Source organism: Apium graveolens, chromosome 6 (genome assembly GCF_009905375.1).
Source record: "Apium graveolens cultivar Ventura chromosome 6, ASM990537v1, whole genome shotgun sequence".
NCBI classification, from domain to species: domain Eukaryota; kingdom Viridiplantae; phylum Streptophyta; class Magnoliopsida; order Apiales; family Apiaceae; genus Apium; species Apium graveolens.
Window position 1 is genome coordinate 60,185,205 of NC_133652.1, and position 72,089 is coordinate 60,257,293.

General features: G+C 37.7%; 2 protein-coding genes, 1 long non-coding RNA gene and 3 other non-coding genes across 6 annotated transcripts; 3 read left to right on the forward strand and 3 right to left on the reverse strand.

The window, feature by feature from the left end:
• Positions 1-21,275: 21,275 nt before the first annotated feature.
• Positions 21,276-22,316, reverse strand: LOC141665151 (uncharacterized). Its single transcript, XM_074471133.1, has 2 exons — positions 21,964-22,316; positions 21,276-21,903 (listed from the first exon to the last, which is right to left on the reverse strand). The coding sequence occupies exons 1-2, from the start codon at positions 22,314-22,316 to the stop codon at positions 21,276-21,278; spliced, it is 981 nt and encodes a 326-aa protein (XP_074327234.1).
• Positions 22,317-35,173: 12,857 nt separating this feature from the next.
• Positions 35,174-38,184, forward strand: LOC141664046 (uncharacterized). Its single transcript, XM_074469906.1, has 3 exons — positions 35,174-35,372; positions 35,482-35,785; positions 37,846-38,184. Exons 1-3 carry the CDS (start codon positions 35,336-35,338, stop codon positions 37,889-37,891), a joined length of 387 nt encoding a protein of 128 aa, XP_074326007.1. The 5' UTR covers positions 35,174-35,335; the 3' UTR covers positions 37,892-38,184.
• Positions 38,185-38,494: 310 nt separating this feature from the next.
• Positions 38,495-49,390, reverse strand: LOC141668442 (uncharacterized). The gene is made up of 3 exons (XR_012553065.1): positions 49,195-49,390; positions 47,484-47,567; positions 38,495-39,810 (listed from the first exon to the last, which is right to left on the reverse strand). It is a non-coding gene; the product is annotated as an uncharacterized LOC141668442 (long non-coding RNA).
• TRNAP-UGG (transfer RNA proline (anticodon UGG)) lies at positions 40,386-40,457 on the forward strand. Its single transcript has one exon. It is a non-coding gene; the product is annotated as a tRNA-Pro (tRNA).
• TRNAP-UGG (transfer RNA proline (anticodon UGG)) lies at positions 46,392-46,463 on the forward strand. Its single transcript has one exon. It is a non-coding gene; the product is annotated as a tRNA-Pro (tRNA).
• Positions 49,391-61,345: 11,955 nt separating the features above from the next.
• Positions 61,346-61,452, reverse strand: LOC141669269 (small nucleolar RNA R71). The gene has a single exon (XR_012553557.1). It is a non-coding gene; the product is annotated as a small nucleolar RNA R71 (small nucleolar RNA).
• Positions 61,453-72,089: the final 10,637 nt, after the last annotated feature.

Genomic DNA, 72,089 nt, shown 5'->3' on the forward strand with positions numbered 1-72,089 from the left:
TTGTAAACCGTCCTTTGTTGATCCTTAGACACCAAACCATACAAATATGATACTACTCCCCAAATGTATAACTACCAAACACCAAACACTGGAAGAGAATTGTTTGAAAATACAGAAACTTTTATACTCCAATCATTCTTTATAACATCAAAGAACCATAACCTGAAAAATCATTACTGATCTAATACCTGACCCTTGTACAAACTGAAAACCGTTTCTTATACATACCCTGATATACCCTTGTGATATCCATGAATTTCTTCACATTCTTATTCAAGTGTTTGATCATCATTGATTATGATTTTGTTTTATTGAAGTATATTGTTTGTCATACTGAATTGTTTTAGAGTTGGATAGTTTTTTTAAATAAGGACCAGATTCGTGGTCAGGCCAGATTCGTGGTCGATTATAGGCCAATGTGTGCCTTGGATCCAGTAATTAGAGCAGTGCTGTGTGCTTTGCTCGGGGTTAGTGCGTGACTGATCAGCAGCCTAACCCTTGGTTTTAAAACTTAAAAATGAATATCCAATTCTAATGATGGTTTAACAATAAACTTGATTATTCTGAATCATTCTATTTGAACATTGCTTAACCTCAGTTATCACTACCATGACTTGCTGAGCTAGTTAGCTCACCCTTACAATTCTTTCATATATTTTACAGTTGAAAAGAATATGGATGATAGTGAAGTTCCTCAGTCCAAAGTGCGGGCTAAGGTTCCAGTTGAGTTGGATCGAGCTAGCAGAAGCTTCATGCGGTAGAGAGATAGTCAGATTGTAAGAATAATTTTGTTATCAGTGGTAAGTTAAATTAATGGGGATTTGGTACGTTGTAATAAAAGTTAAGGTTGTGGCTTGTATTCATACTTTAACCTGTTGCGATCCGTGGTTTTGTGAAGCAGGGTCATTGTAAATAATATTTCTTATACATGTTTATATATTGTGTATGTGTTGTGGACCCCAAACTTCTGATCCGAATTTGGAGGGCGCCACAGGTTGGTATTAGAGCCATAGGTTATAAGTCATTGAAACAAGCCTAGATTGTCGGGAGTGGGTAGAGGGTTAAGATTAGGAATAGAAAATAGAAAGATAAGATGTTGTAAGGTTGAGTGTGATTGTATAGTAGGTTTCCGGCATGGTTCGTATTACGATTCAGGATTCTTAACATTGTGATGTGATTTTCAGACAACGACAATGACAGATCCTAATTTCCCTACATCATCTGATCGTTTGGAGCTTTCCGTTCGAGGATCGTCATCTTCTCCTAGATTTAATTTGCACCTTGTTCCTCCATCAGTGTTAAAGGTACTACCATCTGTTATGACAGTTGCACCTTTTCAAGTTATTCTACGCTATTTTACCACCTCCTGATACGAGACCACCTATTTAAGAACCTCAATATGTTTATTCTTGTTTTACCGGATATTCGGCTGTGAGTGTATCTCTTCAGTTTACCCTATATCCTGTTCTATGCCCTCAGTTTAAAACCTATTTTATGGAGCAACAGTATTTACGAAGATGGATTCGATAGCTACAGTAAATGGTTAATGCATGAGATATTAATAAAGGTGAGAAGAAGTTTAGAAAGAAGATTTAAGTGTTCCAGAGGATAGCTTCTACCAGATTAAAAGAAGCCATTAGTGACCAGGCCACCCGTGATTAGTTGTGGGATGGATTAGATGAATTTTGAAAAGGTTAGAGAGAAAAGTATAAATCTGGAATATTTATAAAATTAAATGATGGTGCTATGATAAATGCGATATGTAAAGTAGTGATGTGATGTGATATGAGCAAATTTTGGTTCTATAAAATAGACTTGTTGATTATTGGATAGTCTGTTCCACTTAACGATTGCAAAGTTGATAACGAGAGTATTACCGGTATGGAAGTCTTGATGTGAAGCTACGAATAAGATAATATGCAACGACAACTGAAGTTTCGTCGATTAAGGAAGGTATATGGACACGATGAAGGAGAAAAGGTAGATTGAAGTGAACGGACCTTTATGTGATTGTTTCTTTAATTTGGTACCTTGTTATAGGTCGGAAGGACAACAACCAACTCATATAGTAAGGGCAACCAGATTTGTGATTTTCAAAATTTTTAACAAATTTTCGAAAAAGATTTTTCCTTACAAAATTTTTAAAAGCCTTTTTGAATAAAATAAGTTTTAAACCTTGGTTGTCAAGTTGCTACTTGAGTTTCTTGTTTGTTAAAAACCCGGATTGCATGGAGGGATACTTATTTCAGACTTAGTATTGTTAATTCAGAGAACTAAGTAACCCGTGATTATGAAGAAGCTGATTATTCCTAACGGTAAGGTGTAAATATTGTTTGACAAGGGTTAATAACAGAATCCGCGTACGGAGTGATTATTCATCAAGTTGTAGAGACCATTAAAGTTTAAAGAATTCATCAATTTAAAAAGAGCCTGGGCGTGATCAAAAGAGATTGGGAGGATTTCCAGACTTTTCTAAAAGAAGAATATTATTGATAAAATGATCGTTATGTAGAATGGATCGTGGTTATTCTAAATTAAAATGAGGAAACTCGAAGTTATCTGGTAGGAACGCCATTATGATCGAATTGGTAAAGTATTATACGTGTAGGTGCTATGTTAAAGACGCAAGACTTAGCAAGTAAGAATATACCATAATGCTTAATTTGTGAAGGCATTTCAGTGTACCTTCTAGAGTTGTTATATGGCGCAATTGGGATATGATCGAACAAGCTCGAAAGATGAATACAAATGAAATGTGGATGGTGACCAATGATATCGTTCTTGTCTTCAATATTGCAGCGTATATTCCTTTTTGATTCTTAAATAAGTATGAACTTCTTTTCTTAAATAGACTCTTTGCTATGACATCGAAAATAAGGATATTGTATTCCTTTCAAATTTAATTGCTTCTTTCAAGTTTGCTTTCTGATTGGGACAAACATTGTTATGGTGAGACACTTTGTCAGAATGACGAAGAGTTGGGTGGGACGCCACCTAATCATGTGTTGTATGCCATATGGTATGAAAGACTGGCCATCTTAAGTACCAATTTGGTTGTCTCATTCATATTCAAACCCTTGTTTCTTCTTTCTTTTTAACCCTAATTTTGTTAAATTGTGAATCCTTCTAGTTGTTTCGTTGTACTGTCGTTCTTTGAAAGGGTTTTTCCATCAGAAATCAACGTATTATGAACCAAGCGGACAACACCCCAGCTACCTTATATGCATGGGAAGGAAACAAGAACATATGGCGAGGACTGCAAATCACTAGCTCCAGTTCGGGATGCACTAAGAGTCAACGGAATTTACTTCAATAAGGAATACTTTTCCGAGAACGAGAGTTTGCGACTTTTCCTGTGAATTATATCATTTAGAATACGGATGCGATGACATGAATGATTATTGTGGATACTTTATGCGTTAAAGTATTGAAGAATATGGGAGCAACTTAATTGTTTATCCCTCAAGGTTTGTTGATAAGACGAATTACCCTGTTGAATTGATAAGATTATTACTAAAAGATTAGCAAATCAAGGGCATGTAAGTGTTAAATAAGTGAGTACCAATGGTGGGATTGAGATTTCTGGCAGTAAGTTGTGAAGAATTGATATCATTTGAGATAAGAGGATTTGACATTATTCTAAGGAATAGATTAACTATTTAAGTGTGATGCCCAGATAAACCGTCACGACGAAAAGATAGTCCCGAAGACGTCAAATGAGAATATGATAAGGTATAAAGGAAGAAGGAGGATAAAGAATTTGTTAATGATGATTATGGTGATCAAGACGTGAGCATTATGGTGAGTATGGGATAAATAAAAGTCAGAAGGTAAATAAAATTTAAAGATTTTATAAGCAATAAAGGAGTTTCAAAATATGTTTCCAGATGAGTTATCAAAATTTCCTCCAGATAGAGAAATGAAGCTCGCGATTGACTTAACACCTGAGACGAAGTCAGTGACCAAGGTCTTACACAAAATGACACCAGTTAAAATGAGGAAGTTAGCAAAGTACATGCAAGAGATGTTAAAAAAAGAAGTGATTAGACCCAGTGTATCTCATAAGGTGCACCGGTATTAATTATTAATAAGAAAGATGGGAGTATGAGATTATGCGTCGACTAGCGAAAGCTCAACAAGTCTACCATCAAAAGCAAGTATCTGTTACCTCGACCCAATGATTTGTTTGATCAAACGAAAGAAGCAAAGTACTTTTATAAGACTGATTTAAGACTTGGTATCTCACCAATTGAAGATTAAACCTATGGATATATCAAAGATAATTTTCAGAACTAAGTACTGTTCTCGTATTGTCATTTGGATTAACCAATATACCAGTAATATTTGAACTTAATGGACAGAATCTTTAAGGAATATCTGGGTAAGCTGTAGTTGTGATACTTAAAGTCAATGGAGGACCATGAAAAGCATTCAATGATAACTGGGAAGTTGGAGAAGAAAGAAGTTATATGAAGTATAGTTTTTAGCATAAATATCAATGTGGAGAAGATCAAAAGAGATTCAGCAGAAATTAAAGTTACTTTGAATGAAAAGAGACCAGAAACATCAACAAAAGTAAGAAGTTTTATCATGGGCCGGTTACTATCGATAATTTATGCAAGATTTCTTGAAAGTTGAAATATCTTGGACGAAGCTAACCAGGAAAAACAAGAATTTTATATGAAGTAAAGAAGGGTGAAGAGAGTTTTACGGAGTTAAATGAAAAAAAAATGGTTACAGCACTTGCTTTATCATTTTGAAAGTATCAAGGAAATTTGGTGGTTTATAGTGATGCTTCTCATAAGGGAGTAGGATGTGTGTTGATGCAACACAATAAAGTTATTGTATACGCACCCAGACAACCGAAACCTTATGAGCAGAATTATCCTACTCATAATTAGGACTACCAGTAATAATACTTGTTTTGAAGGATTGGGAAACATGATATGTATGGAGAAAGGTGTAAGATCTATACGGACCCTAAGAGTTTGAAGTATGTATTCACGAGGAAAAACAAATGTAGTGACAAGCGATAAGCAAAAAGGAGAGAACGAACATAGAGACTGCACCAGAAGAATTAACTATAAAATTCTGAAAGTTGGAATTGGAAGCTAAAGTTCATATTCCAAAAGGAACAAGGATGGATAGTATGACCTTTCAGTTGAAGTTGTGAAAAAAAAACAAAAACAAGGTGTTAAGAGAAGATAATGGATCACGATGTTAGCAGTTAGTAAGAGGAAATTTATGCGCCCAGGAGAACGATCACGAAATCCCCAGATTTTCTTCCAACACTTAGATGCTATAAGTAGAAGAATTAAGAAATGAGATCCCACAGGGAATTCACAATATGAAGTAATTAATTTACTGAAGAAATGCCAAGATATACGGAAATATAAAGAAAAATAGTGATAACCATGTATAAGAAGGAAATTTCAAGATGGATTAGGAAGTGTGGACATATCAAATGATTAAGGCGAAATATTGAAGGCCTAGTAGATAAGGCAGACCCAGGAAGTGATTTTACAAGAAGCGAATCGTGAAGTGTACCAGTGATGTTAAGGGAGAAAAAAAATAAAAGTATAAAAGTATGTACTGATTAACGGGAGTTTAACAAAACAATGAATAAGAAGAAGTGAGACCCTATAAAGAATTGACTACTTACGAGACCTAATTCAAGAAGTATGTCATATCTCGGGGATAAACTTAAGATCCGACCTGAGAACATATCAGAGATTACAATTAAAGTGAATTAAGAGCATTGCAAGCTCTGGTGATATTATGTGAAATAACAAGTGTATAAGGTGACTATAAGGAATTAAGGATCATGGTGTATGAGGAATACTTAGATAAGCAAACTGTATTTATTGATAACATTCTCAGCTACTCAAAGAATAAAGAAGTCTGCGTGGAATGCCCAAGGATTTTCCTCCAAAGATTAGAAGGAAAGTAACTATACGTTGAGTCTTCAAATATGAAATTTTGACCGAGGTTAACAAAAGATTCTGATTAATCCACTAACAACTACCTAAACAAAACTGTATGGTAACAGATGCCTTGTGCAGAAAGAAAGAATTGGACGTAAATGTTGTGAATATGTTGTGTACTTGATGATCACTTAAACAAAATGTCTAAGTAGATTTTACTTAGTGAAATTATGTAGCACTCGACGGATAAGAATTTTAGTCCCGACGGATAACTCATTATAGTCCCGACGGATGATTAACTTATTATCCATCGAGTGAGTAGCTTATGTAATAATAAGTTTGTAGCACAGTGATGTATGCACCTTTGTATAGAATCTGTAGTAGCATATAAGTCATGTTAACTTTAACTAGATATGCAGAATAGGTTGATTAATTGTACATAAGCAATGTCTTGTAATTCTGTATAAGTGAAATGAAGTCAAGTGCCAAAATAGCTACCGACGGATGATCAACAAAGCCTTCGACGGATGATCAAATGACTATCAATGGATGTTTAACATAGCAGTCGATGGATGATCAATCAAGTCATCGATGGATGATCTGAAAGTCGACGGATGATCATATCAAGAATTCAAACATCAGTTGAACAGTGAAAGCTGACACACAGCCGTCGAGTTGGATACAAACACACTGTGGAAGCCCATTAACTGGGTAATAGAGGACAAAAAGCAGCAAAGATCAAGACTGTTAGATTTTATATTTGTTCAGTTCTTTTGACTTTGTAATCTTGGTAATATATAAACTAAGAGAGTAGCAAATAGAAATATAACTGAGATAGCTGAGAAACATAAAAACAGAGAAATCTTTGTAAGCACAATCTTTAGCATTTCCTGTATTCTCAACAGTTCTATTTTGTAAGCAGCTGTGAGCATTTCTGAACATAGAGTCCTCTCGATATATTATATATATCTCTGGTGGAATTGTTTAAATCCACCAGAAAGTTTTTAAAGACTCTTGTTTTTAATTACTTATATTTTGATTCATTCAAGTTTATATTCCGCATTGTGCTAATCAAAACAAATATATCCATAATCGAGTTGAACATTTTTATTTCAAGAAAAAGGTTCAAGAATTCCATTCAACCCCCCTTCTGTAATTCTTGCTATATTGTTAAGGGACTAACAATTGGTATCAGAGCAAGCTCTTAATATACAAAGAGTTTAAAGATCAAAACAATTCAGCAAGATGAACAAGAAAGATGTTGGAGTCAAGATTCCTTTTCTTGATAAAGATAATTACCATCATTGGAAGGTAAAGATGCATCTTCATATGCTTTCTCAAGATGAGGCCTATGTGGACTGCATAGAAAGAGGCCCTCATGTTCCAATGAGAGCTGCAACAGGAAATGAACCATCTGTTCCAAAGCCAAGGCATGAATGGTCTGATCCTGATATTGAACAAGTCAGGAAAGATAAAAAGGCCATGAACATTCTGTTCAATGGTGTTGATGCAGACATGTTTGATAACATTATCAACTGCAAAACTGCCAAGGAAGTTTGGGACACAATACAGATAATCTGTGATGGTACTGAGCAAGTAAGAGAAAATAAAATACAGCTCCTGATTCAGTAATATGAGCATTTTCACAATGAAGAAAGTGAGTCACTCACTGACATTTTTAGTAGATTCCAAAAGCTACTAAATGCTCTTAAATTGCATGGAAGAGTCTATCAGACTAAAGACTCCAATCTGAAATTTCTCAGATCTCTTCCAAAGGAATGGAAACCAATGACAGTCTCATTGAGAAACTCACAAGATTATAAGGAGTTTACTTTGGAGAGACTGCATGGCATTCTGAAGACCTATGAGCTTGAAATAGAGCAGGATGAAAGAATGGAGAGAGGAAAGAAGAAAGGAGGATCCATTGCACTAGTTGCTGATCTGGAAAAGGAGAAGGAAGTGAAGATGGAAGCTGTGGAATCAACTTCAAAGGCTTGTGAAAGCAAGGGTAAAGGGCTAGATGCAGAAAATGAAGATTCATTGAGCCAAGATGACATGGATGACATTGATGAGCACCTAGCATTCCTTTCAAGAAGATTTTCCAAGTTCAAGTTCAAGAAGAACTTTGGAGCTGCCAAGCCAAATAGAAACATGGTGGATAAATCAAAATTCAAGTGTTTTAAATGTGGCTTGGCAGGGCATTTTGCAAATGAGTGTAAAAAGTCAGATTCCAGTAAGAAAAGATTTAAGTCTGTAGATTACAAGCAAAAATACTTTGATCTACTCAAACAAAAGGAAAGGGCTTTTATTACATAAGAGAATGACTGGGTAGCTGATGGCTTGGATGAAGATGAAGATGTCAGCTATGTCAATCTAGCCCTTATGGCCAAGTATGATGAAACAGAGACAAGTTCCTCAAGCAATCAGGTAATCACTACAAACCTTGCACATTTATCTAAAGCTGAGTGTAATGATGCAATAAATGACATGTCTACAGAATTATATCATTTGCGTGTTACACTTAAGTCCCTCACTAAAGAAAATGCTAAAATCAAAGAAAATAACTTGTTTTTGAGTGAGAGGAATAATGTGCTTGAGTCTCAGTTTGTTGAGTTTGAGAAACTAAAAATTGAGTGTAGAATTGCCAAGGAGGAATTAACTGAGTCCTTGAAAAAGGAAGAAATTTTAAAGAAGCAGCTCGATCGTGAACAAGAGGTGATTAAAGCATGGAAAACATCCAGTGATGTTCATGCTCAAATTACCAAGGTTCAAGGAATTAAGTCTTTTTGTGATGAAGCCTGGAAAAAGAATAAGGAGAAACTAGAACCTATTTTGGTAGATGGGTTGCTGACAGATGTAGACTCGACGGATGATGAGGACTATCCGTCGGATAACAAAAAGTGTTATCCGTCAAATGATAAAAATCCTCATCCGTCGGCTGTAAGCAAACCCATTAGCAAAGCCAAATTAACCAAGCTAAATGATAAGTATGGGTCTGTTTCCAAGAACTTTGTTTCAGGAGAGTCAAGTCAAGCCAAGAAAGGGAAGAAGGCTAATGTTGGTCACATGACTGTCAAACAGTTAAGTGACAGACTTGAGAAGATAGAGGTAAAAACAGAGACTAAAAGGAAAAAACAATAGGAATAGTAAAGTAGGGATTAACAAACACAATAACTGCACACCTGACAAAGATGCTCCTAGAAAAATCTGTGTCAAGTGTGGTAGTGTAAATCATTTGTCTGTTAATTGCAAATTTGCCATGCCTACTCCCATGTCTGTTCAACCTCAATTCTCTAACATGAATGCCATGCCTCTCATGCCTGTTAATGCTATGCCTACACAAAACATGAATGCACAGTTTGCTAATATACCATTTGCACCTAATCCATATTATGCTGCATACAACATGCCTCAAATGCTATTTAGCATGCCTTACTGGAATAACATGTTTGCACCAAGCATGCCATTTCCTGTTAGCCATAACATGCATGATAATCCTGTTGCATCTAGTGGTTTCAAAGGCCCAACCCAAATGACTAAGGAAGAATATGAAATTCCTAAGTCAAATGAGTTAAAACTTAAGAAACAGAAGAAGAAAGCTAACAAGGCAGGACCCAAGGAAACTTGGGTACCAAAATCAACTTGATTTGATTTTGATGTGTGCAGGGAAACAGAAGGAATCTTTGGTACTTGGATAGTGGTTGTTCAAGACACATGACTGGTGATTCTACCCTGCTCACAGAGTTTGAAGAGAGAGCTGGCCCAAGTATCACTTTTGGAGATGACAGCAAAGGTTATACTGTGGGATATGGCTTGATTTCAAAGGACAATGTCATCATTGAAGAGGTTACCTTAGTGGATGGTCTCAAACATAATCTGTCGAGTATCAGCCAGCTTTGTGACAAAGGCAACTCAGTAACCTTCAACAAAGAAACCTGTGTTGTGATTAATAATCATGCAACAAAGTGGTTCTCATTGGTGTGAGAAGAGGAAATGTGTACCTAGCTGACTTCAACTCAACTAAAGCAGAATCTGTAACTTGTCTTCTTAGTAAAGCAAGTCAAGATGAAAGTTGGCTATGGCACAAGAAGCTATCCCATTTGAACTTCAAGACCATGAATGAGCTGGTAAAGAAAGAGCTAGTTAGAGGCATTCCTCTGGTGGAGTTTACAAAAGATAGACTGTGTGATGCCTGCCAAAAAGGGAAGCAGATTAAAGCATCATTCAGGGAGAAACTTGATTCAGCAATTGAAGAGCCTCTGCAACTGCTTCACATGGATTTGTTTGGACCAGTCAATGTATTGTCAATTTCAAAGAAAAGATTTTGCCTAGTAATTGTAGATGATTTCTCAAAGTTCTCTTGGACCTATTTCCTAAAGTCCAAAGATGAGGCTAGTGAAATCATCATCAATCACATAAGGCAAGTTAACAATCACCCTGATTTCAAAGTTAGAAGAATCAGGAGTGACAATGGAACTGAGTTCAAGAACTATGTCATGAGAGCATTTTGTGAGGAAAATGAGATCTTGCATGAGTTTTCAGCAGCAAGGACTCCACAACAAAATGGAGTAGTGGAAAGAAAGAATAGATCTCTTATTGAAGCTGCAAGGACAATGCTTGAAGAATCAAAATTACCAACTATTTCTGGGCTGAAGCTGTAAACACTGCATGCTACACTCAGAACATCTCTCTGATTAATCAAGCAAGATGCATGACACCTTATCAATTGTTCAAGAACAAGGACCAGAAAATTCCTGATCCTCGGGGATAGGAGCCAACCCTCGTATATAGGGGGCGATTACCCTCGTGCTTCACTTCGCCCAGCATATCCACTTCCTCCAACCTCGGGGTAAAGTGGCATCCCATAAGTGGGGTTAGTAGTAACAACAGTTGAATATTCATACCCGACGGGTCGAGAATTCACAGGTATATGTACTTGTTGAATTTGAGGATTCGTACCTTGAATAGTCGGGGGAGCCGTCCCTTGTGGCTGAGGTTGAGTTGCCCCTATCTGGGCTTCCGCTTGATTAGATGCATAAGTTGAGTGGGGAGGTATCTCCAAGGTTGATGAAATCACTTGGGTTGTCTCCGATGGTGTTCCTTCTTCCAGAGCTCTAATTGTTCTCCGTGTTCTCACCATAGTTGTTGTTGTGCTTTCCCACAGACGGCGCCAAATGTTCTGGATAAAAAACTAATATATATAATTCCTGTATTTATTACTAAGGTACGGGAGCTCAAGGCCTTTAATGGCTGCTCTCGTGTTTCGTAGCTTAACTCTGCCTTTACGAGATGCCTACGTATCTCTGTGAATTAGAGAATCAAGCCAAAAAATGTAGTTCTGATTTGTGGGGTGAGACCCCTTATATAGATGTGGGAGTCCATGAATTGGACTTGGTATAGGAGACTTGGTGGTCAAGTCTCTGAATTAGGATAGACTTAGGCGTCCTAGGGAGTAGGAAGCTGATTCCTTATCCCATGAGGTTCCTTGGAGGCCAATCTACAAGGATTTATATCCTCACTAGGACTTATCTTAATAGCTGTTTTTCTCCCTTATTTATTAATTATGAAATTAAATAATTAATAAATAATCAGGGTTTTTGGGCCTTCTTTGTTCCATCAGGCTTGATCTGGTCCATCAGGCCTGATCAACATGTTAACCTTTCTGGTCTGAATGTCATACATCTTCTTATTGGGCCTTGCAGCCCAAACTGTAATATTTAATTATGTAATCAGGATTTATTTATCCCTATCACCGTGATTATGTTTTATCAGTGAAATGAATTTTATTATGTTACTTGTTGTGTTGTGGATGACGTCAACTCCTGACCCCGGGGTTGAGGCCGTCACAACTGATATCGGTAAATACAATCCAACGGTATCGATGGACTGTCCTTGGCTGTTGTTAATGGTCATGGAAAAACAGAGTTGCAAGGGAAACTGAGTTCTTTTAAATTCAAATGGCCATTTGGTATCAGTTGGAACCATGTCAATTCTCGGTATAAGGTTTTTGATCCAACATTGGAACCGCAAAGAATCTCATATTTTATAGAATTTTTTTGCATGCAGTGACTATCATTCGTGTACTATTACATAAATAAAGAATCTGATTTAAATTCCGCAATAACATCACGGTACAACCAAGCGTAATATGTAACTCATGCTTTGGCAAACACGGCATGTTAATTGAATTCAGGTATTCTACTGGAAAGGCAGTATCAAAATCATTATCCTCCCCTCCATTTTCATCTATGAAATACTGACTGGAATAGGTTTGAGTTTTACCTGGAATTTTCTCAGTCACAAAGTCATTTATATCATCCATAAGACTATTTGTAGGAGTAAGGATTGCTCTGGATCTAAGATAATCGTAAGAAGACATGTTCGATAGAAAATCTAGATAGGTTATGTCAAATAAAGATTGGATTGGATTATCTGTTCCACGAACAATAGATTGCTCTGAAATTTCAAAATCTATCAAACCATCATCTTCAGGGTTCTCAGTAATGCTATGGACCTTGCCATCGCCAATGGCAAGCTACCATTTAGCAAATTCAACAATTATCTTATTGAGCTCATCTGAATTACTCGAATGAAGTCTCATGTTCTGACGTAAGGTGTAGACTTTACGAAAATCCCACAGCTTGATCGATTCAGTGTTGATCCAACTGTATTTCCACGGGAAGCTTTTGGGATAACCTGTATTGTTTGACGATAATTTCCACCAAATACAACAGTTATTCCACCAAATGGCCTTGACGATCTACTGGGATCAATAGGAGCCATAATATCTCTTAAACATTTATCAACACTCTCAATACCATGCCGATGCTGCATAGGTGCTTCGTCCCAAATGATTAAACTTTCAAGTTTAATCATTTGGGACGAAGCACCTATGCAGCATCGGCATGGTATTGAGAGTGTTGATAAATGTTTAAGAGATATTATGGCTCCTATTGACGATCTACTGGGATCAATAGGAGCCATAATATCTCTTAAACATTTATCAACACTCTCAATACCATGTTGATGCTGCATAGGTGCTTCGTCCCAAATGATTAAACTTGTATTCTGTAATAATTTAGCAAGATCAGTACCATGCTTTATTCCAGCTACCGAGCATTGATCTAGAATGATAGGTATATGAAAGCATGAATGAGCCGTCCTACCACCATCTTGCAAAACAACTGCAATTTCCAATGAGGCTACTGGAAAAACAATTTTACGCTCAGAACGAAGGCGAAAGAGAAGTGTCTGCCAAAAAAATGTTTTCCCACATCCGCTACTTCCATAGACAAAAAACTGTCCGCCTTTGTTAGAATTTACACTTTCGATAACAGCCTCGTACACGTCCTTTTGCTCTTTATTCAACTTTAAATAATTTTCATCATGCTGCTTTTTATTTGCTCTATATTGTAACCTGTTTCTTCAACTATTAAACCATTTCCACTGTTGTAAAGAAAGACTTCTGGAGGATAGGGCATTGTCGGGAAATATTTTAAGCTCTTTCCAATATCGTTCAAAAGTTTTTCAATTTCTGCAAGAATAAATATAAAATAGTTTAACGTATTTATTTTTGTTATATATTCAAAATGGATAAATATGGACACTATCGATGCTTGATCCTCTTAATAAGACAAAAATAAATTGACTACAGAGTGGACATATGTGTAATTATTAAGAATGACAGCCAATTTTAATTATAGTCCTACCTGCAAGAGCAAAATTTTGAATGTCACAATCTTGGAGTTTTAAATTTCCATTCTGACATTCTTTACGCTTTAGCAGGATGATATCGTCAAACATACATTTCCACTGAGCATTCCATAAATACAGCGGATCAAAGATTGAGCAATATGCCAAAATATTAACAAACATTTCACGGAGCTATTTCGCAAGAGATGAGTGATAATTCTCGACCATTGCTTCATGCCAATGATTGTTATTCTGAAGAAGCCCCAGAGTAGCACATTCTTCCTTGAAACTTTCCAAAACATGACCTTTAACCGTCCCTAGCTCGTCAAATGAAGTAGCGCCTTTTCTCCGCATCAGTAACATGCGGAGATACAACAAATCACCGCAAGTAGCATGTACTTCTGTTAATCTGCCAACTACATCACCTCTTTGGCGAGGTCTCCATTTACACTCTCGGGGTAGCCACGTAAAATGCGTAGGAAATTCAGCATACGTAAAATCTTGAGCAGTTGGAAATTCTTTATTAGCTTCGAACCAAGCCTCAAGTTTTGTCCTTTTACTATCAGCTTGTTGAACAACTTCAGATAGTGTTGTACCTGTTCTAAAACTAACGTACTTGTTTTCTGATAAATGAATAGGTAATCTATAAAATACCAATAACTTCTCTCGAGTATTAAAGGCTTCTCTAAAATACAATCAAGCCTATTTTCATGGTATCATGTAATTTAGAGACATTAAACACAACATCCTAACTTCCTAACAATCTATTTTACCTATTTTCATGGAAAGTTCATGTCCTTATTGGATAAATCACAACCACCTAAGTCCAACTTTCATTGATAACTAGATATTGGGTTCAAATAATACACATAATCACGTCTGACATGTAGTTGTTAATTAAGCACAACTCAATGAGCAAGAGCATGTAATATAACTAAATTGGGGGATTGGGAAAATCATACATCAATCATAACTAGGGTTCAACTTAACCCTAGATTAAAAATCTACTAACTAATGACCAGATGAACAAAACACATAATATGATAAGAACACATAATTGATATTAATGAATATATAGAAGAAAACCTTCAATCTTAGAAGAAAAGTAATGATCTCTGTTCTTCTGTCTATATCTATCTCCCCGTCTGTATATATCTCCCTAATAATATATCCCTATTTGTTTATGATAAAATTATACAAGTACGTTTCCTAAACTGATTGAATTTTTAAAGAAAAATTTGCAGCTAACTTTTCTTCAATAATTCTGGGCTGCTTTAGTTGTAATTTGATACTTGGACCTCTGTAGAATGAAAGATAACCCGTTACCTTCGCGTGGGATGTTAAATCGTCTAATAATGACTTCTGGAACTGAGGATAGGGCCTAAACAATGAATTGCACGCGTGCGGTCCAACAAATCCAATTTCCTTCTAATTAATCTCCAAATTAAGCTCTTATTCTCTAATCCATCCAAATTTAAGATTTCCTTACTTCCTGCAATAAACATTAATATCTAATTAATAAAAATCCAAATCAATGCAAAATATAATAAATATGAGGAATAAAATGATAATATGTATATATATACTCTATCACTAACCAACTACAAAAAGTCCTAATACAATCATGTTAATAAACCAACTAGAATTAGAAATCCTAGTTCTAATATCCACCCATCAAGCGGCTTAGCAGAGGTGAAGATGTCTCTGTTACGAGCCCGAGCATTTCTCTCACCCACAATGTGGTAAGCAAAAATTTGAAGACTCACGAGATCCTAAAGACAGTGGCCTTTGAATGAACAGAAATATGTCGAACACTAGGGTCTCAACCAACCCATATCATACCATTGTCATGAAACTCATAACTATAAACCCAATTTCAAGTCCTATTGATCTTTTTAGATGTAACAACATCATTAGGCTGCTTGACTTTAGTCTCAACACAACACATAAAAGTTAAATGATTACAAGAGATAAAATTAAGCAACTTCATTTAACGGAGACTCCTATTCAGGTACCTGAGATTTCATGAAGTAAATTTCATTGAGAAGGTTTGGGATGGTTGGTGGTAGCCCAGCCAACCTACCACTCTTCTTGACCAAGATCTTTGTATACATATGCCCATCTGAATCAACACCAACTCTAGTAATTTTGTTGTTTGCCTTTAAAGTGGGTAGGCCAATAACCATACTACGACTACCTCTGGGAGCCGATGTAGTGGTATTTGCAGTAGAAACACATGTTGACTTACTCTTTCTCTTCCTACTCGAAGGTGAAACTGATTTGTGAGAGCTCACTCTCCTCCTCCTCTGTAATGTCAAGAGAAGAGTCAAAAGGGATTACCTACATCCAAAGGTTCTTCTGACTGTTGGAGCTGTTTTGGATATTATGGTTGATGCGGCTGCTGTAGCTGAGGCTCCTCATGATTCAATTTTCTGTCACAGCCTCTACATCAAAATCTACAAGGTCATCGTTGTCAAGATTGGCATCTTGGGCATCATGAAGTACATGTTCATCATCCAATATCACATCACACCCAAATAAGGGTCTCACTACATAAGGCACCATTTATCTATTGGACACAAAATCTTCATTGTAGTGTTCAACTTGCATATCGTATTATTTTCAACATTTTCCTCCCTAATTACACGTTCATCATCAGTTCTGTTGTTAACATTTTCTACGTGGCTCCCACCATCACGTGCTCTAGTTTGTTGTCTATGTCTCTTTGTATGACGCTGTTCTTTGTCCAACTTGTCGTTGCATTTTAGGAGTGAATGTCCAAAAGCCTTGCACAGGCTACAAGAATATGGAAATTATGAGTATTCAACTATCACTTTCATTTTTTCCTCCTCACTACGACTGTAAAGAACTGGCACCCACAGAAAGAAGGATCTCGGAGCTGAGTAAAAAAATTCAATCTGCACACAAGCAAATTTCAGAGGCTAAAAGTGACTGATAATTTCATCAAACTTAAGGGCCTTACCAATGAGGCCAACAATCATGGTAAGCCCATTATAAGGCCAACAAGGAACTTTGTCAATAACGTTTCTTTCGAAGTCATAGCTCTCCATCCATGGTTTTAATTACATACTTCTCCCTCCCAATTGAGCTGTCTTCTGTTGAAGTACAACCTTCATTTGTTCCACCGTATTGAATCTAAAGGAGAAATAGCTCTTAGAATTGTAGTACACATTGTGTAAGCTACCTCTCTTCAATAAATTCGTTGCCTTATCTTTAACAAATTTAAAGTCAAAACTACCTCCAATAAAATGAATAATGTAGCTAAAGTCACACTATTTTCGTGTCTCTAACAAGAACTCTCTAGGATGAATCAAATTTACCGATCCATCTTTATTGTAAGAGAAACCAGCTTTAGGCCTAGGTCTAGGTGAGTTATTAAGATTTGTTTGTTGAACCATTTTACTCCAAGTGACCAGTTTCTTCAGGTTTTCTTTGTTATCAGTATCCTCAGGATAAGTATTATGACCAATATTATTATAAACAAGGCTAAGTACCCCTTTTAAATAATAAAATCCGATTACAAATTTTTCAAAGATGTCTCACTAACCACGAATGTATTATCAATATCAACAATAGGAAAAGGGATAAAGGTACCTTGTGTAGTAGCAGCCTTGAAAACCAAAGTAACCTCATCTAGATAGCCTCCTTTATGGCTTCCTTAAGAGCTATCAGAAGCATCCCTGGTAGGACTATGGTCTTGACGAATAGATCTATTATTTAGAATAAGCTGAATCTGTTCCTGAATACGAGCAAGGGTTCTAATAGAATTGAAGTAACTGAATTGTATGTATATTTGTGAGTATATGTATACAGAGAATAAACTTGTGAAAGAAGAAAATGAAAATGATATATTTGATAAACTCAAAATGTAGAACTCATCAGTCTGTGATATTTATACAAAGTAGACAAGTCAAAAAAAATGTTGACTTATTTAAGTAACTAATTCTACTGAACTAATTCCATATGCTATTTTCTAAATTGGTCACCACTTGATTCTGTAGAACTTGTCGAATACTCTTCTTATACTGGATTTTAGTATCCATCATCAGCATGACACTATTGGCTTTTGCATCACCTGAAGACTCAGTCTTATTACTCCCCCCACAAGTTGGTATTACACAAGGATTGTGTAATCCTAACTTGGAACAAATAGACCAATGTGCAGAACTGCCAAGAGCTTTAGTGAAGTTATCAGCAAGCTATTTTTTAGTCAATATTTTGACTGGCAAAATGACCCCGGCTTGAACTTTTTCACGGATGAAATGACAATCCAGCTCAATGTATTTAGTACGAGCATGTTGAACTAGATTGGAAGATATGTCAATAGCAGCTTGATTATCACAGAAAATAGGAACAACTTAGTGACAAAAACTTATAAATCTGCAAGAAGATATTTAAGCCACATGATCTCAGTAGTTGTAATAGCAAGGGCACGATATTCTGCTTCTGCTGAACTTTATGAAACAACAGTTTGTTTCTTTGCCTGCCAAGAAATAAGAGCAGAACCCAGCTGGATACAATAGCCAGACACAGATCGACCAGTAAGAGTACATCCCCCCTAATCACTGTCACAAAACCCTTGCAAGTCCAAAGTATTAGTGGCAGGAAAAACAATCCCAGGCCTGCAGTACATTTGAGATATCGTAAAGTCCTGAATACACAAGCCAGATGCTTATCACGACATGCCTGCATAAATTGACTTAACAAATGCACTGGATAATTGATGTCTGGCCTAGTGAAAGTTAAATATAAGAGTTTTCCAACCAGACTCCTATAAAGAGAAGGATTCACAAGAAGATCACCAGATGTGGCATTGTCATAAAGTTTGGAATGCTGATCCAGCGGAATAGACAAAGGCTTGGAATCGAGAAGATTAGCTTGCTGCAACATATCAAGAATGGACTTCTTTTGACTAAGCATAACTCCTTTATCAGTCCGAGAAATCTCCAAACCCAAGTAGTATTTAGCCTCTCCTAGATCCTTAATACTAAACTTATCATTGAGAGCAGCCTTAAGAGAATGAATCATGGACAAATTATTACCAGTTACTAGTATGTCATCCACATACACCACAACCACAGTGAACATGGAATCAATCTTGTGTGTGAACAATGCATAATCTGTAAGTGATTGAGTAAAACCAAATGCAACCAGAAAATCGGATAGCTTCTCATTCCATTGCCGTGAAGCTTGTCTTAATCCATAAATGGATTTAATAAGTCGACAAACTAAACCAGCTGTTGTAGGAGAGAGCTTATAACCAAGAGGCAAATCCATGTAAACCTCTTCATAAAGGTCACCATGGAGAAATGCGTTATTAATATCCAACTGAAAAATAGTCCAGTTTTTAGAAGATGTTAAAGCAATGACAGCCTTAACAGTAACACCCTTAGCAACAGGAACAAATGTATCATGAAAATCAACACCTTCCTCTTGTGTATAGCCTTTAGCTACCAAACGTGCCTTGTATCTGTCTATTTCTCCATTGGCTAAAAATTTGATTTTATAAACCCATTTGCAACCTATTGTTTGCTTACCAGGTGACAAAGGTACGAGGGACCAGGTATGATTTGCTTCAAGTGCATCCAATTCTTTATTCATGGTGTCCACCCATTTAAGATCTAGAACTGCTTTAGCAAAAGTGGTAGGCTCCTTATAAAGATTTAGTTTTGCCATGAAAATACAGTACTGAGATATATAAGCATGAGATGAAAGAAAAGAATCCATGGGATACTTAGTCAGCACAACATTGGATGTAGAAGCAGGATCAATATAAGCAGGCAGTACATAATCTTGCCACCAAGATGGACGTGTTCTGCACCTAGTAGATTGACGGACTGGAATAACAAAGGGATCAGAGGATATAGTAACTAAGGTATCACTATCAGGAGGAGAAAAATGACAATCTGAATTAAAATTTGAAACAGAAAATTCAGCTGTAACATTAGAAGCTGCAGGAACACTGTCACTGAGAGTAGGATTACTATAAAAAAAGAATGCTGCTCTGTAGAACTTGTAACAGGCGGAATGTCAGGAGTAGAAGATGAATTCAACCAAGGTTGAATAAAGTGTGGATCTGCAGAATTAATTTCTGAAGACTCATTCAAGAAAGGGAAATTTGTCTCATGAAAGACAACATGTCTTGAGATAAAAATCTGCTTGGTCTCTAGATTGAGTAGTCTGTACCCTTTATGGCCATATGGATATCCCACAAAAATACATCGAATTGCTCGTGGAGCAAATTTATCTTAATCATGAATAGACGCATAGCATAAACACCCAAAAACCTTGAAAACTGTATAATCAGGATGAGTTTTATAAAGACAATAAAAAGGTGTTTTATTTTAGAAAACAAGAGTTGACAATCTATTAATAATATGTGTTGCTGTAAGCAAACACTCCCCTCAATATCATATGGGAAAACCTGATTGAAAATGCAAAGATCTGGCCACAGAAAGAAGCTGTCTATGCTTCCGCTCAACCCTGCCATTCAGTGCAGGTGTACCAACATAAGAAGCCTGTTGAAGCACCCCTTTAGAACCCAAGAAAGTAGTAAAGAAGTGATTGAAAAATTCAGTACCATGATCACTGCGAAATTGTTTGATAGGTGTCGAAAACTTGGTCTGAACAAAGGAAAAAAAATCCACAAGTTGCTTAAAGACATGTTGTTTAGTAGGCAACAAGAACGTCCACACGGATCTCGAATGATCATCCACTATTATGAGAAAATACTTACAATCAGTAGTCGTTTCATAAGCATAGGGCCCCAAAGATCAACATGAATTAAGTCAAAACAATGTGTAGCATGACTGGTACTCAGAGAGAATGAAAGCTTAGTTTGTTTGGAAATGGGACATATAGGACAAGATTTATTGTTCTCATCAGAAATATGAAGAGAAATATCTGGAATATGATGTAAAACTGATGATGAGGCATGACCTAATCTCATATGCCAAATGGCACTAAGATGCTTATCAGTTTTAACAGCATTAAGAACTGATGAAGAATCTGAAGAACTCTCTAACTGATAGAGCCCATTGTGTAAATGACCAGTGGAAAGAAGATTGGACTTTGTTTTATCCCAAAATACACAAGTATCAAGTAGAAAATCAACACAACCCCCAGTAGTTAAAGTTCATTTAGGAACAGAGAAAGATTATAAGAAAAATCCGGGATAAGGAACACATCTGTAAGATGAACTTTGGATATAATATCAATACTACTAGTGTGAGTAACAAGAACATTGTTTATATTTGGTAGCACCACATGAATAGGAGAAATTAACTGAATAATATCCTTTAAGAAAGAACTAGAGCAACACATATGATTTGTTGCCCCCGTATCAATTAACCAAGTGAATTTAGAGATAGCAGCAGAAGCATGATTAGATCGAGCAGTAACCATACCTTCTATATGATCCTCTGAACTCTTAATGTCTCTAGGTGAACCAACAAACATACTCATCATCTGGCTGAGCTGATTAATTTGTTGTTGCATTTGAGAAGCAGAAGAAGAATCTACTTAAGGACTAGATCCAGCTGCAAACACTTGATTAACTTTTGGTAAATTCCTGAACTGATTATTTGGAACTTGAACTGTTTGATCAGAAATACTAGACTCAGGCTTTTCTTTCTTCATCTAGTTTGGAGGATATCCAATTAATTTGTAACAATTCTCCCTTGTGTGTCCATTGAAATTGCAAAATGAACATTTTAAAACTGATCTAGTTTGTCCTGCAGAAACAGGAGCACCTTGCCCCAAGGGTTTGGTATTAATGAACATCTTGTTGTTATAATTGCTAATTGGTGTTGCACCATTGACAGCTGAATTCAACAAAGCTAAATGAGCACTTGAAGTTGCATCAGAAACATTAGAGTGAAAATCTTGTCTAGATTTCTCATCTTGCTTAACAAAGGCATAAGCCTGAGATACAGAAGGTAACAGATTCATCAAAAGAATTTGTCCACGAACAGCAGAATTACTGTAATGTAAACTGAGCAAAAACTGTAGCAATTTCCTCTTCTGATCTCTTTCAATCTGAATCTTATGAGCACCACAAACACAGCTAACTGTAGGCTCTAAAACAACATATTCATCCCATAAACCTTTTAATCTATGAAAATAAACTTCAATAGATTTATTTCCTTGCTCAATCGTGTGAATATCCTTCATCACTTGATAGATTCTATGACCACTAATTCCTGAAAATCTCTCAGCAAGTTCGTTCCAGACCTCACTAGCTGTAGTGACATAATTCAAACCATCACTAATATCTTCAGCAACCGAATTCAAAATCCAAGTGATTACTAAATCATTCACTCGTTACCATTGAGGATAAAGATGTGAATCTAGTGCAGGCTTCTCAAAGCTGCCATTAACTATGCCATACTTATTGCGAGCATTCAACACAATTTGCATAGATCTACTCCACGGAGCATAGTTATCTGGACCGACTAATTTCTTAGCAATTAGTACAAGTCCTGGATGATCATTGTTATGTAAATACAGAGGATGTAAATTGTTCTCTACACAATTAACATTATACAAAAGTTTCTCATGACTAGTCTCTCCAGACTTCTCATCAGTTTGATTAGCCTCAAGATCTGCTTCATTAGTTTTAGATGTAGAACTATTATTATGATTACCTTGAAGTACATCAGAAAAGCTATTACGCACCATGACTGTAAATCTAGGGTTTGAAGAACATAAAAATCGTAAAATAGCACAAATCAAGCTCGCGAGATCAATTAGAAAGCATCATAAAACGAAGTGACCTGAAGAAGATGAAGATCGAGATCGGAAAACGTACTGGTAAGCGGATCGAAGATCAGTCATGGAAGGCTCTGATACCATAATAGAATTGAAGTAACTAAATTGTATGTATATTTGTGAGTATATGCATACAGAGAATAAACTTGTGAAAGAAGAAAACGAAAATGATATGTTTGATAAACTCAAAATGAAAACTCATCAGTCTATGATATTTATACAAAGTAGACAAGTCAAACAGAATGTTGACTTATTTAAGTAACCAATTCTACTGAACTAATTCGGTAATTCCATATGCTATTTTCTAAATTGGTCACTACTTGATTCTGCACAACTTGTTTTATACTCTTCTTATACTGGATTTTAGTGTCCATCATCAGCATGCCACTATTGGCTTTTGCATCATCTGAAGACTCAGTCTTATTAGGTTCCCAGAGATAAAGGTTCTTGAAGTGCAACATCATTAGTGTAGAATGAGGCTTCCTTATGAACCACAATAACAAAATAATGAGACGAGGTACAAATGCAGCGCCAAATATAGTTTTGGCCAACCAAGTGTAAAAATTCTTCTGAGTTCATCGAACCGGAATGTTCTGAGTTTTCAATTTATGATGAAATGGAACAGATCAAGTGTGAGAGAACTTGGATCTGGAAGAGAATGAAAAGGGGATTCTGGAAGTACAATATATGTCGAGTGTGAATCAAAAACAAAGAAGGGACCTTGAAATGCTTTTTGGCCGAAAAAGTGATTGTTCGCTAGGCGGGAAGTAATTCTAGTGAGAAAGACGAATTCTCTCTCTAGAATATACATTTTTTAACTGAACTATAATAATCAGGTGTATAATAGTGGTGTATAATGCTACCTTGGTCCTATCGAGTTGTTTACATTTGTTGTGGATAAAAAACTAAGGTTATTACTTGCTGTATTTAATATTAAGATTCGGGAGCTCAAGGCCTTTAATGGCTGCTCTCGTGTTTCGTGACTCAATCTGTCTTTACGAGATGCCTACGTATCTCTGTGAATTAGAGAATCAAGCCAAAAAACGTCGTTCTGATTGATGGGGGTGAGACCCCTTATATAGATGTTGGGAGTCCTTGAATTGGACTTGGTATAGGAGACTTGGTGGGCAAGTCTCATAATTAGAATGGACTTTGGAGTCCTAGGTAGTAGGAAACTGATTCCTTATCCTTTTAGGTCCCCTTGAGGCTAATCTCCAAGGATTTATATCCTTATCGGGACTCTTTTCAACATCTGATTTGTCCCTTATTAATTAATTACGAAATTAATTAATAATCAGGGCTTTTGGACCTTTTTTATTCCATCAGGCCTGATCTGGTCCATCAGGCTTAACCTTTCTGGTCTGAATATCATATATCTTTTTATTGGGCCTAGCAGGCCACAGTTTGTACAATTAATGCAGTATTTATTATACAATCATAATTTATTTATCCCTATCATTTGCCCCCCAACTTTTGGGAAACATTGATTAGGTTTCGCAGAAGTTAAGTCTATTTGTTCCCTTACAGGGTTTCGTTTTTCCGTAAAGTGTGGAGCGACCTACACATTTATAATGAATTTTTCCTTTTATTCAGGAATTATCTTAATTTCCAGGAATTTTTCCCTTATTTCCGGGATTTTTCCCTTATTTTCTTGATTTTTCCCTAATTTTCTGGAATTTTTCCCTAATTTTCTGGGATTTTCCCTAATTTTCTGGGATTTTTCCCTAATTTTCTGGGATTTTCCCTAATTTTCTGGGATTTTCTGGGATTTTTCCTTATTTTCTGGAATTTTCCCTAATTTTCTGGGATTTTTCCTTATTTTCTGGAATTTTCCCTAATTTTCTACGATTTTTCCTTATTTTCTGGAATTTTCCCTATTTTCTGGATTCTTCAAATTTCCAGCCCTTTTTTCGACCAGGATCCTAGTCGAAATTTCGACCTGGATCCTAGTCGAAAATAGGGGCCAGCCTTGTCATCCTGGTCGAAGGAATTCGACTAGGATCCACGACCTGGAATTCGACCAGGATCCTAGTCGAAATTTCGACCTGGATCTAGGACCTGGAATTCGACCAGGATCCTAGTCGAAAATTCGACCTGGATCTAGGTCGAAAATTCCACCCCCCCTTTTTTTTTTTTTAGCTTCTTGTCATGAGCCTATCGACTAGGATTTCGACTAGGATTTCGACTAGGATTCTAGTCGATATTTCGACCTGAATCCTGTTCGAAAATTCCTTGATTTTCTTGTTTCCTGGTCGAAGGATTTCGACTAGGATCCACGACCTGGAATTCGACCAGGTACCTAGTCGAACTTCGACCTGGGTTTTTAATCCCCATTTTTTGAAAGATGCTTGGTTTATTCGACCTCATTCCTGGTCGAAGCTTCGACCTCAATTCAGTCCCGTTATTCCAGCTATTTTCGGGTGTCTGCTCGAAAGATTTCGGGCAGGATTCACGACCTGGAATTCGACCTGGATTCTGGTCTTTTTTACCCGTTATTTTCGGGTGTCTGCTCGAAAGATTTCGGGCAGGATTCACGACCTGGAATTCGACCTGGATTCTGGTCTTTTTTACCCGTTATTTTCGGGTGTCTACTCGAAAGATTTCGGGCAGGATTCACGACCTGGATTTCGACCTGGTTCCTGGTCTTTCACTAGCCTTCTTTATTTAGCTTTAATTTAGGGTATTGTATTTTCCAAATCCTAATTGGATTTGGGCCTGGCCTTTTTGTTGGGCCCTATAAAATTTTACTGAGCTTCTATTATTGGGCTTTTCAAATCTCATTGGGCCTCTTTTATTGGGCCTTTTCAAATCTTATTGGGCCTCTTTTATTGGGCTTTATCAAATATTGTTGGGCCTCTTTATTGGGCTTTGTCAAATATTACTGGGCCTTCTCATTGGGCTTTATCAAATATTGTTGGGCTTAACACACCCTGTTTAGAATGCCCTAGAATTCCTAGGTATATTCTGGAATGTTCTTTTTTCTGGGCCTCTTCTTATGGGCCTTTGTTCTTAATGGGCTTTTCGTCCCTTCAACTTCTTTTTCCTCCTATATAAAGGAATGAGGAAAGGCTATTACTCCTCACTTTCTCATTTCTTAATTTTCTTCTTTATCCTCCTGCTAAGATTCTCAGAGCAATAACAGCAAGTCGGAGCTCAAAGCCTTTTTCAGGAGTGCTTCTTTAGGTAAGATTCCTCCCTTTGCTTTTCGTTTCTATTTTTCCATTGTGTGCCATTTTAAGATAGCCTATTTACGTGCCTCATACTTTTTTCAGATGGCTGACAAAAGAATGACTCGTTTGGCCAAGATGAACGTGGCTAGAAAGTCCAATGATTTTCCTATTCGATCGAGGTATACTTCCTTAATCGACATGATCAACACTCGAGGGGACGAGTATCCGTCTGATGCGCATCTGGACGCGCACGATCATATCAGTGCTTTACGGGATCCCAAGGAGCTGGAAAAGTTGAGCAGCTGCTTCAAAATCAAGGAGCCTTTTAAGCTGGTTCTTGCGGGTCCGGACGACAGGGCCTGTCAGTGGAAGAAGGACGCGCTATGCGTCTATAGGGATACTCTGAGGGCAGGTATTAGACTCCCTTTTCATCCATTCATTCCTTTGCTACTGGCTGATGTGGGCATCAGCCCTTGCCAACTTCCCCCTAATTCCTGGAGGTTGATTCTGTGCTATCTGTCGCAATACGCCAAGCACAACGTCCCCACATCTGTTGCTGTCTTCAGGAAGATTTTTCAGTTCAAAAACAGCCCTGATAAAAGTCCGGGTTGGGTTTCTATCAACCAGCGCCCCACTATCCCCCATATCGTGAATGGGAAGTCCATCCCTGACAACAACTTGGGGTGGAAGAAAGATTTTTTGTTTGTTATTTGGGAAGGTGGAGATTGGGGCTCCCTGTTTCGATCATCCTTTGGGCTGGCCGTAAACGGGAGCCCGAATGACATAACTTTGTCTGAGGAGGAGGCTAGAGGTTTCAACCTCCTTACGCAAGACAACGGCACTTCCCATTGTTGGGACCTTATCCGGGAGACCGTCCTGGTAGAACGCGGCCTTTCGCCCGTTAATAAGAAAAGTAAGTTCCCTTTCTTATCTCCTTTATTTCCTGCACTTTTATTTCATTGATTTTCAACTGACTTTGTTTGTTGCAGTGACTGAGAAGATTGAGGAGGCTACCAAGCCGAAGGACCTGGAGACAACCAGGATGAAGAGGGCCGGGAAGATCTTTAAGGACCCTCGACTGGGTGACCGCTTCCCGGAGTTCTTTCTTCAGGCAACGGAGCCAGATGAGGAAGGCCCCAGCCAAGTTCTGCGCACCAAGCAGAGGCCAGGTGCCTATTTTTAACCTGCTTGGGGGATCCGGGGCAAGGACTCAATTGTGGGCAGCACGGCCCTGTCCAAGGAATGGTCTAAGCATTCCATTTCCCCGGTGGATTATCAAGATTTTGTCCTTCAACAGGACTTGGAGGGGAATGAGCTGTTTGGAGCCCAAGCTCTGGCGACGGTACGTACTTTACTTATGCCTTTTACAATTCTCTTTTCTTTCTTTTCTAAACCTTTGTTGTTTTCTCTTGCAGGCTAACGCCTATTTTTAAGGGGCAATTCACCAAGCCAATGCTTGGAAGGTTGGCCTGGAAGATGCCAACAAGAAGTTGGAGGAGGCCAATCAAAAAATTGAGGCCCTTGAAGCTCAATTGGCCTCTTCCACTTCTGACCTGGAGACGGCCCGGGCTGAAAATGTCATCTTGAAGGCGCAGAAGGAAAAAGCCTTTGATGGCTGGATGGACACTCAAGAATTCAAAGACTTGATGGTGGAGCATGACGCCCTTCTTCATCCTGTTAGCTATAAGGAAGGCTGGAACGCTGCTGTGGAGGCCATCCAGGATGAGTTTCCCGAGGTCCTTGAGCAGTCGCCCTTTCCTTGCCCAGTGCGGGTTCCAGAGCTTGGAGGTGTTACTGAAAAGCTTGCTGGCATGATCAAGGATGGAGAGGAGGAAGTTTCCTCCGAGGAGGAATTCGAGCCTGTCGCTAAGAAGGCCAGGGTGGAAGAATCTCCCAAAGCAGCGCCTCAATAGCCATCATCTCCTGCTGAGGGAACTTCTACAGGGACTTCGGAGGGGACGACCGAGACGTCCGAAGAAACGACTGAAACTTCCGAAGAGACTTCGGATAGTGGTTCTGAGGAATCTCAGCCTTCCAAGGCCTAGCTTTTTGTATATCTTCTTTTTGAACTTTATTTATATCAGAACTTGTTACCCTTCGGGGTTATGTTTTATACGTTGCTTTTCTTGCCTTTTTCTGTTTTAACTTTACAATCTTAATATGCATTTGAACCTTAAACATCCTTGGATTGAAATAATTTCAAGCTCTTTAATATGAAGTCTGGTTTTTCAAAACCTTACACAGCATGGGTTCGACCCTAATCAATAATAACTAGACATTGTAAATTCTACTGGAATATAAACCTATTTGTCACAATGACAAGTGAGAATCGTACTTAGCCTATCTTACACGTAGTAAACCTTCAGGTTTTGTGCATGCCAGGTCCTCGGGACTTCAAAACCATCCATAGTTTCCAGCTTGTAGGTTCCTCTACCCTGAACGCTCTTGACTCTGTACGGCCCTTCCCAATTTGGGGCGAGCTTTCCTTTCTGTCCAACACCAGAAGCCTCTATTTTTCTCAAAACTAGATCACCTTGTTTAAAAAACCTCTCTTTAACCCTTAAGTTGTAGTAGAATGAAGCTTTTTTTTGATATTCTACTATCTTTGCATGTGCTTTATCTCGCACTTCATCGATTAAATCCAGGGCTAACTTCTGCCCTTCTTCATTTTCTTTTTCATCAAAAGCCTGAATCCTTGGAGAGGAATGTGATATCTCCACGAGAACTACTGCTTCTGCCCCATATGCCAACATGAAAGGAGTTGCATCTGTCGTGACTCTACATGTAGTCCTATAGGCCCATAATATGGGAAGTATCTCATCCACCCAATTATTTCTTGACTTTTCGATCCTCTTCTTTAGTCCATCCAGGATTATCCGATTTGCTACCTCCGCTTGCCCATTGGCTTGCGGGTGAGCCATAGAGGTGAACCGTAACTCAATTTCATTTTCTTCGCAATACTTCTTAAATTCCTCGTTGTTGAATTGTGTTCCATTGTCAGTGACGAGGATACGGGGAATTCCATATCGGCACATAATGTTTTCCCACAGGAATTGTGCAACCTGCTTAGTTGTGATTTTGGCCAAAGGTTTGGCTTCGATCCACTTGGTGAAATAATCAATGGCTACAATCAGAAACTTCCTTTGTGCTGTGGCCATAGGAAAAGGCCCTAGAATATCCATCCCCCACATAGCAAAGGGAATAGGTGAGTTGATAGAGGTCAGCATCTCGGGGGGTTGTCTGGCGACTGGTGCATGCTTCTGACAGCGATCACACTTCTTTACATATTCTTTGGCATCAGCCATCATTTCTGGCCAATAGAAGCCTAAACGGGTTATCTTATGAGCCAAGGCCCTGCCCCCCAAGTGTTGCCCACAAATACCTCCATGCACTTCCTCAAGAGCTAAGCGTGCCTCATCGGGCCTGAGACACCTCAAGTAAGGAACCACGAAAGATCTTTTATATAGAATCCCATCTATCAAAGAGTACCTTAGTGCTCGAACAGTTAACTTCCGTGCCTCAATTGCATCGCTTGGCAACCAACCGGTCTGAATGTGAGCCTTGATGGGATCAATCCATGACGTCCCCAAGCCTACGGGAGCCACAAGCTTAACATCTATGCTTCGTGTCTTCAAAACACGGAAGTACACACTTCCTGAACTTTCTTCAATCTCAGATGAAGCAAACTTTGATAGCGCATCTGCTTTAGCATTTTCTTCCCTTGGAATGTGTTCAACATGGCATTCATTAAATTGGGTCATCACAGCCCTTACTAGGCGAACATACTTAGCCATCGTATCATCCCTTGCCTCAAATTCTCCCTTTACCTGGGATATGATCAACTTCGAGTCTCCACGGACCTTTAAGTTTTTGACTCTAAGTGTCCCAGCTAGACCAAGGCCATCAATCAGGGCTTCATACTCTGCCTCATTGTTTGTGGTTGGGAAGTCTAGCTTCATGGCATACTCAATTAAGAATCCATCAGGGCTTTGCAAAACCAACCCTGCTCCACTGGAATTTGTTTTTGATGCTCCATCAAAATAGAGAACCCAATATTCTTTCTCCTTGTCCCCATTGTCGACTCCCTTGTCTTGAGGTATGGTATCTTCCTGCCCCCCGACTTCTTGGTTGGGTATGGTACATTCCACCACGAAGTCAGCTAGTGCCTGGGCTTTTATGGCCGTACGTGGCTTATACTTGAGATCGAACTCTCCCAACTCTATTGCCCACTTAATCAGTCTCCCACTTGCCTTGGGAATGTGAATGATATTTCTCAGTGGCTGATTTGTTAGCACTTCAATTTGGTGAGCTTGAAAATAAGGACGCAGCTTTCTTGAAGCCATTACCAAGGCTAAAGCGAATTTCTCAATGGCTGAATAATTCAACTCAGCACCATGCAAAATTTTGCTGACATAGTATACGGGTTTCTGGACTTTCAGTTCCTCCTTAACCAACACGGCGCTCAAGGCGCTCTCTGAAACAGCCAAGTACAAGAATAAAACTTCATTCAGAACTGGCTTGGCCAACAATGGGGCCTGGCCCATATACTTCTTTAACTCTTCAAATGCCTTATGATTTTCCTCACTCCATACAAAGTCTTTGATGTTCTTTAGTGACTTGAAAAATGACAAGCACTTGTCTCCTGACTTGGAGATGAATCGTCCTAACGCAGCAACCCTTCCTGTGAGCTTCTGAACATCCTTGACAGTTTTGGGGGGTTCCATGTCCAGGATTGCCTTTATTTAATCGGGATTTGCCTCAATTCCCCTCTTCGAGACCATCAATCCCAAGAATTTTCCAGATCCTACTCCGAAAGCACACTTCGTCGGATTCAACATCATCTTGTGGTACCTCAGGACCTCAAAAGCTTCCCTTAAATGGGCTATATGATCAGTCTTTACTAGACTCTTGACTAACATGTCATCAACATAGACTTCCATAGTCTTACCAATAAGATCCTTAAAAATTCTATTCACCAACCTTTGATAGGTGGCTCCTGCATTCTTGAGACCAAACGCCATAACAAGATAACAATAAATACCAAAGTCAGTGATAAATGATACCTTTGGAATGTCATCCTTATGCATTTTGATCTGGTTGTATCCGCTAAACCCATCCATGAAACTCAGCATCTCATGTCCAGCGGTGGCATCAATCAAAGTATCAATTCTAGGCAGCGGAAAACAGTCTTTGGGGCATGCATCATTCAGATCGGTGAAGTCTATACACATCCTCCACTTTCCATTAGCCTTCTTCACCATTACAGGGTTTGCTAACCACTCCGGAAATTGAATCTCCTCAATGAAACCAGCCTCTAAGAGCTTTTCCACTTCCTGCTTTATAGCCTCTTGTCTTTCCGGGGCAAAATTTCTTTTCTTTTGTTTCACTGTCTTCCGGCTTGGATCTACGTTTAGCTTGTGAGTAATTAACTCCGGGTCTATGCCTGGCATATCAACTGCTGACCATGCAAACACATCACTATTTTCTTGCAAAAATTTCACTAACTTCCCTCTAAGGGGCTCCTCTAATGTGGCTCCAATGAAAGTCGTCCTCTCAGGATTCTCGGGGTCTAAAGGAACCGAGACCAATTCTTCTGCTGGCCTTCCTCTATTCTCATCATTTTCTCGAACATCCATATCTTCAATAGGAAGAACCTGCCCCCCGACTCCATCTGCCCTCAAAGAGGGCACATAACAGCTTCTAGCCATTTTTTGATCTCCTCTTTCTTCTCCAATCCCGTTTCGGGTGGGAAACTTCATGACTGAATGGTAGGAAGAGGGGACTGCCTTGAAGGCATGTATCCCTGTTCTCCCCATGATAGCATTATAAGTTGAACTAGCCTTTACCACCACGAAATCCAGCATCTGCGTTGCTTGCCTTGGCTCCGTACCTATGGTGGTTGGCAATTTGATTATCCCTTCCACAGGACATTCTACTCCAGCAAATCCATATATCGGCATGTCGGTTGGTGTTAACTGGGAGTCGTTATACCCCATCCTTAGAAAGGTGTCGTGGAGCAAGATATCCACAGAAGCACCATTATCCACAAGGACCCTCTTAACCGGGCTATTTCCTATTATTGGTGTTATGACCAGCGGGTCGTCATGGGGAAACTTCACACCCTCTAGGTCGGAATCATCAAAAGCCAATGTTACTTCTGTCCTGGCCCTCTTCGGGGCTTCTCCAACAATATGCATAACCTCTCTAGTATATGCCTTTCTGGAATTTTTGGACAATCCAACAGCAGTTGGACCTCCAAAGATCGTGTTTATCACAGGCCCTCGAGGTCTCGGCCCTCCATAAATGGTGTTTATAACTGGTCCTCTAGGCTGGGGGTTTCTCCCCTGATCGTCTTGGTCCCTCCTACGATCTTCAAAGTTCTTCCTTCCATTATTATTTCTGTCCCCTCCATCTCCAGTATACTTGTTTAATCTTCCTTTTCGAATCAAAAACTCAATTTCATCTTTCAATTGCCTACATTCATCGGTGTCATGGCCAACATCTTTGTGAAACCTGCAATACTTGCCCTTATCTAGCTTGGCGGGATCAGCCTTCAAGGGCTTAGGCCAGCGAATATCTCTGTCTTTCTCAATCTCCATCAAAATCTGACTTCTGGGAGCATTCAGCTTAGCGTATTCAGTGAACTTTTGCCCAGGTCCTCCCTTCTTGGGGGTTGAATCAGGGTTTTGTTCGGTTCTAGGATATTTGTCCTTAGCGATATACTCCAAATCAGTTTTTCGTTTCTTGCCTCCAGTGGGCTCATTACTTACTACGGTCTTCCTCATACTTTCTTCAACCTTGATATACTTCCCTGCCCTCTCTTGGAGCTGCAACATGCTCTCAGGGGGTCGTTTGGCCAAAGACATCTTGAAAAACTCATCCCTAGTTCCTTGTTGTAGTGCTATCATGGCTACCTTATCATCAAGGTCTGGGACTTTTAAAGCCTCCTTTGTAAAACGATTCAGGTATTCTCTTAAGGATTCCTTAGCTCCCTGCACAAGACTCATAAGAGATGCTGAACTTTTCTCATGGACTCTTCCACTGATGAATTGCTTAATAAAAGCCTGACTTAATTCTCTGAATGATCCAATAGAATTTGGGGGTAGGCGACTATACCATCTTTGAGCCATTCCCGACAGGGTTTGAGGGAAGGCCCGACATTTTATAGCATCATTCACGGGTTGCAGCAGCAGTGCATTAGAGAATGTCCTAACATGATTAGCGGGGTCTCCAGTGCCATCATAGGCTTTGATAGTGGGCATCTTGAATTTCCTTGAGATATGGGCATTCATTATCTCTTCTGTGAAGGGTGGAGTTGGATCATCAGGATCTCCAAGGGGAAGGAGATTACTTGGATCAGTTCTTGGGACAGCAGCCCTTCTTCTTACCGGACCATCCAGGTCTATGATAGGAGGAGGATTTCTCCCCCTAGGAGGTATGTGGGGTCTGGTGGCTTGGTGAGCCTCCAAATCACGCCTCAGCCTTTGGATTTCAGCCTCATGAGCCCTGATCTTTTCCTGCACTTCTTGGGGATTCGCCCCTGGGGTGCTTTGGGGGCGTTGCCTTCCATCGGCCATTGGCTCTTTTCCAGGACGCCTCCTTCTTGGGGCCACTTCATCATCCGAAGATTCAGAGTCTCTCTCAGTGTATGGACCAGAAAATTCCCGATCCTCAGGGATAGGATCCAAACCTCGTATATAGGGGGGCGACCGCCCTCGTGCTTCGCTTCGCCCAGCATATCCGCTTCCTCCAACCTCAGGGTGAAGGGGCATCCCATAAGGGGGGTTAGTAGTAACAATAGTTGAATATTCATACCCGACGGGTCGAGAATTCACTGGTATATGTATTTGTTGAACTTGAGGATTCGTACCTTGAATCAGGGGAGTTGTCCCTTGTAGCTGGGGTTGAGTTGCCCCTGTCTGGGTTTCCTCCTGAGTAGATGCATAAGTTGAATGGGGAGGAACCTCCACGGTTGATGAAATCACCTGGGTTGTCTCTAATGGTGTTCCTTCCTCTAGAGTTTCAATTGTTCTCCGTGTTCTCGCCATGGTTGTTGTTGTGCTTCCCACAGACGGCGCCAAATGTTGTGGATAAAAAACTAAGGTTATTACTTGCTGTATTTAATATTAAGATTCGGGAGCTCAAGGCCTTTAATGGCTACTCTCGTATTTCGTGACTCAATCTGCCTTTACGAGATGCCTACGTATCTCGGTGAATTAGAGAATCAAGCCAAAAAACGTCGTTCTGATTGATGGGGGTGAGACCCCTTATATAGATGTTGGGAGTCCTTGAATTGGACTTGGTATAGGAGACTTGGTGGGCAAGTCTCATAATTAGAATGGACTTTGGAGTCCTAGGTAGTAGGAAACTGATTCCTTATCCTTTTAGGTCCCCTTGAGGCTAATCTCCAAGGATTTATATCCTTATCGGGACTCTTTTCAACATCTGATTTGTCCCTTATTAATTAATTACGAAATTAATTAATAATCAGGGCTTTTGGACCTTTTTTATTCCATCAGGCCTGATCTGGTCCATCAGGCTTAACCTTTCTGGTCTGAATATCATATATCTTTTTATTGGGCCTAGCAGCCCACAGTTTGTACAATTAATGCAGTATTTAATTATACAATCATAATTTATTTATCCCTATCAACATTACTTTTCGACACGCTTTTCAATACTCATTTAAAGTATAGTTTTATAATATTTTTTAAATTTTTTTTCTGAAGAAAAGTTTAATGTTTAAACTTTTATTCAAAAAAAAATAAAAAAAAATATATTATGAAATTATAATTTATAGAAGTCTCGAAATGCGTGCAAATAGTAAACGTAAACATCCCAGTGGGACGGAGGGAGTATGTATATAGGTAATCCATTCTTTTGATATTTCGTACATAAACATCAGATTTTACTAATCAAATAATTAGAACCGTTAGATTTTAGTATGAAAAACATACACTGTCGAATTTTTCAGGTTCGAATCTAATCTAAGTATATTGAATTAAACATTGGTTTTAATATTTTTAAGATACAAAAAATTGTACATGATTCAAATGTGAGCAGCCTCTTATTATTTTATACCAATTATCCTTTATCAGAATAAGATAATACTTTTTAATCACTTAATTTTTAATATTTTATTACTTACACTAAAAATTTATTAAAATTATATATAATACAAATAAAAATTAAAAATATTATTAACGTGCCCGGGACGGGTTGTAGCTAGTAAATACTCACTCGGTCTCACCCAATTGTTATCATTTCTGAGAGAGTGTACGACTTGCATTTTAAAATGAATAAAAAATATAGTTTTATAATTTTCTTAAAAAAATTATTTTTCTGAATAATAAAAGAATGTTTATATTTTTATTCGGAAAAAGAAAATTTTAAAATAAAATTATACTTTCTATATATCTTAAAATGCGTGTGAGACATTTTTTTAGAAACATTAACAATTGAGACAATGCGTGTGTCAGACATTTTTTAAAAATAATAACAATCGAGAAGAACGGACCAAGAAGTAATTAACTATGTTTTGGCTTTGCACGCTAATTGCTAACCATGCAAGAGAGACTCATTTATATTTGTTTTATTTATCAATCCCCTATAAAATGAAGTGCAGCCAAATCACATGATTTAGAAGGTGGAAGTTGAGGATACAAACTCCTCCCCCACCCTCGTACCAAATCTCTCATCACAAACCCATATATCTTCTTAATCCTTTCTCAAATATTACAATCAACAGATTATTTAATCATGAGTTATCCTCCGGTTGGAAATCCTCCCACTCAAGGTTAATTTCACTTCTTGATCATTTCTTTTTTAAAATATATAAATGTTTTCTGTGTTGATCCATAGTGAGGTTTTTGTTAATTATTTTTATTGATGTTATGCATGTATAGGTTATCCTCAACCAGATCAACCTAAAGATGGACAGCAATCTAAAGATGGATATCCACCTCAACAAGGTTACCCTCAACAAGGTTACCCTCCTCCACAAGGATACCCTCCACAAGGTTATCCTCAACCAGGTTATCCACCACAAGGGTATCCTCAACAAGGGTATCCTCCTCAGGGTTATCCTCCACAAGGGTATCCTCCTCAGGGTTATGCACCTCAGGGTTATCCTCCTCAGGGTTATGCTCCTCAATATGCTCCTCCACCCCAGCAGCAGCAAAAGCAAAGCGGCGGGTTCATGGAAGGATGGTAAGTCTCTTCAATATTCATTTTGTCCCTTCAAAATTTTAGAAATTTTGGTAGATTGCGGAAAATTAGTAAAAAAAAAGAGTATTTGGACCCCTGGGCATTTTGAATCCTGGTTCGGCCACAATATGTGTGTGCGCACACACATTGCATGCATGATTGGTTTTTTTGCGGAAATCTGGGTAGAATATATGAATGTATGATCTTAGTTAGAGATGGGATCGTCTGGGTTGTGAAAGGGTCAATCCGGTTGGTACATAGGGTGTTAACTGTACTAAGTATTCGTCAATGACAATGAAGATATAAAATATTATCTGAAATATTGAATAATTACAGGTTGGTCTTTTAAAATTGCCCACTTGACAGTTTAATACCTGGTCGCAATTTGTTCACTGTGTCATTAGTTTTATTTTTGTGATCCACTTGATTTAATTATTTTTAGTTGATGAGATAGTCTACCAATAATTGTGTGTATATATATCCTTAGTACTTTCATTGATCTAGCTGTTGTCATGCCGCCCTTAGTTGTCTTTTGTTAGTTTTTAGACATTTTGGTATCATGTGTGATGTTCCTTTAACAGAAAGAGCTTGGATCTCACTAGTTGATTAAATTAGGGTGCTTTGCATCTTTAGGGTTGAGATTTAGAAGGGGTGTAAAAGGTAGATACTGATTTGAGTTTAAATCAAAAAAGAAAAGTACTTGAAATGTGTTATTTTCGGTGATTACCACTCTCTACGTTGTGTTAAGTAATCAATCACACTAAAATCTTCTTATGGTGTCAGAGGATTTGAGTTTAAATCAAAAAAGATAAGTACATGAAATCTGTTATTTTCGGTGATTACCACTCTCTACGGTGTGTTATGTAACCAATCACATTAAAATCTTAAGGTGTCGGGGATTTGAGTTTAAATCAAAAAAGAGAAGTACATGAAATCTGTTATTTTCGGTGATTACCACTCTCTACGTTGTGTTATGTAACCAATCGCACTAAAATCTTAAGATGCGAGAGGAAGGTCCCAACACGGTCTTATACCACTTAACACTCGCTTAATTTAGATTAAATATATGGGGTGCGAAGACTCGACGTAAACCTGGCTCTGTTGTTTTAAACTGTCATTTAAAGTGTCATAGTAAGGCCCCAACAAGATCTTATACTACTTAACATGTTGTAGTTAATAATCAAATTACACTATACAGTTTGTCCGAGAAGTTGACGATGTTGCAAACTTCTTTCCACAAGTTAATCGTAATATGGTGTTGTCATAGACTCAAGATCATATATTACTCTCAAACTAAGCATACTCCCACCCTGCCCCTCCTCTTGGTCAAAACACCAAATTACTGCCATAATTCAGCCAAATCTGCAATGTTCTTAAATCCTGATAAAGTTATAATGGAGGCAATAAAGTTTAGTGTTTGTTTGCTATCAACTGTTCATTTTTTATTCATATTTAAAGTTTTTTGTTTTATTACTTGTACATTGTTACATCCCACAGCTAAAACAAGTACCTTAGTGATTTCTGCCACTTGGTTTGGAACTAAGGGATAATCACGAGGATGTTTTGGAATATAACAGCTGTAAATGTGCTCAGCCATGTAATGATCATGTTTTCGTAATATGCTGTTGTCGTAGACTCAAGATCACACATTGCTCTCAAACTAAACATACTCAGGAAATCCCGCTCTGCCCCTACTCAGTCAAAACACCAAATTGTTGTCATTTTAACAGATATAATACGCAAATAAAGAAACCAGTTTACTGTAATGTTCTGAAATCGTTTTTTTCAATAACTTACATTCTGAAATCTTGGTATAGTTATAATCGAGCGAATAAAGTTTGGTGTTTGTTTGCTACCTATTGTTCATTTTTAATTCATATAATGTGAAATCTTGTTTTATTCCTTGTGCATTGTTGTATCCCACAGCTAAACAACCTTGGTGATTTCTGCCACCTAGTTTCAAACTAAGAGATTATAACAAAGATGTTTTGGAATATAACAGCTATTCTCATGTGCACAGCAATGTCATGTTTTAATTCTAACTAACCTAATGAACTATGCAGTTTGGCTGCACTTTGCTGTTGTTGTCTCCTTGACGCTTTCTTTTGATGAGAATCTGCAACAAAAAAGCTTTCATTATTCGAAGAATTTGTTTTCAGAAGAGTCCTCTGTCTATACCTCTACCTTGATTAGATAACTTGCACTTTGACCTGGAAATTATTTCTGGGTGCTGTTTCTTGTTGTTGGTCTCTGCTCTTAGTTTGGGTTGAAATAGGTTTGTAAATTCTCAAAGAATACTGTACTTTAATGTATGGGATTAGAAACGCACTTGCTGCGACTTCTTCTTGCTGCAGTTGAACTGTTTTTGTGTGATTTTAATAATGGGGAATGATCCTTTGTAATTCATGTCTTTTTTTCTACCTGTTTGAAATGTTCACATATCAGCGTTTCACGTGAAGAAAGTTGTTTTCATTTTTGTGAAGTTTCACGCTTGTTGCTGAGTGCACTCAGATTGATAATGTTTTAAGCTACATAACCGTGTGCTTTACTGTTTATTCAGGAAACTTGATTAGCGAGTTTGATCTCGTTCTTGAATTCTTCTCTCTGTAAAGAGATTTCCAATCCGATAGTAAAAAACAAGATAACTGGATATAGATATAACTTTGAATCACATTTCGATTGATCATATATTTATGGCTATACATTGGGAAAGAAGATGAAAATTCAGCCACCAATAAGTATGAATTACAATATGCATACAATTTATTTCTACAAGTCAAGGCCAGAGCAGCACCTCATCAAGTGTGGAGTAAAACTTTTGTGGAAAGCCTTAATTCATAGATAGATAAGGGTCCTCCAATTGTAACAGGACTGCAGGAGGACAAGTACAAACACTTGAACGAAAACAGAAAGACAAGACCAACAAGATATGCAACTTAACTAAGAGACTAACCAACTTAACTTAAAGAACTAAAAGAAAAGACTCATGACAATTCGACTGATAAGGTAACCAACTAAAAAAAACTCAAAGACAAGCCAACTGCAATCCCGTCACTGCCAAACACTTCAATTGCTACTTCAGAACAGGTCGAATATGTCATCTGCATCCAGGTATTCTTCGTGCACAACATCATGCATATGGGGCACATCATTGTCAACCCAGGGAGCATTGATACGAACATTTTCCATGAAGGCATCTGCTAACATTACCAGCCCCATTGGCCATAATTTCCCAAAAACTTCAGCTTCCTCCTCAACCATAGGAGCTTCCAGAAATTGAGGATCATTTATACCCAGACGGCCAGACCTAAGTCCAGATCCATGAGCTCCCCAATACGACATATAGCCTCAAAGAAAATATATTACCTGCAGAAAAGTTCTCCTCCCATCAACGATGCATACTCTGTGACACGGTTTCTAGCCGAATACACAAATCTGAAACTGCAGTTCCAATTCGGGTCTCTGAGCCTAACAAGGATTTGTTGAATCAGGTCCTCAACTTCAGGGTGCTGGTGCAAATGAGCAAATTGGATTGTACCATACGCCATATTATCAGTTTCAAGAATTACAGAATTAGCCCTCTCAACAAAACCTCTCAACCCTACATGGATTTCCCATAACTGGCAGGCTAAAGGAGTCAGATTTGGTATTGTACCTGCAATGCAGTTTACAAGATTTCCATCTGAGGTTTCTCAAAACAACACCCACACCAGAGGTGTTGCCATTAGGCATTGGGTTTGCGAAATGCACACCATGAATTTTGAGGGTTCCATTCGTTGGAGGCACCCAATGGATGTCCATATTTTTGCCGAGGTGCTGCTCAGTGATCTCGCATGCTACTCCTTCACATTTCCCACCAGGCTCTTGCTTCTTTCCCATGCAATTTCTGTCATGTTCCATGCAACAACTAATTGTGTTTGAAAAAGAAAACGGATGTGTCATAATGACTAGCCCTGTCCCAACTGCACCAATCAGGTTGCTTCAGGGTGTTGGCCATACCTTTAGCAGAGAGAAAAAGTGAAGCTAATCTGCACATATGCCAACGAATCTTCATAATTAGAGTGATACATGAGCTAATTTGTCAATAAAACTCTGTCTACTTCTCCCTTGTTCAGCTAATTTGTCTGAATAATTATTCATGTTTTAATTAATAAATCTAACAGAAAAGAATGCATCATGAATTACTGACACCTAAGATTCAAGAAAAGAACATACCCGTTGGATTTGTACAAGGATAGATTCTCCATTAACACATAAATCCGGTGTACACTGTATTTTTAATAAGCATTCTTCAGTCATTCATTAGCATAAAATTAGTCAAATCATAAGAATTAATTCCATCTGGTATTTTCTTAGAAGAGGTGTAATTATCCTAGTTTTATTTTTACTAGACCAAAATTGGAGAATTTGTTCCAGTGACTTGGTATAAAGCCACGAGCATGCTCAACTAATTGAACTCACATCGCCAACATTCAGAAGTAAGAACAGAAAATAATAACTTCATAGCATTGGTTATTTGAAATTGGTCCTTAACAGAACAGACCATATTGAACTCGCAGAAACACAGATCTTGTAGGAACAGATAACAAGAAACTTTGTTACTGGGCATTTGGTCTAGTGGTATGATTCTTGCTTTGGGTGCAAGAGGTCCCGAGTTCGATTCTCGGAATGCCCCCCTTTTTTTTGAAGTTATGGTTTGCAGAAATAAGGGATCCATGGTCATTTAAATAACTTGACCATTCTGAGCAACTGACTGGGGGAAAAGACTTGCGGTACCCAAAGTTCCCCCTGTTTTTTGAAGTTCAACGATTTACAGAAATAAAGGGTTGTGGCCATTTAAATAACTTGACCATTCCGAGCAATTGACTGGGGAAAAGACTTGCAGTACCAAAGTTCCACTGAATCAGATGTACAAGGGCAAAGACTGGGGAACTCAGAAATAACTTAGGCTGATGACTTCTACGGCCATTAACATACATACCGCAGTCTCTGACAAGTCAGGAAAGACGAGCAATGCAGTAGTACAGAACAAGAGGTAGATTTAAGCTATGTTGTTTATATTTATGGAAAACATCCATTCCATTATGGTTTGCAGAAATAAGGGATCCATGGTCATTTAAATAACTTGACCATTCTGAGCAACTGACTGGGGGAAAAGACTTGCGGTACCCAAAGTTCCCCCTGTTTTTTGAAGTTCAACGATTTACAGAAATAAAGGGTTGTGGCCATTTAAATAACTTGACCATTCCGAGCAATTGACTGGGGAAAAGACTTGCAGTACCAAAGTTCCACTGAATCAGATGTACAAGGGCAAAGACTGGGGAACTCAGAAATAACTTAGGCTGATGACTTCTACGGCCATTAACATACATACCGCAGTCTCTGACAAGTCAGGAAAGACGAGCAATGCAGTAGTACAGAACAAGAGGTAGATTTAAGCTATGTTGTTTATATTTATGGAAAACATCCATTCCATTATTTTTAACTAAATTTCATTTCTTCCGGTATGACAAACCAATGTTCATTTCTTCTCCCACCTGTTGTCTAAGCAAGTTAAACAATATTTATACTACACTTCATGCGTTCCCTGTCGTAATTTTTTAACCCTTTCTCCCGTCTCCAATTTTATTCGTAATTTTGATTCCATATCCACCTCTATTCAATCACAACTAACCCAAGGCAACATGCAGTTGAATTCATTTGAAAATAAATGTAAGAACATGAAATAGTTATATAAATTATGAAGAGAAGATGAGAGTTGAGGAGAATGATAGAGTATTGAAGATGTGTTTTTTGTGCAATTTCTGCCTAGTTCATTAAGTCTGATCTCCTAATTGTAGCTAGAACCACCAACTACAGGCCCAAGATCAGACTTAATGAACTAGGCAGAAATTGCACAAAAAACACACACACACTGTTGTTTAACACATGAGAGAACAAGAGAATTATTTTCGAATATAAACTGATTTCTGAGTTCTAATCTAATAAAAATCTGCAGTATACAATTTATAGTAGCAATAGAATATTCTAGATTATCATGAGCCTACTCAAATTCCATGTATAGATATTAAATGCAGAGTGTTCAAGAACTTTCTAATACATGAACCTATGGATGCATAATTGACTTCCCAACTATTCTAGAACCTTCATCTTGCAACACTTTCTCCCGTATGAAATGATAGTGCACTTCGATATGCTTAGTCCTTGCGTGAAATACTGGATTTGAAACTAGACGAATCTAACTCATATTATCACAATATAGCTCCACTGCTTCCATTTAAGAATGAGAAATGTCCTTGAGCAGTCTCGTTAACCATACACACTCTTGTGCAGCAAGTGTCGCAACATTATATTCTGCCTCTGTACTTGATAATGCAACAGTAGCTTGCTTCTTGCTGCACCATGAGATTGTAGCTGAACCTAAGTCAAAAGTATAGCCGGAAGTAGATCTTCTTGATGACAGATCACCTGCCCAATCTGCATCGGTGAATCCCCTAAGTAAAATCTTCGCGCCTTCTTTATACATCAGCCCATAATTCATTCTGTGCTTAAGATAGCGAAGTATCCTATTAGCTGCATCCAAATGTGGCTTCCTTGGCTTTTGCATGAATTAACTAATAACTCCAACTGGAAATGATATATCCGACCTTGTGATTGTCAAATAAATCAAACTTCCAACCAAAGTGCAATATGTTTTTTCCTTTTTTAGCTCTTTCCCAATATTAACTTTCAACTTCATATTTTGCTCCATTGGAGTAGGTGCTGGTCTGCAATTAATCATCTTGAATTTCTCAAGGATCTTTTTAGCATATTGACCTTGAGAAACAAGGATACCTTCCTTGCACCTTGATATCTCCATTCCAAGAAAGTGCTTTAGTTCTCCCAAGTTTTTCATCTCAAACCGAATAGCGAGTTCTTCTTTCAATTTATTTATTTCTTGCTCATCGTTACCGGTTACTATCATGTCATCGACATATAATAACACAAGAACGTGCACCTTGGAATCTTTCTTTATGAATAAGCTTGCATCGGCACTTGAAGAAACATATCCACAAAATAAGAGGTATTGAGCAATTTTTCCAAACCAGGCCCGTGGTGCTTGTTTAAATCCATAAAGAGCTTTCTTGAGTCGGACAAACATAACCTGGAAAATTCTTTGATTTAAATCCCGAAGGCTTCTCCATGTAAATCTCTCTATCAATGTCTCCGTAAAGAAATGCGTTTTTCACATCTAGTTGCCAAAGTTTCCATCCTTTTGAGGCAGCCATAGATAAAGTAGCTCGAACGGACGTCATCTTTGCTTTCCTCATAGTCCAACCCGTATTTTTGGGAGAAACCACGAGCTACAAGCCTCGCTTTATATCGATCTATACTTCCATCAGATTTATGTTTGCCTTTGTAAACCCATTTGCAAGAAATTGGTTTAACTCCTTCAGGTTTGGGAACTAGATCCCATGTCTCATTCTTATAAAGTGCTGATATTTCTTCCTCCATAGCAGCTTCCCAGTTCTGATTGCCTTTTGCATCTTCATATGTTGATGGTTCAGATTCATCAAAAGGGACAGCAAAGAAACATTCGGTTATTTTATCATAATCAGCTCCAATAGTGTAGTCCTTGTACCTTTCATTCCTCCTTCGTGTTCGAAGAATCGGACTCTCAAACTTGTGTTGGTGTCGAATCCTTCTAAAAGAGTCTGAGCATCATAGGATTTAACTCTCTTCCCTTTTAGCACCGTATCAGCATTAATACTTTTGATAATTTCAAGAATTTTGAAATCGTTTAGACCAAATAAAACATACTGACCAGAATTTGTAAGTTGAGAAACAAAGATCAGATTTTTTGTCATACCAGGAACATGAAATACACTGGTCAGATTTACAGGTCCTTGCACTGCCATCACCTTGGCATTTCCTTCCTTTTCAATCGGATGAATAGAATTATCTGTTGTCACAATTGCTTTGTTTCCTGTATATACCTTTTGTAATGACAATAAGGAATTGTTACCTGTTAATTGATGAGAGCAGCCTGAATCAATGATCCAATCTTTTAAATAGTCTATAGTTGCTAGACCATCTTAGTATCTCCGCCAATAGAAGTTAGTGCAGATTCTTGTACAAAGTTCCCCAAATTTTTTATCTCGGTTGAAAGGCATGTTTCCCTTCCAGCAGAATTTTCCTCCTTATTTTGAGAAATGCTTGCATTTCCTTCTACAAATCTTGATCTGCAAAACCTCTTTATGTGTCCAGGTTTGCCACACCTGTTACATATCATCTTCTTCCTTGCCTCGTATTGTGAGTTCACCGTATTCATCTCCTTCTGTCTAAAATTCTTTCCCGGCCAGCTTTTGCGTTCATTTGAATCCTTGAGTCTCCATTGCTCCTCGCTGCTAGAACTCCTTTTCAAATCAGCTACTCCTTTTGGATTGTTTCTCCAATTCTTGTAGTTGTTGTAGCGCCTTCTTCCAACAAACAATGCATCGTCATTTTCTGAAATTGAAGCTTTTGCCATCTGCATTGCCAAAGCTTCTTGATTGGTTAGCAGATTCTCCAATTCAATGATGTTGGGCTGATTTCCCCCTCCTTGAATGGACGTCAAGAACGGGGTGTACTCCTTCTTTATGCCACGAATTAGATATCGTCGCATCCGTGCTTCCTTGATAGGCTCATCCGGATCTAATTCTGAAATTTCGGCACATAAGCTCTTTACTTTATGAAAGTACTCAGCAATTGTCATGTTCCCTAGATTTTTATGAGATTAGAAATCAGAAATCAGATTATATTCAGATATAATTCCCTTGTTCTCTCATGTGTTAAACAACAGTGTGTGTGTTTTTTGTGCAATTTCTTCCTAGTTCATTAAGTCTAATCTTGGGCATGTAGTTAGTGGTTCTAGAAAACAAGGCTTTCCCGCACTTAATCTTCCATTTCCTTCGTACTTCTGAATTTTCAGGGGTGTCCTGAGGAATTCTGTATCACCTCCATCGACGATATCCCAAAGATCCAATCCTTGGAGATATGCCTTCATGCACATCCTCTAGTACTGATAATTGTTGTTAGTTAGCATCTCCATACCAAACTGATTCAGTGCTTCACCATTCATATCCATCTCCTAGAATACAAATACCAGCAACAATAACAGAATTTCTGCCAAAAAAACAATATTCTGCTTTCCTTTTGCGAGCAGACTTTACTGAGCATAACAGCTGATACACAGCTCTGATACCAAGTTGAGAGAATTAATGAACACTCTTCTAACTGTAGCTAGAACCACTAACTACAGGCCCAAGATCAGACTTAATAAACTAGGCAAAAATTGCACAAAAAACAAACACACACTGTTGTTTAACACCGGAGAGAACAATGGAATTAACTTTGAATATAATCTGATTTATGAGTTCTTATCTAATACAAATCTGTACTGTACAATTTATAGTAGTAATAGAATATTCTAGATTATCATGAGCCTACTCAAATTCCATGTATAGATATTAAATGCAGAGTCTTCAAGAACTTTCTAATATACTTGACTTCCCAACTATTCTAGAAACTTCATGAAGTTTGCACAAATTTCAAAAATGACAAATATTATATAATATGAGACTAATTTCAAAACTACAAAATATAAATATGTAGTAAAAATCTTTGCATTAAACTTAAATTTTTAGTAAACTTTAAATTTAGGTAAAATCAACTCATACATTTTGTGCAGGGTGACTTTAAAAAATTTAAAATATCAGCACTAATACAAATTCATAACCCTCACTTAATGCATATCCATTAGAAGATAACTAAGCTCTCTAAGACTATTTCTCTATTAAGTTTAACTATTTAGTCCTTTAAATGATTATATCTAAAATTTTCATTATTTTATGCGAGGTACTACACAATCTCACTCACTCCACCCAATTTGTAAACCTCTCACTTAAGGTAAAATGTGAAAATAAGCTGTTAAAACCTTAAGAGGGTTGATTATGAGATAATATAGCCATTACTTATATTATAGATTAAAGCACAATTGTCGTATTCCATAAATTAATGCTTGAAACATAGCCTAAGAGATATATCAACAAAGTAAAAGTAACGCCACTATAGACAGTGATCGAACATAAATCTAATCATGGATTAGACAAATGTAAGCCGCACTGACAGTGAGGATTCTTTAAGTCTAAAATCTTTATATAATGTATGTATGTTCTTAAAAATCAAGTAGTAGCACATGGTACATTCTAACAAACTTTCTCTGTTTGTTCTTGTTTATACTCAATTGCATAAATTTTAATATTTATGGAGAGAGAGAGTATCCTCTAGGCTAAGCCCTCCCGATCTTTCCACTATTTGTTGTTTCACTACTAGATCGAGTTGATAAAAAACTTCCTAAAAATACTGTTATAACAACTAACACAAGATATTGAACATCCGCCATGAATTTTGACTTCTCCTAAACAATACACCTATATTAAAATGTATATCACATTTTTAAATGGAGTGAGTACTGAAAGTCCAGTAAGCATGACAATATTCATACTTGATGCTCAGCAATGCAATGCAGCACACTTTTATTAGGAGGATCTATAGTCAACTAATAAAATACCAAAATATTCCAACAACTGGGCATTTGGTCTAGTGGTATGATTCTTGCTTTGGGTGCAAGAGGTCCCGAGTTCGATTCTCGGAATGCCCCTTTTTTAAAAGTCATCACTTTTAAGTTATTTAGTCTTCAAAGTATATTCCAATCATTATGTTTTCTTTTGTCATTTGAATTCCACAACAGAATATAGTCAAGTAAACTAACTGTATTTGGTACCAACAAAAGTTTTTTGCTCTTCTGTTGCTAAATCTGACCAACAAAAGTAATAACAGATAGTAGATACTACCCTACCTATAACAACCAGAGGCATTTATAAAACTTAAACCTATGCAGACAGGTAAATAACTTCTTACCATGAGAAGTTGAAAATCAGAACTTACAGTTACTCCTAGGGATTAGCAGAAAAACTATAAGTGACCAAATACCATGTTGTAACCACATACAATCAATAGAAACTGCATTTTAAGCATTGAAACCATACTGTACTACGGACCATGATTCTTACAGGAGTACCATTGATCGATAAAGCTATTGGGACAATTTGAATAAAGCATTACCTTTTTAGCTAGGACTCCTTAAAATTGAAGACAACATTGTACTGTCCTTTTTGGCTAATTAATAAATTCCGACTGAAACAAAGTTTTAGGTTCACTAGCATGAGGATCAAATAGCGACAGAAAAATCGAGCAAGGCAGCGGTGCATAACAGTATGCCAAAGTAATTTTGTTTGGTGTGGTAGGGATAATAAAGCTACAAGTCAGGATTTGATAAAAGAAATTTAGGCCATGTTTGTTACATTGTTGTATGATATCCATTCTTCCATTACATTAAACAACTTTAAAGAATCCATTCTCCCACTTGTGTCCTCTATAAGTTCTGCAAACTTTTTAATTACACTTCATATTATTCTCTCCTGTATCCAATTTCTTTTACCTCTTAATTATATTCACACTTTCACTTTATAATCACAACAAATATTCCCAAGTCCCAAATAACCAGTAATGACCTTCACTTCAATGTAAGGGAAATGCCATACGAATACAACAGATAGTGAAGATAAGTAGAAGTAACAAAATCTGAGCTTGTAGGAAATAATAAGAGTGAAGAAACGACCTTAGGATCACACTGAATGCAGAGACGATTATATGCCATCCAAAGAACGGGAATCAATCCCTACTAGACCCTGTACCACCTAGTCTGTATATGCAACACAAATTATCAATTATATACATATAACAGAGACTAATTTTAATAATATGTAGTAAATATCTCGGAATCAAATTTAGATTTTATTTTGTTGTAAAGTATCAAATTTAGATTTTCAAATTTTGGAAATTTAGCTAAAACTAAATCGTCTATATTTTGTGCAAATGACAACTCCAAAATTACAATATCGTCTTAATACTAATACGTAGCCCTCACCTTAATACAAATTTCATGAAAAGATACTGAAACTTCAATGTGATGTTCATTCATCGGATTAGAATCCCCTAAATATTAGCTTATTTCAATCACATATTCTACTGTACTTTACCCTTTAGTAACACCATAGACCATAATTTATCAATCCTGTATTTTAATCTTGATATTAAAATACCTAATGAAATGGTGATACCATTTTAATACTTTATTTCTTAATATGAACTAAAATTTGAACAAAAACTGTTCAAGGTATCCTTTTAAGGGATAAACAAATATTAATGAAGAAAGTACAGCTAATAGATAGTTTAGGGATTATAGTAATCCACACAAACTTAGCCCCCGGCCATTTCTTTGTCAAGGATTAACGACTATTTTAATTCTGGCTACTTTTGGAAGATAATTTAGGGCCAGTTTGGCATTGTTTCCTAACCTGCTTCGCCGATAAATGCTGACAGAAGAAGCTATAAACAGTCGGAAAAGCAACTCATAAGTTCGGTAAGTTTTTTTTTGTTGCAAAAGCTATGAATTAGAGTTTCTCCCAGAAGCTATGTTACCCGGACTTGGGTATGGGTGTCGGACACGTGTTCGTATCCAAGTGTCGGACTCGGAAATATTCTAAAAATTTACATGTTTTTGACCTAAAATAAGTGTCCATGGGTCCATACCCATCTCTGAGTGTCTAGTGTCCGACACAGGTACTCGAAGCAAAATGAAGACCCGGGGTAACTAATAGTAAGCAACTCTTGTTTTATTAAGCCCTGCTTTAGAGCATATTAGCTTAAAAAGCCTTTTTATGGTCCAAGGGGACACCGATTCCGAAATGTGTGTAATCTCACACTCATCGTCTAATTCTTAAAATCCTTAATAACCTAAAATGTCAAACTAATCAGTGAAAATAATTCAAAAAATAAAAATAATTCAAATAATATAAGTTTGAGACCAGATCATGGATAGTGCTAGTGCATAAAAAGAGCGTCCGGCTTTGTTTCAGGTCTTGAAATTGTTGGGCTTATTTGCAAACAGGTGTCAGGCCTTGCAATATAGTCTTTCAATAATCCGGGCATTTTAGCTTTTAAAAAAAAAATCGGCTTTACCTAGGGTTTTTAAATCCTGAAATCACTTTGGCTTTCTAAGTATTCAAACTTTATCTAAACTTTTCCCAATCCATTGAATATAAGACCCAGGTAGGGTTTTAAGTCCAGTCCCGGTCTAGACTTTCACAAACCCAGCTTCTATTTTTTGGCTTTTTACTAGGGTTTATGGTATAAGGCATGGGATGCAATTGTAAATAATAAGTTATGATGAAACAAATATAGCCTGAGAGAGATAAACTAATAACAAGTATTTCAACATAAATCAAACGTATGTATGATTATAAAGCAGACAACAATAATAATTGTACCTTATGCAGCTGTAAGACAGCGAAACCGAAGGAGGAGATTCTGTATCTCAGGAATCTTCATATATAACAAAAAGTACGCTCGGTTATTAGCTCGGTTTTTACCGGTTTCAGTTTGATTTCGGGTTTACTCGGTTTTTTGCTCTACTACTGAGATCTAAGTTTTCAAGGGAGAGCGCATTCTCCGGGAGGAACAACTTTTAAATTTTGGACCTAAAAGGCGATACAGTTTCCCGGGAAAGACTAATTTATGCCCCTTGATTTGTATTTTTAATTTATAAAGTCTTAAATTTATTTTTTATTATTCATCAAACTTGTCAATGTGACTTTAATGACCGTTATGATTAAATATTATCAAAGAAAAAGTTTTAGTTTCCTTTTTTGATGAAGTTAGAAAGAAGCTGTCAAATATTATCAGCTCACTGAATTTTCTTACAATGTGATGAACGTAAACATAATAAAATTCAGAAAATCTCTTCTACAAGGAGACTGTTAGAAATGGAAGAAGCAGAGTAGGAAGAGTCCGAGGGACAAACACTACAAAGTACATCCAATCTATGTCTGAGGTCTATAACTCATAGATGTTACAAACCACCTGCTGCATCAGATACAGGAGATGTTATTCATAGAGAATCTACATCAGTTTCCCCTGTTCTATAGATTTCGCAGAGGAGGTTGTTCCAATTAGTACAAGAAAACAATGCGGAGAAGTAGTTCAATTATAATGAGTTTGTGCCTTTCAAACTTTAATCAATTGAAGCATTTTAAAGTTGTTATAAGTTTCTTTTCCCCCAGTGCTCACCATGGTAATGCATTGAAAATTCTGTTACTAGCATCACTGAACTAATCCAAAATAATTTACGAGTCCGGATACTTAGTCTAGTGAAAACACTTTCACCTATCTCGGTTCAAACAACTGTACTGTACTTCAGGAATAATACTCCTGGGAAAGGAGAACTTAACATTAACAAACAACTTTGATGATTTCAGAACAAAGACAGAGACAAGTAATCATGTCAAACCAACGAAGATTGTTAATTATGTAAAAAATAACAATAAAAGATAGAAGAAGTTCAACACAATCATGAATAAGGGAAAAGAAATGTAGTATTAATATCGAATTTCTGAATATTAAAAATGCATTCAAACAGAATTATACATAAGAAAAGCCACAGGAGATATCCCCTGAAAGTGTTATAACGCAAAGGCACCTAAATCCTCATTCAGAATCCCAATCTGGTTCCCACTTTGATTCCCAATCTTGTTCCACATCCCCAAGTTCATTGCCTAACTCATCAAATTCATCAAAGTCCGAATCTAGTTCCCAATTTTGTTCATGATCCAGAAGATCATTGCGTAACTCATATTTTAGTGTATGATCCAGAAGAACAGTGTATGAATCATCATATCCGTACGACGGTTGCCTAATATCATCCCAGGCCACTACATCTGATTTTTCAGGCCTAGTCTCGATGATTTCAGATGTGTGTAGATAGGATACAAAAGATGCGAAACACTTTAACTCTTTCTGATGAACCTGTTTAGCAAACATACAATCTAAATACGCTTCTTCATGTTTCTCAGCAATATCCCACAAATTATACAATTCTTTCCAGGTGCAGCCCTCGGGTAACGTCTCAACATGATTAAACTTATCGGCGGCGTTCTTGACTTGATTACAAAACTGTTCCCACACTTTGTCATCGTAATAATCTACATGTATACACATCTTCTTGTTGTAAATTAATTGCCATCGCACGCAACGTGTATATATATCATTCTTCCGCATCTTCAACCACAAATCATCGGAAAAACACTTGTTCTTCCACCACCAATCGTTGTTATTCAGTAACTGTTGCCATGCAGAATTAACACACTCCAACTTTGCTAGCTCCTTGCTGCACAAATTTTCGGAAATCTTCAACTTTAATTCAATCGAGCATAATTCTATGCCACAGACATTATCTTTAACACGTTTTGCCATGCCTACTTTTAACCCTCTCCCTTGCGTTTGCACAGGTATTTATAAGTTAAAATTTTCTAAGAAACCGTTTTGCCCTAGACAGGAATTCTATTCCTCGTACAATTTAGTTCTCGCATACAGATTCGGACACTAGTTTGTATTTATAAATTACGTTATGACTTATTTCAAAAATAAAATATAAATAGATTATTACTTATTTCATCTTTTAAGAACTCTACTAAATTAGTTGAAAATTTGATAAGGTGATATTTCTTTCTGAATCTCTTTAGGAGTCGTTATCCGTTTGAATCAAGAAATGTTAAGAAGTATAGATTCGGATAATATTTTTTTATATATTTAATTTAACATTTGTTTTAAACAAATCATTAATTTTGTCTTCACTTTCTAAGAAAATATAATGTTCATTTCATACATCGAATGAATAAATATAATCATTATTAATGAAAATGTGTTTTATTTTATTAATATATGAAAGTAATTATTAATTATTTTTAAGCACACAATGAAAAAGTAACAAATTACACATGCTGTGCAAGGGTACCTATACCTCCTCCTACCTATCTCAATCCCGAGGATTGTTGAATCAAACATAAGTTTTCGTAATTTCATATCCTTATATTTGCTTAAATTGATCAAATACACCTTAAACTCTATTTTTTTTAAAAACTGTCTACTAAAAATAATTTTATACACAAACTTTTACCTGCAAAACTTCAAATACTTCACAATCAAAAAAAAAAAATACGCAATATATTTTTCCTTTATTTTTTATATTACATATACTAGTTTAAAATCACGGATTCTTTTTTAATATTATACAATTTTTAAATATAAATTGAATTGTAACTATTATAACGTGAAATTTGTTAGTTCAAAACTTTTATATGATTTGATAATAATTATATATATGCACATATATTTATAAGAAAATAGCGATCAATATTAAATTGATAGTACATTAAGCATAACTATTCTGAATCTATTTAGGAATCGTTATCAGGTTTGAATATGACGGTATAGATTCAGAGAATATTTTATATATATATATTTAATTTAACATATTTTTGAAAATTAGGTTAATTTTTTATATTATATTTTTTAAAATATAGTAATCTTTCTTAATTATTTTGTTTTCACTGACTAAGAAAATGTAATGTTCATTTCATACATCAAATGAATAAATAAAATTATTATTAATGAAATTTATTTTATTTAATTAATATATGAAATTAATTATTAATTGTTTTTAGGCAGATAATGAAAATGTAAACGAAAAAATGAAATTTAACTTTATTAAACATGGTCTGCAAGGATACCCTTCCCTCCTCCCACCTATATCAAAACTCATTCCCGAGAATAGTTGATTCGAGCACGAGTTTATACGTCATTTCATATCCTTACATTTGCTTAAATTAATCAGACAACTTCACCCTCTAAATTTTTAGAAACAATATATTAAAAATAATTTTATTCACAAATTGTTAAATGCAAAATTAAATACTTCGTAATCAAAAAACAAATATGCAATTGATAGAAAAATAAAGAAACTCTAATTGCGTAATTAACAGATTAATTATATCTAGTTTGGTTCGCAAATAAATTCCATTTAAAAAGGCCCAAAATCCTAAATATGAATTATTTTCGTAGTTAATAAATATGGGCAAAATCAGCTGATAAATACTGTTCAATCGAGGATATAATTCCTTGGAGAATGGCCTTCAAGAAACCTCATGCGATAAGAATTCAATTTCCTGCATTCTAGGACTTTAAAGTCCATTCTAAGTCTGATACTTGCCCACCAAATCCCCTAATCCTAATCTAACTCGAGGCTTCCCACGCCTATATAAGGGGTCTCACCCCACAAATAAGAACTACGTTTTTGACTTGATCCTTAGCATATAACATGGTATATAGGAATCTTGTAAAGGAAGATGGAGTCACGAAACACAAGAGCAGTCAAATAGAGTCTTAAACTCACTAACCCTATAATTAAATACACCCTATTTTTTTACCCATAATATTTGGCGCCGTCTGTGGGAAGAAGACATCAATCATGGTAATCACACGAAGCAGAAACAACGCTCCTGAAGGAATATTTATAATACCCTCCAAATCCGGGGTATAGATTTGGGGCATTATTAACATTAACTACACACTAAACCTGCACAAGCGGAATATAAATATGATAATTACCCCGAACTACTGCTACTCAGGATCTTTTAAGGTTAAGAATTGAAAACAAGAACCACACACTAACTTTATTACAAATCCAAATAAAAAAATCTGTCTCAAGAACTCTCTTTGTTACAAAACTTTATTCTATTTATATTCTCACCACACAACTTTTATTCAAACCACACAAAACTTTTATTCAACCCAACATTACTACTTATCCTGTTACACCTGGTCAGGTAACTCGAAGCTCTCTTCTGGAATAGGGAGGAACACCCTTGGTATAAGAGGGTCCCGCTGCTTGACTCGCTTCTTGACTACGCGGGTCCTGATGGGTTTTATTTTCTACCTTAACTATAAAATAACAGGAATAACAATAAAAGGGGATGAGTCAAAATTGCTCAACAAGCGTGCAACAATATATATAGTATAAAGAGAGAAGAATAAATGAACCGATAATCCGGTGGTTTGAACAACCATCTGTTTCTGAGTAGGATAATAATTTGCCATTGTTGGCGAGTGCCAAATGAACAAGACTGGAGATAAGAACTAACTATGCACTATAATCTGCTGATCAGTCAGGATACAGTGCGGATCTATACCCAGCTGCATAGACCCAACCAACATAAAGAGTACTCAGGCAACCATGACCTATTAATTAATGGTTGGGTAAAACCCAACCCGTATAGTAACCATCCAGTCCAAAGCGTAGCATCCGGAACAATCGGAATGCTTTTGATGTATCCCAACACCAGGATATATCAGAGTATGTGTAACAAGGGTAAAAGTATTGGAATATGAATAGGGATTCAATAAATTGGGAGAAATTAAGAATCGAAATGAAATAGAAACATGAATCAATAATTGGGTACAGTGTATATGAACAAGAATTATCAAAGTGTAACTGATATGGAAAATGGGGAATAATTCACTATTCTGGATTTAGAATAGGGGAAAAACTTGGCTTACGCGTACTTAACCAGGTTCAACTCACCGCCTTCGGTCTCTAGCTTGATCGGCCTTGCTGACACTGAACCAATCATAGAAAAATAGCCGTTTAGATAACTTACTACATACGCGTATTTCGAATTGATACTACGCAACCTTATCAATCTACCCATGCGTTTCTACCTGACTCGCATATACACATATATTATTATATAGCACATAAGATTCACATAACCACGTAAAGCACATAGCACATAAGCACATAATTAATTTTTGGACTTATAAATATTTTTAGAATCGATACTAGACTTATATCTATAATAACTAACCCTATCTGATTTTATTATAATTTTTCGGAATTTATTGGACTCGATTCTATCCCTATTAGGGCATATAAACAATTAACTAACACAAGACCACTCTCTTCCGGAAGAAATTATGACTTACAATTATTTTTATTGGATTCGTTTCATTTTTCTGAGTCTAGGGGTCTTCGTTTCGCTCAAATCGGACTAACGGTTTAATTATTATAAATTAAACAAGATTTAATTAATTAATAATTAATTATAAATAAATAATTAATTATAATTAATAATCCTTAAATATATTTTTAAATAATTAATTAATAATTATTGTATTTGAAAATAATTAATCCCTAATTATTAGAATTAATTATAATTTATTACAATTATTTACAAATTATTATTACTTACTCGATTAGATTGATTATTTATAAATAAATAACCGATACAACTAACTGATACGCTATTTATCGAATAAATACTTATTACTCGAATTATAATCTAACTCAACGAGCAACCACTTGTATAAATACGAGCTACTCACGATCCTTGCATAATTATCGAACCGTTATTATTATTACTATACCTATACGATTAATTAATCAATTAATTATCTGTATTTAATTATCTATACGAATAATTATTACGATATTCTTCGAATAAATTATCGCTCGAATAATAATTCTAATTATAGAATCACTACTCATATAGATACGAGTTACTCGTAATATTCAACTAATTATCGAGTTATTAATCATATTATATAATTTTTATTTATTAATTAATTACCTAATTATTAATTAATTACCTTATTAATTAATTAGATAACTAATAAATAATTAGATAAATAATTAAAAAATTAATTAATTAATTAAATTCGAATTTCTAAATTAATAAAATAAATTAGAAATTAATAATACTATTTTTCAGAATTTAAAACTAATTTTTATTTACTTTTTAGAATTACTAAAATAATTTTCTGATTTTAGAAAAATAAAATAAATACTAAAAATCAGAAACACAAAAACAGGAAGAGTTTTCAGGTTTGGGGGATCAAACTCGGGTCGATTTCCGGGTTGGAGAGGGGTCGAACCCGGGTCGCGAAGAACACCGCCCTGGCTGCCCAGAATCCGGCGCCGGCGGGGTTTCTCCGACCAAAGTCCAGCGACCCAAATACGCCTCAATCCTTCTCCGTTTCGATCTTGCCTTGGCTGAAAATGATTCAAAACATTTCCAAGAACTCGTTCAACACTCCAGCAACAACAGTCCTTCATCCCTTCGATTTCTCCGGCCATACGAACTCAAAACCCGGCCAACACCGCCGAGTTCCGGCGACGAATCGCACCCCCCATACTTCAACCAAAATCAACGTTTAATACACGAAAACAAAGCTTAAGTCTCCTACAATCAAATTCCTTTAATCATTCTAACAGCTAATCAACAACAAACACAGAAAATCAAATCAAAAATCTTGAACACTCAAGAACTCGATTAATCACTACAGGGGTTATAAAATCAAAATAAAAATACCCAATCACTCCTAAGACTACAACAAAACTAACTGAATCAACCAAACAATCAAACGATTCTTCAAAATCAAAAACCGAAATTCATGCCAAGAACATAAAAATCGATTTTGAGATTAAACGAACCTCAGTTGTTGATATTAGTATCAATAGATTCGTCTCTTCACAATGATTGTATCGGTTACTCGAGCTTTCTCAGTGGATTAGTAAATCTCCCAAAATCATAGATTGATCTTCTCCCTCTTCCAAGAACACAAAAGTCACCAACACTTTCTAATTTCTATTAATCTGATTTTTAATAATTAATTAACTAAAAATTAATAATAATCCAACTATTTATACTATGGAAATTAATACCCCTAAATAAAATTAAGGGGCTAATTATACTCCTAATAAAAATATTTGGCCCCAATTTTTATAATTTTTGGGTATTAATAATGAATTTTTAAATATTCAATAAATACAAAATAAATGTCAAAAATTTCCAAAAATTATGAATATTACAAAAATGTAAAGAAAAATGATATATGATAATTTCATGAACATATAAAAATAAAAATGTGATTTTTGTGGGGGGTTTTTGGTACCCGAAGGGGTCCGGAAAAGTCGTTTTTCGCGAAAAAGGTAAATTTGTAAAACGTCTAGGGGTTCAGAATAGCGATATGGTATAAGTTGTTTTTGGCAAAATAGGGCCAATGATTTTGTTTGAAATACGGGCTTTTAAAACATGGTTTGAGCTGTATGGGTTTTGATATAAGATACTTACGATAAAAAACTCAATAAATATCCAAAACATGTTTGGATCAAAACAGACAACACGTAGCATATAGCAGTTAGGATTTAATGACTCAACACATTTAATCACATAATAATACACATAATTTATCTTTATTATGATATAATACAAGCGTAATTTCTCGGTCGTTACATTCTCCCCCCTTAACAGGATTCTGTCCTCAGAATCATACTATGCAAATAATTGAGGATACTTTTCTAACATTTCACTCTCGAGCTCCCAGGTTGATTCTTCAACCACTGGGTTTCTCCACAAAACTCTCACTAATGACACAGACTTATTTCTTAATACTCTCTCTTGCCGATCTAGAATTCTTATCGGCTGCTCTACATATGACAAATCTGCCTGAAGTTCTATTGGCTCATATTCTATTATATGTCTTGTATCAGGGTTGTACTTCTTAAGCATAAATACATGAAATACGTTGTGAATATGCTGCATATGGGGTGGTAAAGCTAACTCGTACGCAACCTTTCCAACTTTCTTCAAAATTTCAAATGGTCCGACGTAGCGAGGTTTCAATTTGCCTTTGTTGCCAAACCTAGTTAATCCCTTCCATGGTGATATTTTTAGCAATACATGCTCTCCTTCCTGGTAGTCCATATCCTTTCTGGATAGATCTGCATATTTACGATGTCGATTCTGCGCTGCTTCAAGTCGCTTTCGTATAAGTTCTACTTTTTCCTTGGTTTGCTGAATCAGTTCTGAACCTAGAATCTTGCGTTCTCCAATTTCGTCCCAACATGTAGGCGATCTGTATTTTCTTCCATATAGAGCTTCATAAGGTGGCATCCCGATACTTTCATGATAGCTATTATTGTAAGAAAATTCCACTAGCCGTAGGTGCTCGTCCCAATTGCCTTCAAAGTCTATTGCGCATACACGTAGCATATCTTTAATTATTTGGATTGTCCTTTCGCTTTGCCCGTCTGTTTGTGGATGATAAGCAGTACTCGTGTTCAACTTCGTTCCTAGACATTCTTGGAGTTGTCTCCAAAATCTCGAATTGAAACGGGGATCTCGATCCGATACAATCGATACGGGTACTCCATGACACATTACAATTTCCTTGAGATATAAGTGCACTAACTTGTCCAGTGAAAATCTTTCATTGATCAGAAGGAAATGTGCTGACTTCGTTAATCGATCAATGATGACCCAAATTGCATCGTGATTTGCTTTCGTCCTTGGAAGTCCTACTACGAAATCCATAGCTAAGTGTTCCCATTTCCATTCTGGAATATCTAGTGGTTGTAGTAGTCCGCTCGGGCGTTGATGTTCAGCTTTAACCCTTTGGCACGTATAACACTTGCTAACCCATTCCGCTATCTCTTTCTTCATATTTGGCCACCAAAAGTTTTCCTTCAAGTCTCTGTACATCTTTGTGCTTCCGGGATGAATCGAATATCTTGAACTATGAGCATCTTGCAAAATTTCCGCTTTCAATTCCGGTACGTTAGGTATCCAGATTCTCGAAGCAACTCGAAAAATTCCTTTGGCATCCTTCTGACTGGTAATCTCTTCTCCTGTCAAATTGTCGATATCCTGGTCCATTACCACTTCTTGACACCTTCTTATTTTCTCCAATAGTTCCGGCTGAAAAGTCATAGCGTAATTTATTTCGGTAGAACTTTCTAGTACATGAGCTTCAATCTCCAATTTATCGAATTCCTTGATTAAGTCCTCTGAAGACGTTAACAAGTTCAATCGTTCCTTTCGACTTAACGCATCTGCTACTACATTGGCCTTGCCTGGATGATAATTGATTGAAATGTCGTAATCCTTGATTAATTCTAGCCAACGTCGTTGTCGCATATTAAGCTCATTCTGGGTGAAAATGTACTTCAAGCTTTTATGATCTGTATAAATCTCACATTTTTCGCCGCATAGATAGTGTCTCCAAAGCTTCAGTGCGAACACAATTGTTGCTAGTTCAAGATCATGCGTCAGATATTTCTGTTCATGCGGCTTTAACTGTCTGGAACCTTATGCGATCACGTTGCCATGCTACATCAAAACACATCCAAGTCCTCGATACGAAGCATCGCTGTATATGACAAAGTCTCCTTGATCATCAGGTAAAACAAGCACAGGTGCGGTTACGAGTCGATTCTTCAATTCTTGGAAACTGGCTTCACATTTCTCGTTCCATTCGAACTTTTCGTTCTATCGCGTCAACTTCGTCAATGGTGTGGCTATCTTCGCAAAATCTTTAACGAATCTTCTATAATAGCCTGCTAATCCCAAGAAACTTCTGACTTCCGTTGGCGTCTTTGGTCCTTCCCAATTTAAAATAGCTTCAATCTTTGCAGGATCCTGATAAGTGGCATTTTATACCACTTAGTGCGTCTTAAAATGGCTTAAATTGGTGTCTTGAAATCAAGTATTTTGTGTATTTGATGCGTTTTTCTAGTGTTTATGCATTTCAGGGTATTAGTTGCATTTCGGGGAAGGAATCATCAAGAATAAGCCTTGGCATGTGTTCACCATTACGAGAGGAAAGAAATGGACAGATTACGGCGAAGAAATGGAGCAACTCAGGATTTTTTCCAGTAGAGGTCTGAGCGCCCGCTCAGCAATGCTGAGCGGCCGCGCAGCAAGCTGAGCGCCCGCTCAGCTATGCTGAGCGGCCGCGCAGGGTCGGGAAAAGAGGCAATTTATTTTAGGACTTCTAATTCTGTTTGGTTTCCACTTCTATGTAATCTGAGTTTTATGGGACTATTATATAAGTAGATTTGAGACGTTTTTAAGAAAAAAGATAGTAGTATTACGCAAGGAGCGAAGGAGATAAGGAAGAAGACCGATTTAGCACACCGCAACGAAGAGGAAGCATATTTTCTTGTGATTCTTGTTTCGTTGTAGCGTTGGATGCTAGTTTTCTTACTTTGAACTTATTTACTCTTGTGACATACTCAGATTTAATATAATTAGTTTAGTTATTATTTTCTTGTGTTTGTTTATCATGATTTCATATGAACCCATGATGACTATAAGTGCTATTATGGGCTAATCGTGATCATGGGGTTGTAACGGATTTAATATGGAATTCTTTAGTAATTGTTTAATACTTTAGTGTGTGATGATTGTATGATATCTAGTATTGGTTGTGCGTATTCGTCTTATGTGCGTCGCGAACATATAAGATAGGGTGTTAATCTCTTGTGAAGCGACGGTGGATCTTGAGATTTAGAACTTGCCATGCTAGCATAGTTTCATGTACGTTGTGCATGATTAGTGGGTAACTCTAACAGTTTTATTTGCCATATGTAATCAAAAGGAATAACTTGTGCTTAAATCGTTGTGTTATCAATTTCTGTAGACATATAGGAACTCAACATAATTGATGACTATTCAACTTCTATCTTGATTGTGGATGTTTGGTAGAATGGTATTAGTACAATGAAAGTTGGCTTTTATCAGTTTTGTGTTATGCGCTTAATATCATCACTGTCACATACTAAAGGTAATAACAATGACTATTGAAGGAAGTAGTAATGAAGTTGTGATCTCATGAGTGTTTTATTATTGATAATTTGAAGTGTTAGTTAAGTGATTAATTAAGTAGTTAATTGTAGTTAATATTTAGTTAACAATTTTAAGTGTTAGTGTCTTAACATTGAGAAGTAATCATACATTGGTGAGTGAGTTTAATTAGACAATAATTTAGTCTGAGTCTCTGTGGGAACGAACTAGAAAGTATTCTATATTACTTGCGAACGCGTATACTTGCGTGAATATTAGCGCGTGTTTTCGCCCTAACAAGTTTTTGGCGCCGCTGCCGGGGACTCGGCGTATTTGTTTAGTTTATGTACTTACCATCATTGGTCATTAGGACTCAGTGATTAGGACGTAGTAGTTACTTATTATTTCCGGTTGTGTTTCAGGTACTTTAGCAAGCGTTTATGCAAACTCGTTCTCGTACTCGCAAGAGGACTTTAGATACAGCTGAGGAGACAGACGAAGTTCTTGATATTCCGGAGAAGTTAGATTTTGAAGATTCGGATTCAGGAACTGAGCGGAAAGAACCAGTAAACATGGGTGATCGTATTGTTCAAGCTGATCCAGCTCTTATGGATTTTTCTCGGCCAAAAATTGATGACATCCAGTCAAGCATTCTTCATCCGGCTATTCAAGCTAACACCTTTGAAATCAAGCCGGGCACTATTCAGATGGTGCAGAATTCTATTTTTTTGGAGGAGCGGCAACTGAAGACCCCAACATGCACATAAGGAATTTTGTCGAGATCTGCAGCACTTTTAAGTATAATGGCGTGACTGATGAGGCTATCAAGTTGAGGCTTTTTCCATTCTCACTGAGGGACAAGGCTAAAGACTGGTTACATTCTGAACCAGCTGGGTCCATCACTACGTGGCAAGATCTTGCGCAAAAGTTTCTGGTGAAGTTTTATCCGATGGCAAAGACTGCTGCTATGAGGAGTGCTCTTACTCAGTTTGCGCAGCAACCTACTGAATCTATGTGCGAGGCTTGGGAACGCTACAAGGAAATGTTGAGAAAATGTCCACATCATGGAATGCCTGATTGGATGGTGATCACTGGTTTCTATAATGGTTTGGGGGCCCAATCTCGGCCCATGCTCGATGCAGCAGCTGGAGGCGCCCTATGGGCTAAAAGCTATACTGAGGCGTATAATCTTATAGAGATTATGGCTGCAAATGAGCATCAAAACCCAACTCAGAGGATGACGTCAGGTAAGGTAGCAGATATTCTGGAAGTTGATGCAACCACCGCTATTGCAGCCCAGCTCCAAGCGCTATCAATGAAGGTTGATTATTTGGCTACATATGGAGTTAATCAAATAGCTATGGTTTGTGAGCTTTGTGCAGGTTCTCATGCTACGGATCAGTGTTCTTTTGTCAACGAATCTGTTCAGTATGTGAATAATTATCAGCGACAACAGCAGCCTGTGCCAGCGACCTATCATCCTAATAACAGAAATCATCCAAATTTCAGCTGGGGGAATAATCAGAATGCTATTCAGCCACCATATCAGCAAGGAGTGAGTAAACAGTTTAACCCACCTGGATTCCAGCAACCACAGCAGTATGCTACCAGGCAATCATATCCTCAACAGGGAAGTACAGCTGCACCTACTAGTGCTGATTTTGAGGAACTTAAGCTGTTATGCAAGAGTCAGGCGGTTTCTATCAAGACCTTGGAAAATCAAATTGGTCAATTAGCCAATGCAGTGCTCAATCGTCAACCTGGCACTCTTCCCAGTGACACGAAAGTACCAGGCAGGAAGGAAGCTAAAGAGCAAGTCAAGACTATTACCTTAAGGTCTGGAAAAGTTGCTGATGCTGAAAAGGCAAAAGAAGGAGAAGCTGAAATTAGAGATGAAGAATCTAAGCAAAAGGAGAAAGCGGCGGAACCAAGGAAGACTACTGTTGAACACACTCTGCCTGAGGCTAATACAGGGGAGAAACAGCTCTATCCTCCACCACCTTTTCCTAAGAGATTGCAGCAACAAAAGCTGGATAGACAGTTCGGGAAGTTTCTGGAGGTGTTCAAGAAACTTCACATCAATATACCTTTTGCTGAGGCTCTTGAGCAAATGCCTAGTTATGCGAAGTTTATGAAGAGTATTCTTTCAAGGAAGGTGAAACTGGATGACCTTGAGACTGTTGCTCTCACGGAAGAATGCAGCGCTGTTCTGCAGCAAAAGTTACCACCAAAATTGAAAGATCCAGGTAGTTTCACCATTCCTTGCACCATTGGCAATTTGACTTTTGACAAGTGCCTTTGTGATTTGGGAGCAAGCATTAATCTGATGCCGTTGTCGATCTTTAAAAAGTTGGATCTGCCTGATTCAAAACCCACATACATGTCGCTACAATTGGCTGATCGTTGCATTACTTACCCAAGGGGCATAGTGGAGGATGTGCTCGTCAAGGTGGATAAGCTCTTCTTTCCTGCAGATTTTGTTATTCTGGATTTTGAGGAAGATAAGAAGATTCCCATAATCTTGGAAAGACCTTTCTTGGCTACTGGTCGTACCTTAATAGATGTGCAAAAAGGTGAACTTACTATACGGGTACAAGATCATGATGTGACCTTCAACGTATTCAAGGCAATGAAATTCCCTACAGAAGATGAGGAGTGCTTTAAAGTGGATGTGATTGATTCTGCGGTCACTTCGGAACTCGATCGCATGCTAATGTCTGATGCATTGGAAAAGGCCTTAGTGGGGGATTTTGACAGTGATGATGAAGATGGCAACGAGCAATTACAATATCTGAACGCTTCTCCCTGGAAGCGAAAGCTGGACATGTCGTTTGAATCTCTTGGTACTGCTGACCTCAAGAATGCTGAAGGAAAGCTCAAACCATCAATAGAGGAAGCACCTACCTTGGAGCTCAAGCCATTACCTGAACACTTGAGGTATGCTTTTTTAGGTGATGCATCTACGTTACTTGTTATTATTTCATCTGACCTTTCAGGTAGTGAGGAAGACAAACTCTTAAGGATTTTGAGAGAATTCAAATCGGCTATTGGATGGACCATAGCAGACATCAAGGGGATAAGTCCTTCATATTGTATGCATAAAATTCTGCTAGAGGAAGGTAGTAAGCCGACTGTGGAACAGCAGCGTAGACTGAATCCTATCATGAAGGAGGTGGTGAAGAAAGAAATTCTGAAATGGCTGGATGCAGGCATCATTTATCCTATTTCTGACAGCTCGTGGGTAAGCCCCGTACAGTGTGTACCTAAGAAAGGAGGTATCACTGTGGTAGCAAATGAAAAGAATGAGCTCATCCCCACTCGAACAGTTACAGGATGGAGAGTATGCATGGATTATAGAAAATTGAATAAAGCCACAAGGAAGGATCACTTCCCTCTTCCATTTATTGATCAGATGCTTGACAGGTTGGCGGGTCATGAGTATTTTTGTCTTCTGGATGGTTATTCAGGGTATAATCAGATTTGTATTGCACCAGAGGATCAGGAAAAGACTACCTTCACTTATCCATTTGGCACGTTTGCTTTTCGCAGAGTTTCGTTTGGGTTATGTGGCGCCCCGACCACTTTTCAGAGATGTATGATGGCTATATTCTCTGACATGATTGGAAATAATGTCGAAGTGTTCATGGACGACTTCTCCGTCTTTGGACATTCATATGATGAATGTTTGAATAATCTGCGCGCCGTACTCCAAAGATGCGTGGAAACTAATTTGGTGCTCAATTGGGAGAAATGTCATTTTATGGTGCGTGAAGGCATTATTCTTGGGCATAAGGTCTCTAACAAGGGTTTGGAGGTGGACAAGGCCAATGTGGGAGTCATTGAAAATCTTCCCCCACCTAATTCTGTGAAAGGAATCCGTAGTTTTCTTGGTCATGCGGGTTTTTATCGGCGATTCATCAAGGACTTTTCAAAGATATCTAAGCCGTTGTGCAACTTGCTTGAGAAAGATGTGCCTTTCAAATTTGATGATGAATGTTTGGCGGCATTCGAGACTCTCAAGAAGAGTTTGATCACTGCACCAGTAATTACAGCACCAGATTGGAAAGAACCGTTTGAGATGATGTGTGATGCAAGTGATTATGCGGTAGGTGCAGTTCTGGGACAGCACAAGAAAAATCTCTTCCATGTGGTCTACTATGCGAGTAAGACTTTAAATGAAGCCCAATTGAACTACACCACTACTGAGAAGGAGCTATTGGCTATAGTCTTTGGTTTCGAGAAATTTTGGTCTTATCTACTTGGTACAAAAGTAACAGTATTCACTGATCATGCGGCTATTCGCTATCTGGTTTCCAAGAAGGATTCGAAGCCGAGACTCATTCGTTGGGTGCTTTTACTTCAGGAATTTGAGTTAGAGATCAAGGATAGAAAAGGTACTGAGAATCAAGTAGCTGACCATCTCTCTAGGTTGGAGAATCCCGATTCTACTTCACAAGATAGGACATTAATCAATGAATCTTTTCTGGATGAGCAGTTGTTTACAGTTCAGGAGGAAGAACCATGGTTTGCAGATATTGTAAACTATCTCATCAGCTATGTAATGCCTCCTAATTTGACCTCCGCTCAAAAGAAGAAGTTTCTGCATGAGGTGAAGTGGTATATGTGGGATGAACCATATTTGTTTAGACAGGGAGCTGACCAGATCATCAGGAGATGTATCCCGTTCTGTGAGACGGAGGGGATATTACGAGACTGCCACTCCACGGTTTATGGTGGACACTATGGTGGTGAGAAGACGGCAGCTCGTATTCTGCAAGCAGGTTTTTTTTGGCCTACTTTATTCAAGGATGCTCATCAGTTTGTTTTAAGGTGTGATCGTTGCCAAAGAGTGGGAAATTTGACAAGGAAGGATGAGATGCCATTAAATGTGATGCTTGAAGTCGAGGTCTTTGATGTTTGGGGAATCAATTTCATGGGGCCTTTTATCTCATCTTGCAATAATCAGTACATCTTGCTGGCAGTCGATTATGTCTCCAAATGGGTAGAAGTTAAAGCTTTACCGACAAATGATGCAAGGGCAGTGCTAAATTTTCTTCATAAGCAAATTTTCACAAGGTTTGGAACACCTCGGGTAATCATAAGTGATGAAGGGTCGCATTTCTGCAACCGTAAGTTCACTTCTATGATGCAGCGTTATAATGTGAATCATCGAGTGGCTACTGCCTATCATCCGCAAACAAATGGTCAAGCGGAAGTGTCTAACAGAGAGATAAAGCGCATTCTAGAGAAGGTTGTTTGTCCGTCAAGGAAGGATTGGTCTTTAAAGCTCGATGAAGCTGTTTGGGCTTACAGAACAGCATACAAAACTCCACTTCGTATGTCCCCGTTTCAGTTGGTGTACGGTAAGGGATGTCATCTACCTGCGGAGCTTGAGCATAAGGCCTACTGGGCATTGAAAAAGTTGAACCTGGATTTAGATGCAGCTGGTAAGAAAAGAATGCTTCAGCTTAATGAACTTGATGAATTTCGACTTCAAGCGTACGAGAATAACAAAATGTATAAGGAAAAGGTGAAGAGGTGGCACGATAGGAAGCTACATCCTAAGTTATTTGTGCCGGGGCAACAAGTTCTCTTATTCAACTCTCGGCTCCGACTTTTTCCTGGGAAGTTGAAATCAAGGTGGTCTGGACCTTTTATTGTCAAAACTATGTTTCCACATGGAGCGGTGGTAATTTTTGAGAATGATCCGGAACAAGCATTCAAGGTTAACGGTCAGCGGTTGAAGCACTACTATGGGGACATGGCAAACCGAGAAGTGGTTAGCGCCATTTTGTTGACTACTTGAGAAGGGTACGCAACGTCAAGCTAATGACGAAAAAGAAGCGCTGCGTGGGAGGAAACCCATAAATTGTTGTTACAGGAACCATTAGAAGTTAATAACATATCCAAAAACATAAAAAAATCAGAAAATAGGGGCTGAAATTTTTTTTTTCCAGTAACCCCCTGAGCGCCCGCTCAGCATTGCTGAGCGACCGCTCAGGGGTCAACTGCCAGAATTTTTTTTTACGTTCAGAAAAAAAAAAACTCAGAAAAATAAAAAAAACCCATCACAGCCCATAAACCCATGAATTCTTTTCCTATTACCCCATGATTTTATCCCTCAACCCCACTCCTAATCTAATTTAACCTATTCCACACCCTATATATACATACACCTATCCTACATATCTCCCACAAACTTCCTACACTTAAACTCTCTCCCAAGCACCAAAACTCAGTTCTTACACACTTTTATTCATGAATCAATGGCACCGAAGAGAGCACGTACTATTGACAGCAGCAGCACAGTTCCTACTACTGATTCATCGAGGGGTACTGCTGCAAGGCCTCGGTTAACTGACAGAGCTGCGGAGGAGGAGTACACTAGGCTTTTGGGGAAGCCGATTCTGAAGGAGAGAGGGTTTTTACCATCGGGGAGGGATGGTGAGTTGCTACCCATGATTGCATAGAAGGGGTGGATAGCTTTTTGTGAGTCGCCCGAAGCAGTGCCGATGAGCATGGTTCGCGAGTTCTATGCGAACGCGAAGGCCGAAAAGAATGGGTTTTCTGTGGTCCGAGGGCTGACGGTTGATTATCACCCTGCGGCAATTCGCCGTGTGATTGGGCAGCGAGAGAGGAAGCCCGAGGAGGAGAACTGGAATGAAAAGACTGCTGAGGATTTTGACTTGGATTTGATTTGTGCGACTCTTTGTAGACCGGGCACAGTTTGGACCTTCAGGACCGGCACTAATGAGTATCGTCACTTCCCGGCGATCGCTATGAACAGGTATGCCCGTACATGGAATGCATTTATTTGTGCTAATATTTTGCCTTCTTCGCATGCACACGAGGTCACAGTTGAGAGAGCACAGTTGTTGTGGGGAATTCTTAATGAGGAGTATTATGTGGACCTTGGTGAGTTTATCTACCAAGGAATTCTGAAGTTTTTGAGGGGAGCGAAGCATATGAACATCCCTTATGCTTCCACGGTTACGAAGCTGTGCCGAGCAGTAGGAGTGAACTGGCCGGCTCATGAGCAGTTGCAGTTGCCGGCAGCTCCGATTGATTCTGGGACTCTGAATGGGATGCAGGAGTGGACCGGTGGTGAGCCTGAGGAGCATGGGCTGGGTTATCGTCTTCCAGGAGGGCGTCCAGCACGAGGTGCTACTATGGCTAGGCCTGGGCGTGATGAGGCTGGTTCTTCGAGAGCTCAGGAGGGTGCTGGGTTAGCTGATGCCCAGTATAGGAGGCTTTCACGGCGGATGGATGCCATGTATGAGACGCAGAGCAGGTTTGCTCAGGAGCTCACCCTTGCGTTAGGGACTGCTTTTCGGGGCCTTGGAGCTGATATCCAGTGGCCAATTTTTGGTGAGGACTCTGCATACCCGCCGCCTGATACTCCACCCACTGAGGGTGATGATGATGATGACTCCGAGTAGGTATACCCTGTGTTCCTTTCTACTACCTTCACTGAGGACAGTGAAGATTTTAAGTTTGGGGGTGGTAGTTGAGGAATATTGTGTGTGTCATATAGCTGCATATTCATGATAGTTTAGTTCATATAGTTGCATAATTTATGCCATATAGTTTTTTTTATGTATGTCATGTAGCTCATGCATTTACCATGATCCCTTTTGTAATGATTTATCGACTGAATTGTGATATTGATGCGAGTGTAGTGATAGCATTAAAGTGATATTAAGTCGTGTAGGTTGATATGCATGCTAGAAGCACTTGTAATTCCACTAAGTCTTAGAGAATGCATAAGGGCTAGATTGTTGTTATGATTTGATTGTTTTCGAGGTTAATCTATTTATTATGCTTAGAATTCGATAATAGGCTCTTAGTGATAAAAGCATGAAAAAGAAAAAAATTGGAGTAAAAAAAAATGGAATTTATTGCTAGTTGTGGCTAGGCGTCAAATGGCTAGTAGCCGGCTCGCATGTGGTGCGAGTAGTCTAGGGTTGAGCAAGATGGAGCGAAACGCACTTGCTCAGAAGTTATTAAAAAAAAAATTTGGTGGTTATGCATAATTGATCAAGAGTGGGCTCTGTGGTATTCGAGTTATTAAGTTCTTAGGGGACTTTGTGCCTAGTGACCTAAGGCTTTTAGAGTCTGGGATCCGCTAACCTAATGTTCGTTACATGGATACCATTGTATAAGTCTTTTGTGGACCTCACTCATTGCACGGTCAAATAAGCATTTGTGTTGTGAATAAAAAGCACGATTCCGTAGTAAGCTCCAGAATTCTTGTAGTGTTGTATATCACTTTGTGCCTAGAATTTTTATTCTTTGTATAATCATGGGATTGCCTTGAGGATAGTCCAGTCATAATAATTGGTCCAGTTCCAAAGCATATCTGTTAAGCATTTGCACACACCACGTTTCTGGCTGTATGTCCGTTTGCATGAGTTTATTGATCTTTAGTTGTCTAACTGCATTTGTTGAGATGTTGCAATTTGGTTGGTTTATTTGTAGTAAGGGGGATCGCTGCATTTTCATATAGATTTGCATTCATGCATGTTTTTATTTATTTTTGAGTCTGTGACGCTTTAGGACAAGCATCGATTTAAGTTTGGGGGTGTGATAAGTGACATTTTATACCACTTAGTGCGTCTTAAAATAGCTTAAATTGGTGTCTTGAAATCAAGTATTTTGTGTATTTGATGCGTTTTTCTAGTGTTTATGCATTTCAGGGTATTAGTTGCATTTCGGGGGAGGAATCATCAAGAATAAGCCTTGGCATGTGTTCACCATTACGAGAGGAAAGAAATGGACAGATTACGGCAAAGAAACGGAGCAACTCAGGATTTTTTCCAGTAGAGGTCTGAGCGCCCGCTCAGCAATGCTGAGCGGCCGCGCAGCAAGCTGAGCGCCCGCTCAGCTATGCCGAGCAGCCGCGCAGGGTCCGGAAAAGAGGCAATTTATTTTAGGACTTCTAATTCTGTTTGGTTTCCACTTCTATGTAATCTGAGTTTTATGGGACTATTATATAAGTAGATTTGAGACGTTTTTAAGAAAAAAGATAGTAGTATTACGCAAGGAGCGAAGGAAATAAGGAAGAAGACCGATTTAGCACACCGCAACGAAGAGGAAGCATATTTTCTTGTGATTCTTGTTTCGTTGTAGCGTTGGATGCTAGTTTTCTTACTTTGAACTTATTTACTCTTGTGACGTACTCGGATTTAATATAATTAGTTTAGTCATTATTTTCTTGTATTTGTTTATCATGATTTCATATGAACCCATGACGACGATAAGTGCTATTATGGGCTAATCGTGATCATGGGGTTGCAACGGATTTATTATGGAATTCTTTAGTAATTGTTTAATACTTTAGTGTGTGATGATTTTATGATATCTAGTATTGGTTGTGCGTATTCGTCTTATGTGCGTCGCGAACATATAAGATAGGGTGTTAATCTCTTGTGAAGCGACGGTGGATCTTGAGATTTAGAACTTGCCATGCTAGCATAGGTTCATGTACGTTGTGCATGATTAGTGGGTAACTCTAACAGTTTTATTTGCCTTATGTAATCAAAAGGAATAACTTGTGCTTAAATCGTTGTGTTGTCAATTTCTGTAGACATATAGGAACTCAACATAATTGATGACTATTCAACTTCTATCTTGATTGTGGATGTTTGGTAGAATGGTATTAGTACAATGAAAGTTGGCTTTTATCAGTTTTGTGTTATTCGCTTAATATCATCACTGTCACATACTAAAGGTAATAACAATGACTATTGAAGGAAGTAGTAATGAAGTTGTGATCTCATGAGTGTTTTATTATTGATAATTTGAAGTGTTAGTTAAGTGATTAATTAAGTAGTTAATTGTAGTTAATATTTAGTTAACAATTTTAAGTGTTAGTGTCTTAACATTGAGAAGTAATCATACATTGGTGAGTGAGTTTAATTAGACAATAATTTAGTCTGAGTCTCTGTGGGAACGAACTAGAAAGTATTCTATATTACTTGCGAACGCGTATACTTGCGTGAATATTAGCGCGTGTTTTCGCCCTAACAGATCCGCTTGAATTCCTTCAATACTAATGATGTGTCCTATAAACTGCACTTCCTTCAACCAAAATGCACATTTTGAAAATTTCGCATAGAGCTGCTCCTTTCGTAACGTCTCCAATGTCATTTTTAAGTGTGCTGCATGTTCTTCTTCCGTCTTCGAATAAATCAAGATATCATGAATAAATACAATGATAAACTTATCCAGGTACTTCTTGAATACTCGATTCATCAAATCCATAAATGATGCGGGTGCATTCGTCAGTCCAAAAGCCATCACGAGAAATTCATAATGTCTGTACCTCGTTCTGAATGCAGTCTTTGGAATATCTTCTGCCTTGATCTTTAACTGATAATAACCTGATCGTAAGTCGATTTTCGAAAACCATGCTGCTCCTTTCAGTTGATCAAATAAGTCATCAATGCGAGGCAAAGGATATTTATTCTTGATAGTTAATTTGTTCAGCTCAAGATAATCAATACACAGTCGCATACTACCGTCCTTCTTTTTCACGAACAATACTGGTGCGCCCCATGGGGATACACTTGGCCTTATAATTCCTTTATCGAGAAGTTCTTGCAGTTGCTTTGCTAATTCCTTCATTTCAATAGGTGCCATTCGATATGGAGCTTTCGAAATTGGTTCAGTCCCTGGCGCCAAATCAATAGTGAACTCAATTTCTCGATCCGGTGGAAGTCCAGGAAGTTCATCTGGAAAGACATCGGGAAACTCACAAACTACAGGAATATCTTCAATCTTTGGACCTTCTTTGTCGGTATCCAATACATAAGCTAAGTAAGCTTGACATCCTTGGCGTAGCAATCGTTTCGTCTGCATCATTGTTAAGAATCTCTGCTTTTGCTTTTCGCCTTTAACTATTACCGTTTTATTTTCTTTGGTCTGTAATTTCACTTTCTTATTTGCGCAATCAATCTAAGCATTATTACTAGTTAGCCAATGCATTCCTAAAATAACATCAAACTCTTCTAACCTGAAAGGTATCAAATCAACTGAGAAATGACATCTTACTATCTCAATATCACAACCTGGGCATACTTGATCTACCATAACCTGATCATCATTTGCTAATTTTATGACTAGCACTTCATCTAACCACTGAGTCTCACAATCTATCTTAGAGATAAAATCTTCAGAAATAAAAGATTTAGTAGCTCCTGAATTAATCAATACTAGAGCATTTACGGAATTCACAGGGAGCGTACCTGCAACCACATTCGGACTCTATACTGCTTCCTTCATTGACATGTTGAAAGTCCTTCCCCTAGGCTGATTTTGTGGTGGTAGTGGAGGTGGAGGTAATGCTAAAACCCTTGGAATGCTAGCGGCCATTACAACCCCTCTGTAGTCTTTGGCGATATGTCCCTTTCTTCCGCACTGGAAATAAGTGATCTCTGTCTTTCCCATCGGACATTCTCCAAAATTGTGTCCCTTTTGCTTGCACTTGAAACACGTGATATTCGGCTTGTTGCAAATCCCAATATGCTTCTTACCACATGTTCTGCAATTAGGTATGAAAGGTTGAATAAGTTTCTGCTGATTCGGGGCTAGAAGTCGATTACCCGCCCTTTGATTGTTTTGTTCTGGTTTCCTGAAGTTTGCCTTTCCCCGGGCTTGAAATCCCGGCCTTTTGTTGAAACGGTTTCTCTTTCTGAGCTGCTTCACTC

What these genes read in the sequence shown, in the direction of transcription:
- LOC141665151 (XM_074471133.1), bottom strand. Translation starts at nt 22,316, where the DNA reads ATGGTGCGTAATAGCTTTTCTGATGTACTTCAAGGTAATCATAATAAT. An exon ending in TCACATCTTTATCCTCAATG is followed by an intron (nt 21,904 to 21,963) that starts GTAACGAGTGAA and finishes TGAAGATATTAG; the next exon opens with TGATGGTTTGAATTATGTCA.
- LOC141664046 (XM_074469906.1), top strand. Translation starts at nt 35,336, where the DNA reads ATGAGTTATCCTCCGGTTGGAAATCCTCCCACTCAAG. An exon ending in TGGAAATCCTCCCACTCAAG is followed by an intron (nt 35,373 to 35,481) that starts GTTAATTTCACT and finishes ATGCATGTATAG; the next exon opens with GTTATCCTCAACCAGATCAA. An exon ending in GGCGGGTTCATGGAAGGATG is followed by an intron (nt 35,786 to 37,845) that starts GTAAGTCTCTTC and finishes TGAACTATGCAG; the next exon opens with TTTGGCTGCACTTTGCTGTT.